Here is a 72,089-nt window from a genome sequence, read left to right on the forward strand (position 1 = left end):
AGCCTTTCAGGAAAGCTGAAGATTGTTGGTCTTAATTTTAGTTTTCTGTTGGCATATAGTGGTATCTCATTGTGGTTTAAGTTTGCCTTTCTCTGATGACTAGTGATGGTGAGCACCTTTTTACATATGTATTGGCCATTTGGATATTCTCTTTTGTGAATTACCTGTTCAAATCTTTTTTTCTGGTTTTTCTATTGGATTATCTATCTATATTTATCTTATTATTTGTAGGAGTTCTTTATAGTTTCTATAGTATAAAAGTCCTTTGCTATAGATAGGTATTGCAAATATCTCAGAAAAGCCCTTTTTGAAATGAAATATTTGATTTCAAATGAAAAAGTCCTTTTTGAAATGAAATATTCTCTCTGAAGAATATGTTCTTTATTTTTGAAAGTATTGTCATTTTGATTTTTATCCAACCTATTGAATAGAAGCATTCAATTACAGGGATCATGTCATTTGACAATGTGGCTGTGGATTTCACCCAGGAGCAGTGGAATTGACTGGTCCTCCTCAGAGGACCCTGTGATGCTAGAGAACTATAGAGAGATATAGAGATGTGATACTATGGAACTTTAGCCATCTGGTCTCTGTGGGTGAGGATGGCTTCCCTGAGTAATTCATGGTATATCTAGTAGAATAACTTTCCATCTCTGAAGTGCTTCAATATTTTGACCTCAGGTTCTAGGGATTAAAGATTCTTAATCCCTCCTAGACTGAACAATGTGTTTCTATTTTCATCTCCCATGTGAAATTTACCCTCGTGAATATGTACCTTTCTAACTTTTTGAGATCCCAAAGCCCACACAGACGTGCCCAAGTCTTGTATCATTTTCTGTTACAGGGTATCCTGTGACCAAACCAGATGTGATTGCCTCTTTGGAGGAGGGAGGACTTTGGATCACAGACAGAGAAGTCCCAAGTTTGAGTTGTGCAGATAAGAAAGAAATGAGCAGGCCAGGCACAGTGGCTCACGCCTATAATCCTAGCACTTCGGAAAGCTGAGGCAGGCGAATCACTTGAGGTCAGGAGTTTGAGACCAGCTAGGCCAACATGGTGAAACCCCCTCTCTACTAAAAATACAAAAATTAGCTGGGTGTGGTGGCCACACCTGTAGTCCCAGCTTCCTGGGAGGGTGAGGCACAAGAATCGCTTGAACCCAGGAGGCGGAGGTTGCAGTGAGCTGAGATCGCACCTCTGCACTCCAGCCTAGGTGACAGAATGAAACCTTGTCAGAAAGAAAAAAAGAGAGAGAGAGAGCGAGGAAGAAAGAAAGAAAGAGAGAGAGAGAGAGAGAAAAGAAAGAAAGAAGGGAAGTGATGAGAAGGATACTGCAGTGGGTCAGTGAGGGCTGGACATCTTTGAAAGCTCAGAAATATCTTCTTAAAGGATATTGCTAACTGCAAATTGTTAGTTTTGTGAGCTATTGTCTCACAGTAATGTTGGAGTGAGATGGTGAAGAGCTAGCCTCACCACAATCTGGCCTCGTCCTTCTGCTTATTCTCTTGTTCACCTCAATTGCTTCCAGCTTTCCTAAAAGGCTCTTTGCGTTCTGTTTGAGTCCTTCTCCCCACAAATCCTGGATGTGGTATCCTTCTAATCTCCCTTTCCCCTGCTCATGGCTCCCTAAACCTATTTTTACCTTCTCTCCCTTATTTTAGTTTTATTTATTTATGTATTTTTGAAGCACAATTTCACTCTGTCGCCCAGGCTGGAGTGTAGTGGCATAATCTCAGATCCCTGCAACCTCCACCTCTTGGGTTAAAGTGATTCTCATGCCTCAGCCTCCTGTGTACCTGGAATTACAGGTGCATGCCACCACGCATGACTATTTGTGTGTGTGTGTGCGCGTGCGCGCGTGTGTGTGTGTTTGTGTTATTAGTAGAGACGGGTTTTTGTCATGTTGGCCAGGCTGGTCTCGAACTCCTGACTTCAAGTGATTCACCCGCCTTGGCCTCCCAAAGTGCTTAGAGGCATGAGCCACCGTGCCTAGCCTCTCCCCAGTTTTAAAGTATTTTTCTTAAACAATAAAATTCGCTTATATTTATCATCACTTTCCCATTCCAATTTCTATTACAGCAACTTGGGGTTTTTTTTGTTTGTTTGTTTGTTTTTTCTCAAGCTCAGAGTGTAGGAAAGAAATGTACTTGGAATTTCTTTCTGACTGGTATATAGGCTTGAAAGAAAAGTCAGTCCCACCAGAGACCTGCCTCTGACAAAGTTGTATTCACAGGCTAGAGTGTGGATTATTATTATTCTTTCTAGAAGCCTGGCAAGCTGATGACCAGCTAGAGAGGCACATCTTGAGGCCTTGAAGATATGAGGGCTGTCAGTTGGAAGCCAAACCTCACCATAAATCTAGCCGCAGGTATTAAGGGAAACCCAATTTAATTAATTAAATAAGCATAGTCCTTGGAAATGATACTCAGGAAAAATGTCTCCAGATTTAATACCAAACTCTCACAGAAAAATTAATAAAATCTACTATTATTAAGAATCGCTGTTTTGTCATAATGGAGAATAAGTGCAATACAAGAACAAAAGGGTTTATCAAATGATAGGTAGCTACAGATTTAAAGATAGCCACTAAAGAACAGCAATTAAAAATATACTTTAGGCCGTGTAATCCCAGCACTTTGAGAGGCTGAGGCGGGTGGATCACCTGAGGTCAGAAGTTCAAGACCAGCCTGCCCAACATGGTGAAACGCCGTCTCTACTAAAAATACAAAAATTACCTGGGTGTGGTAGTGGGTGCCTGTAATCCCAGCTACTCAGGAAGCTGAGGCAGGAGAATCGCTTAAACCCGGGAGGTGGAGATTGCAATGAGCCACTGCACTCCAGCCTGGGTAACAGAGCAAGATTCCATTTCAAAAAAAAAAAAAGAAAGAAAAAGAAAAAAAAGAAAGAAAAAAAAAAGAAAGAAAGAAAAGAAGAAAAAAAACAAGAAATCAGTATCCAAAGCGTTGGCACCCTTTATGGACCCATAGGGAGATGTGAGATTTGATTACCTAGGCTCGTTGGGGTACAAGGCAGGGGAAATCCAGTTGGCATTAAGGAAGGGGGCTCTGGCATTCCTTGGCATGCAGTGACAGCTAGCTGTTTTCATGATCATCTGTGATTATCTTGGTTGAAGTGAACACTTCAAGGCCTCAGGTACTTGAGTATCCACCCCAACCAGAGTACAAAGAACATGAGGGATTGCTTCCTTATGGGAGTGGCTGCTTCCAAAGGTGCTGGCCGTTGCAAAGAATGGCAAATTGAAATTCCTAAATTCTCTACTCAAGACACAAAGTGAAACTCAGGCATTCTGTAAGAAGAAATTATTACCATGCATGTCCATTGAATGTTTTGCCTACATTCCCGCTCTGTCATTTGAAACTTCAGGCTTTGATCATGAAAGAGGGCCTGGGGGGCTGGAAGAATGGTGTTGTGTGGGAGGATGCAGGAAAATGTACCTTTAACTCCTAATTCCCACTGAGCTTCCTGTGTAAGCACAATCCTTTTGGATTCATTCTCCCCTGAAGAGACTGTATCTGCCTTAAATAAAGACCCTGTAGTGACCTGAACTGAGAGTGATTTTTTTTTTTTTTTTTTTGAGACAGAGTCTCGCTCTGTTACCCTGGTTGGAGTGCAGTGGCATGATCTCGGCTCACTGCAACCTCCGCCTCCTGGGTTCAAGCAATTCTTCTGCCTCAGCCTCCTGAGTAGCTGGGACTACGGGTCCGTGTCACCACACCCGGCTAAATTTTTTTTGTATTTTTAGTAGAGATGGGGTTTCACCATATTTGCCAGGCTGGTCTCGAACTCCTGACCTCATGATCCACCTGGCTTGGCCTCCCAAAGTACTGGGATTACAGGCGTGAGCCACCGCACCCTGCTGAGACTGATTCTTTTTAAGGGAAGCCAATTTTCATCTCTCCCATCCCACTCCTCTATCTCCAAACCTATAACTGTCTTATGTACCAAGCACTTTATGCGTTTTACAAATATTAATTCATTTAATCCTCCCAATAACCCCATCAAGTAGTTACTATTATCATCCTTATTTAACAGATGAGGAAACTGAGGCACAGAGAAATTAAGTATCTCTTCCAAGGCAACACAGCTAGTAGGTGGTAGAGATGGTTTTTGAACCCAGGAGAACACATGCTCTTGATTCACAACACTATCCTCCCTTCCTTCCCCACCCTGAGTGATCTGGTATTTCTTAATTAGAGCTTTGAATATATGGAGGAAGTGACAGAATACTGTGACGGAAGGGTACTTCTGGGCATTGAATAAATGAAGAGAGTCAGACATCACAGCATTTTTTGCATTGTTTATCAATACCATCCTTTATTAAATGCACAAGAGAAAGAAATGAAAGGAAAATAAAATCTGTCTCTTCGAATCTGAGTCATGGATGAATTTTCGGATCAATTTTCACGTTCATATCACACCCCTTGAGCCATTCAGATAAATCATGGCCAGAACAGTGCCGCCTCCAAGAAGTCCTGGGAAATGAAGGAAAAGAGAGAGCATGAAGTGGACAGGTTGATGGGGTGGCAGTGACACTATCCCTGGCTGCCCACAGTCCGGGTCATCCCCATGAACTTACCAGGCAGACAGCCCATTCTGTGAGGACACAATCTGCTTGGCACACATGATGTCATCCAGAATATGGCGATTGAGCAGGTCTGAGGGGAAAGAGAGGGACATGCTGATCTAGTGCATTGGGGATAGGGTAACAGTGAATGGAGGGCCCAGGGGTTTTGGGTTCTTTGGGGCCTGAAGAACCTCAACCACTATGTTGGCTGATTCTGGATGACCTTGATTCTCTTGTCAGTTGGTTATAAATGATCTTAATCACCATGTTAGCTGGTTCTGTACAACCTTAACTCATGTTGACTGATCCTGGATTATCTGGATGGTCATGTTGGCTAGTTATGAATAATCCCAACCCCCATACTATCTGGTCCTGGACAACCTCAATTTCCATTTGGGCTGGCCCCAAATAACCTCAGTCTCCATTTTTTCCTGTCTTGGACAACCTCAACCACCATTTTGGCCAACACTGAACAACTTTAACTGCTATTCTATTTTGTCCTCAACAACACCAGTCTTATCTGGAAAGTTCTGTCATTTCTGCATGGAGGTTATCTGTTTCTGTTTCTAGAATCAGACATTTGCTTCTTTCCTCGGGGCCTGGGTAACTTCAACCCCAAATCAGGACAGTCTCTATCTCTATTCCACATAGAGGTAAGTTTCCTGTTTCCTCAGTCTAAGAAAACTGCAGTGTCCTTTCTGGGTGAGGACTGGGAGCTCTGAGCTCTGAGCTCTTCTGTCCTAAACAACCAAAAGTTGCTCAGGCAACTTTTCTCCTTTTCCCATCACTTTTCTCTTGTTGCAGGAGATTATGGCTTAAACAACCTTGCCCTCCAAGTGTGGGAGAGTAGGGCCCAGCAGGGCTTCAGTGTGTCCCCAGTGCTGACTTACCATGACAATCCATGTGGCAGAGGTTCTTGGTGGGTGTAATGCCATTGTCACACCACCAGGCAGAATTCAGTTGGAAAATGCCATATTCACTGCTGCCATCAGGATTGTGGTCCACGAAGGCGGTGTCAAAGCCACTCTCATAATGAGCCATGCACAGCCCTGGGGCAGGGAGAAGGGAGGCAAGGAGTAGGTATAGAGCCTGGGAATAGGGAAGGATAGGATTGGGGGAGGACAGGGATGGCTGTCATCTCAGTTGTGAGGGTGGTGATCTTGGTTTAGTGGTGGTGATGTTGGTGATTCTGGTGAGACGTCAGTGATGGTGGTAGCGATGGTATTCATGATGGTAACAGCAGTGGTATTGATTATAGTGATAGTGTTGATGGCAGAGATGGAGGTGATGGTTGTGAAGGCCATAATGGTGGTGGTGTTAGAGTTAGTTAAACTACTCAGCATAGTCAGTCAGAGAGTGACTCAAGGGCTCATGCCCTGGCCTGGAGAGGTGATAAAGGACAAGGGGGGTCTGGGTCTGAATGTGGTGGGTGGCTCAGGGGCAACTGGGATTCTCACAGTCTCCAATGCCGTAGCCCTTGTAGCCGTTCAGCCCTGCTCTCTCCAGTCTTGCCGCCAGCTCGCAGCGTTCATAGATCTTGGCATCCACAGTGACAACCATCAGTGTGGCCAAGGTCACTACCACAGTGCCCCAGGCCTGCATTATGGCACCTGTAAGCCCTCCCAGGTGACTTGCTCCAGACTCACCCTGTGGTGTTCGGAATTAGGGGCATTCTGGAACTCTGGGCTCTATGAGCAAAGGTCTAAGTGGTAGATTCTGGAACACAGAGCACAGAAGCCTAAACACCTCCCAACACTGTTGCATTGGGGATTAAAGGCCCTACCTCCCAACACTGTTGCATTGGAGATTAAGTTTCTGACATCTGAATTTTAGAAGGGACATACTCAAACCATAGCACTCATCCTTGGTTCACCTCTCTGCACTTAAAGTGCTGTTCCATCCTAATTTACTGGAATGTGCCCCACGTTTCATATTACAAATGGCATATTACATATACATTCTTATGCCTGCTTTTTCAACTTCATTCTCATTCTGCCTTTTGTTCCTCCATTCACTTACACTGCCTTTCAGCCACTTATATTCACCCATACTGGGCCTCATATTATCACAATTCCCCACAGTCTACTTAGCATTACCCAAATTCTCTCATGTCATATTCCTTCTTCACCCCACTCACTCTCGCTCAGACTCATTTCCTTTCCTATATTTATCTCTATTTCCCACCCCTGCATCAAATGACTCTGGCTTACTCGCACGTGGCCCAGCCTTCAGCTTCTTTCATTGACCCGGGGCCTCATTATTTCCCCCATTCATTCCCTTTCTGCCCCTCCTTCACCTCTATTCTCTCAGATGCTGTCCCAGGAACACCCCCATTTCCTGGAGCTCTGTCCCTATTACTCCCAAACACTAGGTGAAGTTACCCACATATACTTAGCCTACACTTGGTCACTGTTCTTTCTCAGTTTTCTCTTCATTGCCTCCATTTACTCTTACTCTGCCTCTCACTGCCTCATTCATTTAAATCTATTCCCATTGTAACCCCTATCACCCTCTTCTTGCTCATATTCTGCCTCCCAGTACCCACATTCTGTCACACTGTGCCTCAAATTCGTTACTTTTGCTCACATCGGGCTCCCCATGTTTCCTCGCTTTACTCACCCAAGTAAAGGTGAGTTCCACTCTCTGCCTCGCAATACCCACCTTCACCCATCCTCTGCTCTTCACTTTCATTCCCTCTCACTCTGCCCAACATCACCTCCATTCATGCGCACTCTTCAGCTCATTCATATTTGCCGATTCCCACTGGGATCCCTGTACACCCACATTCCTGGGCTACTACCCTGTATTACGCCCATCTAATCCCAGTCATCTCTAGTCACCCTTCTCCCTCATAGCACCCGCACTCAAACTCGGCCTGCTTCACATTCTACCATGTCTCCATCTCCACTCTTTTATTCTGTCCTTCCCGCACCCCATTCTTCCCTTTCCATCCCACATTACCCACATTCACTCCTATTGTCTCCCTAAATTCCCCTCTCTTCATTCATCTTGTGCCTCATAAAACCACTATTCATTCACACTCTAATCCTTAGTACTCATATAAACTCCACTCACATTCACCCCCTTCAGTTGCCCCATTCAGAGTCTGTTCCCACTTTCACCTTTTTTTCCACTGAGACTGTGCCTTATTTCCCAGCATTTACTTAATCTCATCATAATCTCATATTCATTCATAATTGATGCATGCATAGTCATTCCCTCACTTTGGCCCACATCCACTCCACTCTGGTGTTCATTCACCTCCATTCCATTGCCCTTTGCCTCTCCTTGCTCTCATTTACTCCCAATTTGCCCTTCAGTCATCATTATTCACCCACCAGTCCCATGTGTCTCCTGTTCGCTGACACTCACATTGGCCAACACAGAAAAGTCTGATGGATTGCACAGGATTTGATTTGGCTGCACGCACCAATCCCACCACAAACACCAGTGGCTTCAAGAGGAGGGAAGTAGACTCCTCTTTTGGAGGCAGGTAATCCAGGCCTAGTGTGGTGGCTCCAAGGTCACCAGAGACCTGGCTCCTTTTGTGCTGTTGTTCTGTCAACCTCACCTGCTGCCTCTGGTCCAAAATGACTGCTCACAATTGGCAAGGCTTTTGTGGTCTTGATAAAATGTATCTTAAGAGCAATTGTAATGATAACTCGCCAGCCACGTGGGGGCTTCTCTCATTGTCTTTCAATGGGAATGTCATATCATGCAGACTCTGTGGTGGGACCAGCCACCTGTCAGCTTCTCACTCTCCTTCACCTAGCTATGTGCTGCTTAGGTTACTGTATGAGGAGGTCATACCTGTAGGGACTGATGGTAGAGGTTACCCAGGACAGACAGTGGGGGTCCCCGCTCTGCAGCAGCAAAGTTAGCCTCACAAAGCTTGTGCATGCACACCGTGGGCCCTGGGATAGTTTCTGAGGGGCTGTATCACTGGCTCCTCTGCCCCCCAACTCCCACCAACCCTAAAGGATTTCCTCCTTTGTGTAGGTGTGTGTGTACAAGGTGGTTGGAGATGACGTTTAGGTGCTAGAAGGGGCGACACTGTGATGAGCCCTAAAGGACCAGCCCTTTCTATTTTCTACCTCCTAATGCATTGAGAGAGTGGATAACTTGTATACCCAGGAGGTGCTGCTGTGTCAGGGAGCAAGAGATGTGAGTTCCTTTTTTACTTTCTTTCTTTGTCTTGTCTGCTGGGAAGCTCCATTCCTTTTTGTTGTTGTTTTTTTGTTTTTGAGATGGAGTCTCACTGTGTTGCCCAGGCTGGAGTGCAGTGGTGTGATAATGGCTCACTGCAACCTCTTCCTCCCAAGTTCAAGTGATTCTCCTGCCTCAGCCTCCCGAGTAGATGGGATCACAGGCGCGCTACCAAGCCCGGCTAATTTTTGGTATTTTTAGTAGAGACGGGGTTTCACCATGTTGGCCAGGCTGGTCTTGAACTCCTGACCTCAGGTGATCCGCCTACCTCGGCCTCCCAAAGTGCTGAGATTACAGGCACGTGCCACCTCACCCAGCCCAATATATGTGTATTTTTAACGTTACTATATAATGTTAGATTGCTTCAGACTGGTCTTTACAAATCGGATCCTTTTTATGGTTTCCTATATGTCCAGAATGAAAGATGAGCTCCCTGGCCAAGGAGGCCCTACAGCACCTGGCCCCAGCCTACACCTCCTACACTCCCAACACACTGACACTGTCTACTCATCCAGAAAAAGCAACCTGTTAGCCACCACTTAATACACCCCTTCACCCCTGGTGTGTGTGTCCCATATCGCCGTTTATTTTTCAGCTTGTCTGCATACCGACCTACCGTCCTTCAAATGCTACAACGTAAACTCCCAGTCCTGGCCACTGGATGAAGCCAGTGGCTTTTCCCTACCTCCTACTCTTTGTGCACGCAGAGCAATTTAGCCACAGACCCCGCCGTCCCGTTCTTTTACACCTGCAACCCTGTTGCTGCCCTCAAAGTTCAAAGTGCGAAACTGCCGCCTGCTAGAATCTTTTCCTTAGTTGGGCACTTCCCCTCCCCGCCTTGCCGTAAGAAAATTGGTGTCTGAAGTCTTAGGAGTACCGGCCTCTGCAGAACTAAGTAAACACCCGCTCTGCGACGCAGCCCCAGAAGCAAAAAGACACGGTGACCGCGGCCCTCTCGCCTGGAGGAGTGACGTCACCGGCAAGACTACCTTCCCTCTGCGCCTGCGCTGCGGCCCCATGTTGACTATTGGCGGACGGGGTCTCAAAGGCGCCACTGAGCGTGCGCAGAACCGACCGCTGCAGCCCTTTAGGCTGCGGTGCCAAAGAGTCGGTCCCGAAGCGGAAGTGCTTGTTGGGGCCGGGCTTTGTAACGGTCTCCTGAGCAGCGAGCAGAAAATCTGTTATCCAGAGAGAGTGAGGTTGAGGGGGCAAGTGCTAGGGGTCGTGGGCCGAGTGATGGGGAGTTCTGCGGGATGAGTAAAGAGGGAGCTGGGGGTTGAGTGATGGGGGACCGAGAGGTCAGTGGACGAGGTTCTAGGGGCTCGCTGGTGAACAAAGTTATGGGGGCTAAGCAGGATTGAATGGGGCTTATTAAACTTTGACTTTTACACATTTTCCAGCACAGTGACCTGCCCCTAAGGGTTCATGCCCATCCCTCAGGCCCCTCTTTAGACGCGCCCCGCTCCTCCCTCTGCTCTATCCCCTTGCCCAAGCCCCGAGGTGGGGACCTGGTGTGAATGCTCCGGCCGAAGTGAACCTGCACCCCCGCACCCGAAGGCCTCTTTCCGGCTCCTGGGCAAGGCGGCCCCGGTGAGGTGAGCAGAAGGAAGGAGAGGCACCTGCGAGGTCTCACCTGACCCCGGGCCTCGCCCAGAGTTGGGGACCTAGGAGGAGGGGTAGGTGCGGGGTCTGAGGGAGATGGGGGTAAAATGTAATTGGGACAATAGTTTTAGAGTGTGGTTTTTTTGGCATTTAATAAATAACATTTGAAGTATAGATTAATTCAGAAATAGAGGAAAAGAAAATCAAAAGGAACTAATTCTTCCCCCACGCATTTAAATGTCCATTTTTAGACATTTTTGGTGTGTATAGGGGTATGCCTTTTAAACATTTAACATATAGCTTTAAAATGGATTCCCACAGTTTTAAAACCTACTTTGTTTTCATATAAAAGTTTAATGTAATTCAGCTTAAGATTTTTTTGTACACCTTTAAAAAACGTTTAGTTGAGATATATGTACCACAAAGTGCATAGATACTGTACAATTCCATATAACGCTTTTAACAGCTTTGTAGCATTTTATCTTTTATATTTTGTTATTATTAATCCCTTATGTGTCATAGAGGATCGTTTAAGTTTGGCATTATTAAAATCAATGCTGAGACGTGGGTACGTACAGAGAAATTATGATACATTATGATAAATTATTTCCTTAAGGAAAATACCTAGAAATACACTTTATAGGTCAGTACACAATTTAAGATATGTGTATATAAAACCTTTTGTGTTCAATGTTCGCATGAAGAGTGAATAATACATAGATTGTTAAAATCACATGGTTGCCCAGACTCTTCCAGAGAGCAGTCTGATGGCCAGCTGATGTGAGGGGATTGCTAGGCAGCTAGTTCTGGGCACTGAAAGTCTGATGGGGTCTCCTCATCTGCTCTACTCTTCTCCACTTGTTCCAGCTCAGCCGTTACACATATCTGCTTTTTCCCAAGAAGAGCAGGAAATGGCCAAACCCCAGGTAAGTATGTTGTCTGTTTCTTCATTCCTCTATTTTACTGTGGATGTAGCGAAATATGTGGAAATCCCTGCCATAAAATAGGAAAGTATTTGTAAATAAGGATTAGGATTAGACAAAATAAGAGACAACAGATCAAGGCCAAGTTAGAATGTAGAGGTGTGCAGGACTCAGGGTGTAACAGATATTGATGTTGGGCTGTCAGTTTCTCTTTGAGCCTTCTGGTGGCCAAAGAAAACATAAGCAGTACCTTGGCTCACCTTACTCATCAGGAGAGAGCACACAGCCTTCATGGGAAGTCAAGGTTGCCTGGAATTGTGTTTAAAGGTATTTCTTTGCTGGGTCTTCATGTGGATAGTGCAGTTGCCCTCAACCACAGCCTGGTGACAAATGCTTTCCTGCAGATATGTCCTACAGCTTTCCTCAGTGAGCTGGAGATATCACATCAAAATGTAACTTGGGAATGAAATCTCTTAGGGAACCTGCTTGTCTTTCCAATGATTTTCCTGAAGCAGTTTTCTTAGTTGGACTTTGAATTATCTTCTGTCCAAGAGACAAAAATTTTTCAGATACCTGCAACCCACCATATTTTTTCTTTCACTTTAAACATTTTTATTTTTTAAATTAACATACAGTGAAATTGATTTTTCTGTTAGATTGGTGTAACTAATCTATAGGACAGATAATAGTTTCATCACCCCAAAAAACTCCTTCATGCTACTCTGTTAATAGTCATATCTTCCCCAACCTGTAACCTCAGGCAGTGGCAGTTCTGTTCTGTGTCACTATAGTTTTGTCTTTTCAAGAATGTCATATAAGTGGGGTGTCATGTATTATGTAACCTTTTCTTTCTGAGATGATTGATTTACATGCAATTGAAAGAATAATACAGAGAAATCCTGTGTACTCTTTTCCTAGATTCCCCCAATGATAACATCCTGCAAAAACCATAGTACAATATCAAAGTCAGGATGTTGACACTGATATGGTCAAGCCCCATCATCGCAAGAATTCCTCAAGTTGTCCCTTACGGCCATAGCCACTACCCTTCCTCCACCATACCCATTCCTAAACTCTTGGCAGCTACAAATCTGTTTTCCGTTTTGGGAATTTTGTCATTTCAAGAATGTAATAGAAATGGATCGTATGGTATGTGACCTTTTGGGATTTTTTTATGTTTGTTTGTTTGTTTCCACTCAGCACAATTCCCTGGAGATTCATCAAAGTTGTGTGTGTCAGTAGTTGTTTCTTTGTTATTGCTGAATAGTAGTCCACGGTGTAAATGTTCCCCAGTGTATTTATCCATTCTCCTGTTGAAAGACATTTGGGTTATTTCCAGTTTTTGGCAATTATGAGTAGAGCTACTTTAAACAATCATGCACAGGGCTTTGTGTGAACATAGGTTTTCATTTCTGCGGAGTAAATATTGGATTACTGGGTCATATGGTAAGTGTATGTTTAACTTTTTAGGAATCTGCCAAATTATTTTCTAGAGCGGTTGAACCATTTTTCATTTCTCCCAGCAATGTATGAGTTCCAATTGTTTCATATTTTTGTCAGTACTTGGTATTGTCAGTATTTTTTATGTAGTCGTTTATCTCATAATGATTTTAATTTGCATTTCCTTAATGATTAAAGATGTTAAGCATCTTTATATATGCTTATTTACTTTTGGTCTATCCTCTTGATGAATGTCTGTTCAAAAGTTTGTGCCCATTTTTCAACTGGATTTTCTTGCTGTTGAGTTTTGAGAGTTCTTTATATATCCTTTATACAGGTCCTTTGTCAGATACACGGTTCGCAAATGCTTTCTCCAAGTGTATTGCTTGTCCTTTTCTTCTCGTACATTGTTGTTTGCAGAGCAAAACTTTTTAATTTGGAAAATTTCCAATTTATGAATCATTTATTTATGGATCATGCCCTTGGTGTCATGTCTAAGAACTTTGCCTAACTCTAGGTCATGAAGATTTTCTCCTATTCTATAATTTTATAGTTTTAGATTTTACATTTAGGTAGATGATTCCTTTTGCATTAATTTTTTTTTTCTTTTTTTGAGATGGAGTCTCACCGTATTGCCCAGGCTAGAGTGCAGCGGCGCCATCTTGGCTCACTGCAACCTCCACCTCCTGGGTTCAAGTGATAAGAATCACTTGCCTCAGCCTCCCGAGTAGCTGGGACTACAGGCATGCACCACCACACCTGGCTAATTTTTATATTCTTAGTAGAGTCGGGGTTTCACCATGTTGACCAGGCTGGTCTCGAACTCCTGACCTCAGGTGATCCACCCGCCTTGGCCTCCCAAAGTGGTGGGATTACAGGCATGAGCCACTGCGCCTGGCCCTTTTGCATTAATTTTTGTGTAAGGTGTGAGGATTAGGTCAGGGTTCATTTTGCATATGGATTTCCAATTGTTCTAACCCCAATTGTTAATAATTTTTTTTTTTGCTTTTATTATTTTATTATTTAATTTTTATTTTATTTTATTTTTTTGAGACGGAGTCTCGCTCTGTCACCCAGGCTGGAGTGCAGTGGTGTGATCTCAGCTCGCTGCAAGCTCCGCCTCCTGGGTTCACACCATTCTCCTGCCTCAGCCTCCCGAGTAGCTGGGACTACAGGCGCCCACCACCACGCCCGGCTCATTTTTTGTATTTTTAGTAGAGACGGGGTTTCACCGTGTTAGCCCAGATGGTCTCGATCTCCTGACCTCGTGATCCACCCGCCTTGGCCTCCCAAAGTGCTGGGATTACAGGCATGAGCCACTGCTCCCGGCCTTAAATTTTTTTTTGAGATGGAGTCTCGCTCTGTCGCCCAGGCTGGAGTGCAGTGGTGTGATCTCGGCTCACTGCAACCTCCGGCTCCCAGGTTCAAGCAATTCCCCTGCCTTCCTCCTGAGTAGCTGGGACTACAGGCATGCACCACCATGCCTGGCTAATTTTTGTATTTTTAGTAGAGATGGGGTTTCACCATGTTGGGCAGGCTGGTCTCGAACCGCTGACCTCAGGTGATTGCCTGCCTCGGCCTCCCAAAGTGCTGGGATTACAGGCGTGAGCCACTGTGCCCAGCCTTATTATTTTAAATTGACACATAATAATTATACGTATTTATGGGGTATACGGGGATGTTTTGGTAAATGTCTACAATGTGTAATGATTAAATCAAGATAATTAGCATATCCATCTCAAACATTTATTTCTTAGTATTGAGAACATTGAAAAGCCTCTCTTCTGGCTATTTGAAAATATACACTAAATTGTTGTTAATTATGGTCACCCTACAGTGCTGTAGAATGCTAGAACTTATTCCTCCTATCCAGCTCTACTTATGTATCTGTTAACCAACCTTTGGCTACCCACCCCCCAACCCTTCCCTGCCTCTAGTAACCACTGTTCTTCTATGAGAACAACTCTACTTCTGTGAGAACTTCTTAAGCTTCTACATATGAGTGAGCACATGCAGTATTTATCTTTCTGTGCCTGGCTTATTTTACTTAGGATAATGTTCCCCAGGTTCATCCATTGTTACAAATGGCAGAATTTCCTTCTTTTTTCTTTTTTTCTTTTTTTGAGATGGAGTCTTGCTTTGTCGCCCAGGCTGCTTGGCTCACTGCAACTTCCACCTCCCAGGTTCAAGTGATTCTCCTGCCCCAGCCTCCTGAGTAGCTGGGATTACAGGCACTTGCCACCATACCCAGTTAATTTTTCTATTTTTAGTAGAGATGGGGTTTCACCATGTTGGCCAGACTGGTCTTGAACTCCTGACCTCAGGTGATCTGCCTGCCTTGGCCTCCCTACGTGCTGGGACTACAGGCATGAGCCACTGCTCCCGGCCTGAATTTCCTTCTTTTTAAAGGCTGAATGATACTCCATTGTGTATATATGCCACATTTTCTTTATCCGTTCATCCACTGATGGAAACTGAGGTTGATTCCATAACTTGGCTGTTGCGAATCATGCTGCAATAAACATGGGATTGTAGATATCTCCTTGACATACTAATTTCAGGTCCTTTGGATATATACCCAGGAGTGACATTACTGGATCATATGGTGATTTTTTTTTTTTTTTTTTTTTTTTTGAGATGGAGTCTTGCTCTGTCACTTAGGCAGGAGTGTAGTGGTGCGATCTCGGCTCACTGCAACCTCTGCCTCCGGGGTTCAAGAGATTCTCCTGCCTCAGCCTCCTGAGTAGTTGGGACTACAGGCGCCCACCACCACTCCCAGCTAATTTTTCTGTATTTTTAGTGGAGACAGGGTTTCGCCATGTTGGGCAGGCTGGTCCCAAACTCCTGATCTCAGGTGATCCACCTGCCTCGGCTTCCCAAAGTGCTGGGATCACAGGTGTGAGCCACCACATCCGGCCTCCTCTAAGCACTTCTTTAGCTGCATCCCACAAATTTTCATATGTTGTATTTTCATTTTTGTTCAGTTTGAAGTATTTTCTAATTTTCTTTGAGACTTCCTTTTTGACCAATATATTATTTAGAAGAATGATGTTTAATTTTCAAGTACCTAGAGATTTTCCTGTTATCTATTACTATAAAAAATTCATTATGGTCTGAGAACATATTATACTTTGTATGATTTCAGGTCTTTTACACTTGTTAAATTTGGTTTTCTGACTCATGGTCTTTCTTGGTGAATGTTCCATGTGCACTTGAAAAGAATGTATATACAAAATTAGCCAGGCGTGGTGGCACATGCCTGTAGTCCCAGCTACTTGGGAGCCTGAGGCAGGAGAATCCCTTGAACGCGGGAGGCAGAGGTTGCAGTGAGCCAAGATCACGCCACTGCACTCCAGCCTGGGCGACAGAGCGAGACTCCGTCTCAAAAAAAAAAAAAAAAGAAAAAGAAAAGAATGTATATTCTGTTGTTTTACAGGAGTGTTTTGTATATCTCAATTGCATACAGTTGGTTGATGGTGTTTAGTTCTATATTCTTGCTGATTTTCTGTCTACTGGTTCTATCAGTTACTGAGAAAAAAGTATTGAGTATACAGTTATTGTTGCAGATTTGCCTGTTTCTCCTGTCAGTTGTATCAGTATCCCTTCATATATTTTGAAGCTCTGTTGTTAGATGCATACACTTTTAGGAGTGTTATGTCTTTTTGGTGAATTAATTAATTTTTTTTTTTTTTTTTTGAGATGGAGTCTTGCTCTGTCACCCAGGCTGGAGTGCAGTGGTGCGATCTTGACTCATGGCAACTTCCCCCTCCTGGTTTCAAGTGATTCTCCTGCCTCAGCCTCCTAAGTAGCTGGGATTACATGCGCCCGCCACCACGCCCAGTTAATTTTTGTATTTTAGTAGAGACGGGGTTTTGCCATGTTGACCAGGCTGGTCTTGAACGCCTGACCTCAGGTGATCCACTCGCCTCAGCCTCCCAAAGTGCTGGGATTACAGGTGTGAGCCACTGTGCTTGGCTGGTGAGTTTTTAATCCTTATGTCATTCATTATCCTGGATGAGTTTTGGCTCTGAAGTCTATTTTGGCTGTTATTAAATATGGTCACTCCAGTTTTCCTTTGGTAGTATTTCAGTGGTATACTTTTTTCCATTCTTTCTTTTATCCTACCTGTATTATTATATTTGAAGTATGTTGTGTGTGTGTGTGTGTTTTAGCAGGGTCTCCCTCTCACCTAGGCTGGAATGCAGTGGCATGATCTCAGCTCACTGCAGCCTTGACCTCCCGGGCTTAAGTGATCCTCCCACCTCAACCTCCCAAGTAGCTGGGACCACAGGCACACACCACCACAATTGGCTAATTTTTTGTAGAGATGAGGTTTTGCCATGTCTCCCAGGCTGGTCTCGAACTCCTGAGCTCAGGTGATCCGCCTACCTCGACCTCCTAAAGTGCTGGGATTACAGGCGTGAGCCACCGCGCCCCACCAGGATATTCTTTTAGACAGCATGTAGCTAGGTATATTAGTCTGCTTGGGCTGCCATAACAAAGTACCACAGATTGGGTGGGTTAAACAACAGAAGTCAATTTTCTCACAGTTCCAGAAGCTGGGAAGTCCCAGATTAAGGTACTGACTGATTTGGTTTTAGCCTCAGGCACTCTTTCTGGCTTGCAGCTGGCCACCTTGTTGCTGTGTCCTCATATGGCCTTTCCTCTGCTCACACACACACAGCAAGCTCTGATGTCCATTTCTCTTATATGTATACCAGTTCTGCTGGGTTTGGGCCCCACCCTTATGACCTCATTTAACCTTAATTGCCTTTATAAAGGCCCAGTCTCTAAATACAGTCACATTGCAGGTTGGGGCTTCAATGTATGAATTTGCGGGTGGGAGTACAATTCAGTCCATAACAGTTGGGTAATTTTTTTTAATCCATTTTAAAAATTTCTTCCTTTTAATTGGTACATTCAGTCCATTGACATTTAATGTAATTATTGATACTCTTGGATTTAGGTATTTACCACTTTATTACTTGTTTTCTGGTTTTTCTCCCTTTTTTGTTCCTCTGTTTCTCATTTTCTGCCTTCTTTTGGGTTATTTGAACATTTTCTTAGATTGCATTTTTATTTGTCTGTTGTGTTTTTTACTATATCTGTTTACAGAGTTACATATTTTTTTTTGGTGGTTGCCCTGCAAATTACTGTGTATATTTAAGTTTACACAACATGCTTAGAATCAATATTTTACCTCTAAGTGGAGCGTGTGAACCTTACCATCTTATAAGCCCCTTTTCCCTCTCCCCTTTATGTTTTTGTTGTCTTATGTATTAATATTACTTTCATATATACTGAAAGTTCTACCATAAAATGTTATTTCTCTTCCAACTGTCAAATGTATTTTAAAGAACTCAAGGATAATCTATTCTATTTACCCAGATTTTTACCACTTTGATGTTCTTCCTTCATTGTTCATAACCTAAGTTTCCTTCTGATATCATTTGCCTGTTATGAAGAACTGCCTTTGGCAGTTGTTTCAGAGCAAGTCTGCTGGCAACATAGTCTTGGTTTTCCTTCCTTGAGAATGTCTTCATTTCACCTTCATTTCTGAAGGAGATGTTTACTGCCTGTAGATTTTTCAGTGGACTGTTGTTTTCTTTTGGAACTTTCACAATGCTGTTCCACTTCTTCTGCATGCCCTGGTTTCTCATGAGAAATCCACAGTCATTTAAATAGTTGTTCCCCTGTAAATGATATGTTGTTTTTCACTTGTCCTTAGTTTTCAGCAGTTTGGTGATGATGTGTCTGAGTGTGAATTTCTTCGGGGTTATCCTGTTTTGAACTTGCTGAGCCTCTTGAACATACAGATTTTTGTCTTTTGCCAAATTTGGGAAAGTGTTCAGGAATTATTTCTTCCAGATATTTTTCTGTACTATCCTCTTTCTCCTCTCCTTTTGGAACTCTGATGGTGTGAATTTTGGACCTTTTGGTATTGTCCCACAGGTCTCAGAATCTGTTCATGTTTCTGCAGTGTTTTTTCTATTTTTGGGATTAGTTAATCTTTATTGGTTTACCTTGAAGCTTACTTGCTCTTTTCTCTGTTATCTCTGTTGTGTTGAGTCCATCAATTGAGAGTTTATTTCAGTTATTATCTTTTTCAGTTTCAAAATTTTCATTTGGTTCTTTTTTTTATTTTATTTTTGAGACAGAGTCTCGCTCTGTTGCCCAGGCTGGAGTGCAGTGGTACGATCTCGGCTCACTGCAACCTCTGCCTCCTGGGTCCAAGCGATTCTTCTGCCTCAGCCTCCCAAGTAGCTGAGACTACAGGTGCCTGCCACCGTGCCTGGCTAATTTTTGTATTTTTAGTAGAGACGGGGTTTCACCATATTGCCCAGGCTGGTCTTGAACTCCTGACCTCATGATCCTCCCACTTCAGCCTCCCAAAGTGCTGGGATTGCAGGTGTGAACCACCGCACCCGACTGGTTCTTCTTTATATCTTCTGTTTCTTTGGTGAAACTTTCTGTTTTTTTTGTTGGTTCCTGGAGTGTTTGCCCTTACTTCTTGGGGTGTTTTTATAATAGCTATTTTAAATACTTTCTCAAATAATTCCAACATCTGTGTAATCTCAGTGATGGTGTCTATTGATTGTTTTCTGTCATGCAAGTTGAGATTTGATTGGTTCTTTGTGTACCATGTAATTTTGTATCGTGTCCTGGACATTTTGAAGATGCTGTTATAAGTTGAGGTTATGTTTAAATCCTGAGGAGAAAGTTGATGTTTTTGTTTGTGATAGTCAGTCAGCCTGGTTGAGTTCAGGCTGCACGTTCTAATCAGCCTTCTGTGGTTTGTGGTTTCAGTGTCAGTTCAGTTTTCAAACCTATGCAGTGCCATTCAGACCTGTCCTGTCTGTGTGTGACCCTGTGGCCATTCTGGGACAGAGGCGGGCAGTGGTTTGTCCCTTAGTTCAGTTCTCAAAGTGTTCGCTTTTCTGTTTAGGATTAGATCCATCCATGCACAGCTTGAGGGTGAGCCCGGGAGTGGATAAATGATTGTATGGGGTGAACTCCTCCTCTCCATGATTTCCTGTGTACTTTTTGGTTCCCTATGGCCCTCCTTGTCCATCCTCCTGACAGAAAACTGAGACTCTACTTACTGTGCTATGCTACACACTTCCCCAACTGTGCCTGGTTCTTTTTACCACTCTTCAAGCCAGATCCAGAGGGCTGCTTCTTGAGTTCTCTCTCTCTCTGCATCTCAGTGCTCTCTTCTTGGTTTGATAATGCCTTGATCCTGGGCCGGGAGATACCAGAGAATAAGTGGCAAACTCACAGTCCATTTAGTGGTACTTTAAATTCTGATGTTTTCCCATAATCTACTTGCTCCTTTTTTTTTTTTTTTTAATTTTCAGAGTCATGAAACTGCTAGTTCATGTGTTCTGTCCAAGTTTTTGTTCTGTTTTGTTTTGTTTTGAGACGGAGTCTTGCTCTGTCGCCCAGGCTGGAGTGCAGTGGCACAGTCTCAGCTCACTGCAACCTCAGCCTCCCAGGTTCAAGTGATTCTCCTACCTCAGCCTCCCAGTTAGCTGGGATTACAGATGCCCACCACCACACCTGGCTAATTTTTGTATTTTCAGTAGAGACAGGGTTTCACCATGTTGGGCAGGCTGGTCTCCAACTCCTGACCTCAGGTGATCTGCCCACCTCGGCCATCCAAAGTGCTGAGAATACAGGCGTGAGCCACCACGCCTGGCCTTTGTCCAAGTTCTGTACTTGTATTCATTGGGAAAGACAGGGTAGAATGTGCTTCCTCCATCTTGCTTGTGCCATAGTGCACTGCCCACAGGACCAAGATCTTGGGTATGTACTTGTGTGCTCCAGTTGCCTCACACTAGCCAGAAGGCACTGCCCCAAACCTGTCTGCCATCTCAGCTGCGTTTTACCACCATCACTGTGGGCCTTTGACAAACCATAGTTGTCATACTGCTGAACTGCCAGGCAGATTCTGCAAGCAATGGGAAGGTTGGCTGTGCACTCACATATCTTTTTATTGTTGTTTCATTGTGGGATTTTTTTCTCCTCTGCTGGTCTTTTTTTTTTTTTTTTTTTTGAGATGGAATCTTGCTCTGTTGTCAGGCTGGAGTGCAGTGGCATGATCTTGGCTCACTGCAACCTCCACCTCCCGGGTTCAGGCAGTTCTCCTTCCTCAGCCTCCCGAGTAGCTGGGACTACAGGCGCGTGCCACCACACCCAGCTAATATTTTTTTACTTTTAGTAGAGAAGGGGTTTCACCATGTTGGCCAGGATGGTCTTGATCTCTTGACCTCATGATCCGCCCACCTCAGCCTCCCAAAGTGCCAGGATTACAGGCGTGAGCCACTGCGCCTGGCCTCTTCTGCTGGTCTTACAAAAGAAATGGAACTCTCTCATTGCAGATGGAACGGTTGCACAAAAACTACTCAGGAATCTAAAAAAGATGTGAATATAAAAAGGCACAATTGGCCAGGCACGGTGGCTCACGCCTGTAATCCCAGCACTTTGGGAGGCCGAGGCAGGTGGATCACCTGAGGTCAGGAGTTCAAGACCAGCCTGGCCAACATGGCGAAACCTTGTCTCTACTAAGAATACAAAAATTAGCTAGGTGTGATGGCGGGTGCCTGTAATCCCAGCTACTCAGAAGGCTGAGGCAGGAGAATTGCTTGAACCCGGGAGGCGGAGGTTGCAGTGCGCAGAAATCGCACCACTGCATTCCAGCCTGGGCAACAGAGCAAGACTCCATCTTACACACATAAAAAAGTATGATTGGTTAAATCACTCTCTGGAGAGGAGGAGACTCATCTTCACAGTTTGCTAAAAGTCCCTAGGGAAGTTTGTCTCTCATTCTTTCCACCCCTTCCTCTGATTCCCTTTCTCCTCCCTATGTATTTATATAGAATTGGTCTTTTTTCTGCTCTGTTGTTCCTGGTTCTTTCTTGATGCTTTGAGATGCATTCTTTTATCACTTCCCTTGTGTTAGAAGAACTTCCTTTAGGCATTTTCTTAAGAGTAGGTCTGCCAGAGACAAATTCTTTTAGTTTTCCTTCACCTGAGAATGTCTTAATTTCCCCTTCATTCCTGAAGGATAACTTTGCCAGATATAGAATTGGTGGTAGACAGTCCCTTTTTGTTAGCACTTGAAAAATATGCCACTTTTTTCTAGCCTCCATGGTTTCTGATGAGAAATCTGCTGTCATTCAAATGTTTTTTTTGTTGTTATTTTTTGTTTTGATTTTTTACCTATAAGTAATGCATTGTTTTTCTCTGGTTGCTTTCAAAATTTTTTCTGTTTCTGTAGTTTTCAGAAGCTTAATTTTGTCATGTCTTGGCATGAATTATGGATTTGGTCAGCTTCTTGAATCTGCAGGTTTATGTCTTTTGCCAAATTTGGGAAGTTTTCAGGTATTATTTCTTCAAATACTCTTGTAACCGCCTTCTGTTTCTCCTCATCTCCTTCTGGAATGGCAATGATATGAAGTTTGATCTTCTGTTATAGTCCCATGTGTCCCTGAGATTCTTTTCATTTTTTTTTTTTTCAGTTTTTTTTCACTTGTTTTTCAGATTGAGTAAATTCTATTGATCTTTTCTCAGGTTCACTGATTCTGTCCTTTGTCATCACCACTAAACTATTGATCTCATTCAGTGAGTTTTTATTTGCTTGTATTTTTTGGTTCTATAATCTCCATTTTGTTCTCTGTTTCATAACTTCTGTTTCTTTGCTGAGATTTTGTGTCAGAAGAACTTGTAATCATGGGAGCATTTTTGTGTTGGCTGCTACAAATCTTTGTAAATTGTTACTGGGCTGAATTGTGTCCTCCTCAAATTCCTACATAAGTACCAGAATTAGTGCAGAACGTCCAAGTTAAGGGCTTATTCCCGCAAGACTACCTCCACTTCAGATGCCAGCCATGAGTGGGGTGCCCAGGCTACCTGCGTTTCTGCCTGGTTGACTACAAATTCAGAGATTCTCATGTACCCTTCAGGTTCAGTTATTTGTTAGAACAACTCACAGAACTCAGGAAAGCACTTATGATTATTAGTTTATTATGATGGATACAACTCAGGAACAATCAAATGGAAGAGTTCTATAGAGCAAGGGATGGAAGAGTACAGAGTTTCCTTCCATGCCCTCTCTGGGTGTGCCGCCCTCCCAACACAGTGTGTTCGCTAAACCAGAAGCTCCCTAACCCTGCCATTGAGGGGTTTCTATGGCAGTTCCATAACATGGGCATGATTGATTAAATCATTGGGCATTGGTGATTAACTCAGTCTGTAGCCCCTGTCCCCTCCCTAGAGATCTGGGGGTTGGCCTGAAAGTTCTAACCTTCTAATAATATGCTTGGCTTTAAATTCTAACCCCATCCTGGTGGGGCTCCAGGGAATGTGGTTGTGCGTGTTGACACATGTGCCTTTCAGAGAATTCTTCTTTATCCTGGTGAGCGGCTTAGTGCCTGTGTCTGACCCATTACCAGGTGTTCCTCTCCCAGGAAACCTGTTTATTCTGGCAGAGACCCTTGTGGCTCTTGTCTGACCTGGGTACAGCTTGTTCCTACCAAGATAGCCACTCTCTAGGAGAGCCCTGACTGGGAGAGAAGTTAGGTTTGGGTGTGTGGGGCAAGTGAGATGCAGAGGAGGCAACTCAACAGAACACAGGAAGTCACAGAGGCAGCACATTCCTTACAGGTCCAGATGGAAGAGGGCAGCACACCTCGCAGGGACAATGGGATGCAGAGAGCTGTCCACGACATACATGCTCAGCCAGTGAGTGGGGACAGAGAGAGGCATGGGGGGACGGAGCTGTGGGGTGAAGTCTTTTCATGGAGAGTTTTAACTGATGGGTTTAGAGCAAGCAGGCGCAAGTTCCATGGAGTCACGCTGTGACTGGGAGGTGGTCACTGCGGCATATCTGCTCAGTCCACGAGGGGTGTGGGGATCAGAGGGGCGAGTCAAGTAGGTTGTGTCTAGCTGTCCCCTAGGGAGATGGTCACCAGTAGATGGTTGTATAAGGCTGATATCTGAGTCAACCACATTGAGGAACAGGGAGGAGGTGGAGAACTGGAGACTGTGTCAAGGGTGACTGAGTCCTGCTTCTTGTACAAGAAAGTCCAACTTATATTCAAAGTGGATGCTAAAGCAACATAAAATTCCAGGAATTCACTACACAGGGGACAAACAGTGCTTCCTTGGTTGGGTGCCTGTTGTGTCCAGATTTTCCCCTGCTGCATCTGCATGGTATCTGTTCTCTGGGTGAGAGAGCCAATTCTTTGGCCAGCAGGGATGAAGAGCATTTCCTGGCTGGGTGCTTGTTGTGTGGGGATCCCCCTGCCATCCTCCCTGACCGCCAGGTGACCTGAAGTGGAGAGGGAGTGTCTAGATAGGGGAAGGAAGTCTCAGGCTCAGTGGAGAAGAAGAGCACTTCCGGTGGCTGCTTATTGTCAGCAAGGCTCCAGATTAATCTCCTTTGCTGGTGTCACAGGCTTGTCTGGTGTTGTTGGAAGGACTCCTGCTGATTTGGGAGAAGACAGAGACTACCTAGGCTGCGTTCTGTTGCTAGGTTGGGGGTTTAGAGACACAGGCCTGGGTTGCCTTCCGTTGTTGGGGTGAGGGGATCATAAGATGTCCTGCCACTGTTTAAGTCCTTGGGTCTCTAACATGTGTGCTTTCCTCTTTCCTCCTTTCAGAGTCCTCTTATGGTTGTCTCTTGCATTACTTTCAGAGTTTATAGTTGTACTTCATGGGGAAGAGCAGGGAAAGAGGAGTCTCTGCCATCATGTCAGGACTAGAAGTCTACCATTTCTATCTAATATCCATTTCTTTGAAACAAGGAAGGCTTGTAAGTATACAGTTTGCCATCTTGTGGTTTTCACTCAGTGTGGTAATTTAACAAATACTCATCAAATGAATAACCAAAGTGTGGTCACCTTTTCCTTCTTAACAGTTGTACAAGATTATTGTATTAGTCATTTCAGGCTGCAATTACGAAATACCAGAGATTGGGTGGTTTAAACAACAGAAATCTGTGTTCTTACAGCTGTGGAGGCTGGAAGTCCAGGATCAAGGCACCAGTAGGGTTGGCTTCTGGTGAGGCTGCTCTTCCTGACTTGCTGAGGGCTGTCTTCTCGCTGTGGCCTCACATGGCCTTTCTTCTTTGGGTGCAGGGAGAGAGAGAGGGAGCTCTGGTGTCTTTTTCTCTTCTTATAAGGACACCAGTCCTCTTGGATGAGGAACCTACCCTTATGGCCTTATTTAACCTTAATTACCTCCTTAAAGGCTCTCCCTCTACATATAGTCACATTGGGGGTTAGGATTTCAACATACAGATTTTGGGGGGACATAATTCAACCCATAACAATTACAATTCAAGCATAAACCATCATTTTTCTTTTGTTCCCTTATTGATAGAATTTTGGGTTGCTTCCATTTTTGTTTTAACAAAGAGAGTTAGGAAGGGAATGAATGTGTATGTCTGTATTCTTGTGGAGACATTTCTGTAGGATAGATTCCTGTAACTGGAATTTCTGAAATAAAGAAATTGTTTTAATTTTTAAGAGGACTTGCCAAATTATCTTCTAAAAAGGCCTAACAAGGTCATGCTGTCACTAAGAGTGCAACAGAATGCTTGTTTCTGAATATTTTCCCCACAAGCATGTATTATCAGTGTTTTTATACCTTGCCAATCATATAATTGATGGATGATTGCTCACTTTCATTTATTAATGAGCTTGACCAAATTTCCACATGTGCTAGCCATTTCCTGTAGAGAAGTTGCGAGAATAGTTCAATGAATAATTGTATAGCTTTTATCTAGATTCATCAGTTTTTGACCTTTTCCCACATTTATTTTTACTTTATTTCTGTATACATATGCGTATGTGTGTGTCTGCATACACACATATGTATGCATTTATTTTGGGGGTGACAGTTTGATAGTTAATGGCAGACGCAATAGCATAATGACAGCTTACTCCTGCTAGCCACTTCAGATAGTCTTTATGTTAGTCATCACTGTGCAGACCCTAGTGGGGCTGTATGTTGAGCCCTGTACAACCTAGTACCTGTCCATTAATTTTTTAGTGAGAAGCCCATCAGTCTCTTATTTTGAGACCCTGTTATTGAGTAACCAGACCCAGATTTTTGGAGGAAGGCTGTTGCCCAGATTATTTAGGGAAGAGTACCTGATTTGTATTTTTATGGATATTGTAGATATCAACAAAAATATATTTGTAGATGTTGGTGATTAATTTTTATTATTTTGTCAGTAGCTGTTTTTTTTTAATGCCTGAGAATTTGTCAGCTATGATTCGGATTTTGTTGTGGACTAATTGACCTGACCTCCTGATGAACGCTACTCTGGCTCAATAATCAGCAGGAGTGGCATAAACAAACCTAGAAATTTGAATTAATGATCATCATTCTCCAATGAAGGTGCCTGGCCTAGGAATACAGATATTTGTAAGAGTGGGGCTGGCCAGAGGGGCCTGAGTCCTGGACTGTAAGTCTCTTTAGAGACTATAATGTCTTGGCTATATATTCCAAGTCTGATGTGGGGGCAGATTTCTCCTACAAAGCCTGACAGCTGAAGTCTTTGTAATTGTCATTGGTCAGGCCTTTTTCACACATAGAGTTTTAGCCAGGAGCTGGACTCCTCAATTTCCTAAGAGCAAGGACATTCTCCTATATCATTAAATTACACTGAACACACTCAGAAAGTTAACATTGATATAATACTATTATGCAGTATATATTCTTTATATTTTAATCTGGAAGACTTCCTCAGCATTTCTTCGTTTTTTATGTCTGTGACATTTTTAAAGCACATAGGCCATCCATATTGCAGAATGTCCCTCACTTTGGATTTGTCTGATGTTTCCTCATGGTTTGATTGAGTTCGTGCATTTCTGGCAGGAAAACAGTATAAGTGATGTGTCCTTGTTGTATCACATCAGGGGCAAATGATGTCAATTTGTCTTCTTCTTTTTTTTTTTTTGAGACGGAGTCTCACTCTGTTGCCTAGGCTGCAGTGCAGTGGCGCCATCTCGACTCACTGTGACCTCCGCCTCCCGGGTTCAAGAGATTCTTGCGCCTTAGCCTCTCAAGTAACTGGGATTACAGGTGTGCGCCACTGCGCCTGGTTAATTTTTGTAATTTTAGTAGAGGTGGGGTTTCACTATGTTGGCCAGGCTGGTCTTGAACTCCTGGCCTCAAGTGATCTGCCCATCTCGGTCTCCCAAAGTGCTGGGATTACAGGTGTGAGGCCACCACACCCAGCCCAATTTGTCTCATTTTTGATGATACTAACTTTGATCACTTGTTTCTGTCACTAGCCACGTTTCTCGGCTGTAACATTACTATTTTTCCTTTGTAATTAATAACTAATGTGTGGATGATACTTTGAGGCTACATAATTGTCCCATTTTTCATCAAACTTTTCACCTATTAGTATTAATATCCATTGATGAATCTTGCCTGAATCAGTTATTGTGATGGGTACCAAATGACAATTTTCTAACTCTTATTATTTCTTCTGTATTTATTGTCATTTTACTATGAGGCAAACCTTCTTTATCTCCTTTATTTATAATCAGGAATAGAAAATTTTTATTTTTATGGGTTTTTATTTTATTCAATGAATGTTACTGTCATTATTTCTATGCTCAGTTGTCCCTGAGTTGGCCTGTGAGAGTCCCTTTAAGCTGGCTTTTGTGTCCTTTTGACACATCCCTATAATTTTTTGAACATTTTCTTTAGAAAAAAAAATTATAAAGAAAAGAGGTTTATTTGCCTCACAGTCCTGCAAGCTGTACAAGAAGCATGATACCAGCATCTGCATCTGGTGAGGCCTCAGGAAGCTTCTACTCATGGCAGAAGGCAAAGAGGGAACAGGTATGTCACATGGCAAGAGTGGGAGCACGAGTCGGGGAGGGAGGCACCAGACTCTTTAACAACCGGATCTTGTCTGAACAAATAGAGTGAAAAGTCACTCATCACCAAAGGAATGGCACCAAGCCATTCATGAGGGATCCATCCCCATTACCCAAGCACCTCCCACCGTGCCCTCCCTTTAACACTGGGGATCACATTTTTTTTTTTTTTTTTTTTTTTTTTTTTGAGACAGTCTCTCACTCTGTTGCCCAGGCTGGAGTGCAGTGGCGTGATCTCAGCTCTCACTGCAACCTCCACTTCCTGAGTTCAAGCAATTCTCATGCCTCAGCCTCCCGAGTAGCTGGGATTACAGGTATACACCACCACTGCCAGCTAATTTTTGTATTTTTAGTAGAGATGAGGTTTCACCATGTTGGCCAGGCTGGTCTCAAACTCCTGACCTCAAATCATCCACCCACCTTGGCCTCCCAAAGTGCTGAGATTACAGGCATGAGTCACCACATCCAACCGGGATCAGATTTTAACATAAGATTTGGAGGGAGAGATAGCCAAACTATATCAGTCCTAAAAGTGGAATTTTAAGGCTTTGGTAGGTTTGGTCCATTTCTGAGCTCTGAGCGTTTTCTTATTTTCTGGCACAAGATGTTCCAGCCTTCATCTTTAACTTTACTTGCCCTAGCCCTGGAATCAGCCATTTCTCCAAGGAGCTCTGGTTCCTGTTAATGGATAATTATATTTAGAAACCAAAATCTGGGTGCTAGCTGTGCTCATTACTGCTGGGGCATCGTTACTTCTAGGCCCTTTCAGTGAACAGAGATGTGTGTATGGACATATATATCTACATCTATATGTCTACATCTGTATGTGTACACACATACACCACACACACATACATACATATTTTGAGTTCATATAGCATCCTGGGAATCTTAGTCATCCCTCATTGCATATTTGCATCTCCCTTCTTTAACAGTGAGAGCACTGGTTCCTAGCATCAATAATTCACTCATTTGTTCAGTCTACAGTATACATAAAGTAGAGTCAGAATTGCTGCACCCACATCACTGTGGAAAACCAACCTGCTGAATATAATACACAATTTGTTTGTATGCCTTTTATCTTTAGACTAAGGATAATGTCAGGATCTCAACCTCTGCTTTCTTATTGTTTCCATTTATTTGTCTGGTTGACCATTGGCTATCCCTTTACTTTTAGCCTTCTTGAATCACTTTGTTTTAGTTGTATTTCTTGTATACAACATACAGCTGGATCTTGCTTGTGAGTCAATCTGGAGATCTTTTTTTAATAAGCCTTCTTAAGGCCTAATCACATTGATTGATTTGGCTGGTATGTTTGGTCTAAACTGACATATTGTTTTATTTTATAATCATTATGTATATTATGTTGCAATGACTTCTGTATTAGTCAAGGTTCTCTCGAGGGACAGAACTAATAGGATAGATGAATATATGAGGGGGGTTTTATTAAGGAGTATTGACTCACACGATCACAAGATGAAGTCCCACAGTAGGTTTTCTGCAAGCTGAGGAGCAAGGAGCCAGTCTGAGTCCCAAAACCTCAAAAATAGGGAAGCCGACAGTGCAGCCTTCAGTCTGTGGCCAAAGACCCTGGCAAACTACTGGTGTAAGTCTAAGAGTCCAAAAGCTAAAGAACTTGAGGGCAGGAAGCATCTAGCATAGGAGAAAGATGAAGGCCGGAAGACTCAGCAAGCCAGCTCCTCCCACCTTCTTTTGCCCTTTATTCTAGCTGCCCTGGTGCCCACCCAGACTGAGGGTGGGTCTGCCTTTCCCATTCCATTGACTCAAATGTTAATCTCCTCTGGCAATACCCTCACAGACACACCCAGGAACAATACTTTGCATCCTTCAATCCGATCAAGTTGACATTCAATATTAACCATTATAAGTCTACCCCTTGGCAACTTAAAACTGTACACATCTCCTGAAATCACACATAAATCTTCAAGTAAAGACAATAATAAGGTAATAATTACTTCTAACACGATACAGCTATCCCTGTCACAGCTGGAAGCACACTAATTCTTAGCCTAAATGCTGTTACATAAAGTTAACAACAATTAAGTGCTGATATGAAGTCAATAAATCTTATGTCACATGATAAAGAAAAAAGGAAATAAAATGAAGATATTTTCTTAATACAGGTGTAAACATGCACAGACATATTTTTAACAAAATAAGGAGGAAATCCTCATGACAATTACAGTCCTCCTTTCTGCAGCTGCTCATATGGTCATAGCTGATATTGATAACTGCCTTCTTCTATCCATTCTGTATTCCCCTTGCCTTCAGCAAACACCTCAGTGGGTTGTGGTGTTTTACCCAGTAGAATGACCCAAACCTTCTTTCCTGAAGAGTCTGGGCCATTTGTAGTCCTGCCTGGAATGGGTTGGTGTAGTTTCCCATTGACCTTAATCACAGGGCATGGTAATACTAAGAGATGCCCTGAAGGATCTCCTGTATTCCACACATACTCTTCTTTACCTCCATTGTGGAGTATTAGACTGATTTCATCTTGATGGTGTGGGTCAGTCACCCCAGCCAACACCCTTTGTAGCCTGTTGACTTACAGGTAGGAGGAGCCCAAAGTGGCCAGGTGGCAATCTTAACTTCCAGTTTAATGGAATCATTGTTGTGTCTCCTGGTGGCAGCATTCCTCCCTCTGGAACTAAGATCTCTAGGCCGGCAGAACATAATGTTGAGGAACAGGAAGCAAAACTTTTGCTAGTGGGTCACTAGGGGTGATGGTGAATGGTGCCACTTCCACTTCCACACCTTGATTCAACTTAAGGGTTCTCAGTATACACTCAGGTTTAATAATTTGGTAGAATGACTCATAGAACTCAGGAAAGTAAATACTTATGATTACAGTTTTATTATAGCAAAAGGATACAAGTAGAACAAAGGGAGAGATGCATAGGGTGAGGTCTCAGAGGGTCCCAGCCATGAAGCTTCTGTTGTTCACCTTCATGTCACCCTCCCAACACATTGAGATGTGACAGTATGCACAGTATTGCTGACCAGGGAAGTAGTATTGTTGACAAGGAAAATATAGATGTATTTTCAGTCTTTGTAGTTTTTATTTCCCATAAATGTAATATATAAATGTAATCATGCAGTATGCAGCCTTTTGAGTCTGGCTTCTTTCACTTAGCATAATACATTTGAGGTTCATCCATGTTGTTGCACAAATCATTAGTTCTCTCATTTTTATTGCCAAGTGGTATTATATTGTATGGAGGATTCCAGGTTGTTTATCCATTCACTGGTTGGAAAGCCTTTGATATGTTTCTAGGTTTTGATAATTAAAAATGTAGCTGCTATATAAATGTTCATGTACAGGGTTTTGGGTTTACCTAAGTTTGCATTTCACTGAGGTAAATAAACATGGGAGTGGGATTACAGGGTTGTATGGTAGTATATGCTTAACTTCATAAACAACTGGAAAATCATTTTCCAAAGTAGCTATGTGCCATTTTGCATTCCTGCCTATGATAGGAGAGGTGCAGTTGCTCTACATCCTCACCAACACTTAGTATTGTCAGTTTTTTCCCCATTCTAATAGGTGTGTAATAGTATCTCATTGTGGTTTTAATTTACAGTTCCCTCATGCCTAATGATGTTGAGCATCTTTTTATGTGCTTATTTGCCATCTGTTTATCTTCCATGGTGAAGTATCTCTTTTGCCCAGTTGTTTTAATTTTGAAAGTTTTTTTTAATATATATTCTCAATACAAGTTATTTGCCAGATATTTGATTTACAGATATTTTCTTCCATTCTGTGTCTTTTTAATCTCTTAACAAGTGTCTTTTGAATTTTGGTGTCACATCTAAGAAATACTTGTCCAACCCAAGGTTAAAAAGAATTTCTTCTTTTTTGAGTGCACGGTGAACCTGCTTCACAGCATGCAGTTCATTCATTTTCATTACTACACAGCATTCCATTGAATGATTGTGCCACAATTTACCCATTCTACTGTTGATGGACATTTGGATTTTATCTGTGATCTAGTATTAGAAATAGTGCTGCTATGAACATCCCTATATTTATTTTCTAGAGCACATGTGCCTGATTTTCCTAGGAGTAGAATTGCTGGGTCATGGTGTATGCAAACCATTAACCTTTGTAAATAATGCCAAACTGTTACCAAAGCGATTATACCAGTTTATATTCCTGCTAATAGTGTGTAAGAGTTCTCATTTCAACACAATATTATGTGATTTTAGTCTGTTTAATTATAACCTTTCTTGTGGGTGTATAGTGCTGTCTCAATGTGGCTTAATTTTTCACTTACCTGATTGCTAATGGGGTTGAGTATATTATCTTATGTTCATAGATCATTTGGTTTTGCTTTTTAGTGAAGTACCTGTTCACTTCTCTTATCCATTCTTTTGTGTGTGATTTGAAGTACCTATTCACTTCTCTTATCCATTCTTTTGTGTGTGATTTTCTTATTGATTTGAAGGGGCTATTTTATATATTCTAGATACGATACCTTTCTCCCTCATGAAGATTGCCAGTAATTTCCCTATCTGTGGCTTGCCTTTTCATTGTAGTACTTTTGATCTTGTAACACTTGTCTTTTCCTTTATGAGGGGTGCTTTTCATGTTTTGTTATAGAATTATTTCCCTACTCCAAAGCTTATGAAAACATTTTCCCATATTATTTTATGGACACTTTCCTCTCACATTAGATTTACAATTTACCTGTAGCTGATTTTTATGTATGGCTAGAGGGGTTAAATTTCGTTTTCTCCATATAGATATCTAATAACCCATTCACATCTATTAAAAAGGTCATCTTCTCCCTACTGCTTTACTGTGCCAACTTTGTCATAAATCAGGTGTCTATACATGTTTGGATTCCCGTTTTAGTTCCACTGGACTGTTTGTCTATCCTTGTGCTGATATGGCATTGTCTCAAATATTCTCTTACTTACTTTTTTTTTTTTTTTAACCATGATTTGTGATTCTCCCACAAAGTAGATCACTAACTTGATATGAAATAGACATCCAGTATTGAGTCGTCATGATGAACCAGGAACCCAGTCAGAAGTTCCCCTGCATTTTATCCTCATCACCTAGTGGTCAGCATTTTAAAATAAAAGGAATGTACCATTACAGGGGCTAGTGACATTTGAAGATGTGGCTGTGGATTTCACCCAGGAGGAGTGGCAGTACCTGAACCCGCCACAGAGGACCCTGTACAGAGACGTGATGCTGGAGACCTACAGCAACTTGGTCTTTGTGGGTAAGAATGGCTTCCTTAGGTAATTTTGCTATTTATGATTATTGCATCCAATGGAAAGCATTTCCTTTCTCAGTTTTCCCCTTTTCTCTCCTGAAAAAGTGTTTGTAAGTTCAAAATGCAGGTTAAATGGTTTGACTTTACCATTATGTCAAGCAATAGATTCCTTGTGCTGCCCCTAATATGTAACTTCTTCTGTCTCAGAGGCTCTGAAAGCCAAGGAGGTATCACTGTCATTTCTCATCAACAGGGCAGCAGGTTACCAAACCAAACCTCATCCTCAAGTTGGAGGTAGAAGAATGCCCGGCAGAAGGAAAAATCCCATTTTGGAACTTTCCAGGTAAGTGGAATTTTGACCCAGGCTCTGGGGACATGAAGTTCCACCCTGTTAGTCAGAGGTGAGGCCCTCTGACAGGGCTTTCAGGAATATCTTAGGAAAAGGTTCTGGCCCTTGGCACTGTTGGAGGACAGGAACATGAACACCTCAGACACAAAACTGACACTCCTGCTGTCCCCCATACACCAGGCCACTCTCCGTAAGTTGGTGCTTACCTGCAAGTTTCTGCACAGTTCCTTTTGTCCCATATGGAAGTGTCTTTTAAATGCCACAACCTCCTGGCCCTGCCACTTCCACGACTGTCACCTGTCACTGACTTATCTGAAGCCAGGCCCACGTTAGTCACAGGCCTGGACTCTAATGTGCTAATTTCAGATTGAACAACCTGAGTCCAGTCTTCTCGTTCAGTTTAGATATTTGTCAGATTTGCTCTCCTAAAACATCTTGGTTATCTATTTTTTAAAAGTGGCTTTATTGAGATAAAATTCACATGCCATAAAATTCACCCTTTTAAAGTATACAATTCAGTAGTTTTTAGTGTATTCACAGAGTTGTGCAACTATCACCACTACCTAATTCTAGAACATGTTCATCACACTGAAAAGAAGCCCCTACTCCCTAGCAGTCACTCTCTCTTCCCTCTTCCCCTCACTCCCTGGCAACCACTGATCTATTTTGTCTCTATGGTTTTGCCTATTCTGGACATTTTATTTAAATGGAGTCAGACAAAATGTGGCCTTTTATGTCTGGTTTCTTTCACTTGGTGTGTTTTCAAGGTTCATCCACATTGTACCATGTATCAGTACTTCATTCCTTTTTATGGAGGAATAAAATTCCATTGTTAGGATAGAACACATTTTGTTTGTCCATTCATCAGTTGATGGACATTTTGCTTGTTTCTACTTTTTGGTTATTATGGATGATGGTGCTGTGTACGTTGATGTACACATTTTTGTGGTGATACATGTTTTTCTTTCTTTTGGGTAGATACATAGGATTGGAATTATACCATATGGTGGTATAAAAGGAACTGTATGTTTAACTTTTTTTTTTTTTTTTAGAGACGGAGTCTTGCTCTGTCACCCAGGCTGCAGTGCAGTGGTGCAATCTTGGCTCACTGCAGCCTCCGCCTCCCAGGTTCAAGCAATTCTCCTGCATCAGCCTCCCGAGTAGCTGGGACTACAGGTGTGTGTCACCACGCCAAGCTAAATTTTTGTATTTTTAGTAGAGATGGGGTTTCACTGTGTTAGCCAGGATGGTCTCGATCTCCTGATGTTGTGATCCGCCTGCCTTGGCCTCCCAAAGTGCTGGGATTACAGGCGTGAGCCACCGCACCTGGCCCCACTGGAATAATTCTATAAAGAGAAATTGCTTCTCATCTATTATTTGGCTACCATGAGTTACATATCATACAGAAAAGACAGGCTCAGTGATTGAGCTTTTCCATTTATTTACTAGTTTTCAAAATAATGAATTGATTTTGTAGCATCATCCAAAGGTGACCAATAAGTTATATCTTTTTTGTGAATCATTTATGGACTTATGGGTGTATACATTTCTATGTTTTAATCCATTGTCTTATTTTCCGTATTATACATTACACTGTCCCATCTTTGGCCGGTGGAATCTCCTTTAAGTTGGCTCCTGAGTCTTTGGTAGCTTCCTTGCTTTCTGGTGTTACAACATGTCCCAGGCTCCATTTGTATATTTCCTGCCTCTGACCTAGAATTGGTGATTTCTCCAAGGGACCCTGGCTCTTTTTAGTGGAAAATAATGTTTTAAGCCCATGATTTAGAGGTTAGAGAATTGTTTCGAGGCCTTTTCATTGACAGAGCTAGGAACTATTATGTATAAATGTTTTACAGAAAACATATCTCATGTGTTCAAATTAATATTTCCAAATCAAATTTTGGGCTTAAATGTTTTTAATTTATTAATCTTACATCTGACAGTAGTATTGTTAGTATTCTTCTTGAGACTGTTGCTTGTGTATAGCGAGTTGAATGAATTGAGGTAATCATTTCGGTGCCATTGAGAATCAAGACTTTTCAGCATGGTCATTAGCAAATGCAGCAGAAAGAATATTTACTATTATTAAGGAATCTTTTATGTTCAGTTTTGCTTTATGATTATATAAAATAGTTACAAAAGATTTACTTGGTTCCAAAATCAATACAGAAAACAAGGTATATTCAGAAAAGTCCAGCTTCTTTCCCTTTCCATTCCATTCCCTTCCTTCCTTCCTCATAGGTAATCTTTATTAAAATGTAAAGGTTTATTCTTCCATCATTTTTTACAACATGAACCTGTAGGAATATATATTTATTCATTTCCTACTATGCACGTGTTTTAAACATTTTTAAAAGTTTTACTTTTAGTTGACACATAATTGTACATATTTATGGAGTATGGTGTGATGTTTTGATACATATATACAGTGTGTCATGATGAAATTTGGGTAGTTAGTATATTCATCACATCAAACATTTGTTTCTTTGTGGTGAGAACATTCAAAATCTTTTCTTTTAGCTATTTTGAAAGATACACTATATTATTGTTAACTATAGACACCCTGCTGTGCAATGTAACACTGAAACTTATTCCTCCTATCTAACTATATCTTTGCACCCATTTACCAACCTTTCCCTATCCTCTCTTCCCCTCTTCACCTCCCAGTGTCTGGTCACTATTCTGCTCTCTACTTCTATGAGATCAACTCCTTTAGCTCCCATATATGAGTGAGATCATGCAGTGTTTGTCTTTCTGTGCCTTGCTTATTTCACTTAACATAATGTCCTCCAGGCTTATCCATGTAGCTGCAAATAACAATATTTAATTCCTTCTTATGGCTGAACAGTATTCCACTGTGTAAACAGATGACATTTTCTTTATCCGTTGATATTCCTTGATGGACACTTAGGTTTGATTCCATGTCTTCTAACACCTTTCTTGCTTCCTTCAAACCTCCACTCCAAGTTGTTTTTCCCTCTTTTAGCAAATGATCTCATCTCATTCCTTGCTGTAAAAGAAGCAAAGTGATGAAACTAATACCATATCATAACACACAAACACACACACATACACCACACACCACACTTTAAAAACCCTTCAGCTTCCCTGTCCTATGGCTCAAAATAACCTCCAGCATCACCCAGTTTTTCCCTTTGTTTCCTGCCTCAAGTAACAGTGTATGCACAGTTTTATTCACCATTTTTCACTTAATATTCTATAACATGTTAAATATATAAAGATACTCTTTCTTTTTACAGTAATGTAGTGATTCTTAAAAATCATAATAGTAGTAGTTGTAATAGTAACAGTGGTGGTAAACAATTTAAAGTACTTCCTGTGTACCCTGCAAGCCCTGTTGTAAGTAATTTAATTCTCTCAACATCCATTTGGGTGGGCACTGTTACAATTCCTTTATGGGTGGGGAAGTAAGATACAAATAGTTTAGATCACTTGCCTGAGGTCACAGACCAAGTGAAAGGTTGAACCAGGATTTTCTCCTGGGCTAGAGAGCCCAGGACCCTAACCACATGGGCCATACTGCTTCTTACCACCTAAGAAGGTTCAGATTCAGCAGATCTTTGGTGGAGCTTGGGTCCCATGGAGAGCATTTTGTAAAAAGTTCTTCATATGATTTTGTGTTCATCTCTGGCTAAGAACTAATGCTTAGCTAGCCAAAGAAAGGAAGTCACAGGAAGAAAAATCACAGCTGCACAATCCATGTTAAAATTCAGGATCACTGTAGCAAAACGGTAACATTATTGAATCTAAGTGGTAATATGAATAGTTATTGTACTCTTTCAACTTTTTCTATGCTTGCAAATTTTCATATAAAAATTTGGGGAAAAGTAAGAAGAAAAGTAAACTGTAAAAAAAGATTAAAAACTCACCATATGTACAAAAAGTACTTGCCATAGATTTAAAGACATACCACTAAGAAAGAAAAATTGCCACCAATTAACCTATGACGTTGATTGTAAGGTGCATCTGAATTCAAAGATGTTAAAATGTGAAATAATGTTCTGCTTGCAATTGATGAAATGAAATTAAGGGCAAGGCTTTGCAATTTTAACTGTTTAAATGAGTGATACAGATGACTGACTACTTTAGAAGTTAATAAAAATTTAAGTTATATAGGAAGATCAGAGTAAGCTTTTTAGAAAAGACTGACCTGCCTCTTGAAAGTTATCTAGATTCTGAATATAGCAAAATACAGAACACAGGGCTATGTGGGTGATGGAACATAAAGAAGGGTTTGGAGTACAGAATAGGCAGAGGTTTTAGTGGAAATAGTATAGACAGGAGCAGAGAAGGTGGTGTTGAAGAACTGTGAATGGAAGCTTTGATGGATACACAGGTGAACCCAGATTGGGCAAATATTTTTAGCTTTTTGTTTTTGTCAAGCTAATCATTCTATATTTTTCTTTCATTCATTGAGAATGTGGATTTGGTGTTACTGTTGTAAGACATGAGTCTGAGAATCATGCTGTTGCATTTCCACCTAGACAGAAATTCTGTAAGTCAGGTACAGTTAAGACTTCATATAATACTGGCCAGGTGTGGTGGCTCATGCCTGTAATCCCAGCACTTCGGGAGGCTGAGGCGGGAGGATTGCTTGAGACCAGGAGTTTGAGACCAGCCTGGGCAACATAGTGAGACCTTGTCTCTACAAAAAATACAAAAATTAGCCAGATGTGGTGGCTCGTGCTTGCAGTCCCAGCTACTCAGGAGGCTGAGGTGGGAGGACTGCTTGAGCTCAGGTGGTCAAGGCTGCAGCGAGCTGTGATTTTGCCCCTAAACTCCAGCCTGGCAACAGACCTGAGATCCTGTCTTTAAAAAAAAAAAGTTTATATGATAACTGAAGATTAAGGGTATAAGTTTCCCAGAGTTAATGGAAGTCAGATGTGATGTATAAATACATACAGGTAAGAAAGACTGAGGTGTCAGGGTAAGATTGTTCTTGGTAACAAAAAGACCAGCAGGTGGGAGTTTGGTAAAAACTCTCTCTCCAGGAACTCTGATAAAATGAGATGATAGTGTCAGCTTTCATATGGCAGAATAATTCTAAAGAAGGTCCGTTCCATAATGTCAAAGCATAAAGGTGGTTTATTGTACTTCTTTCTAGAAGTCTGTCAAGTTGATGAACAGATTGAGAGGCAACATCAGGATGACCAAGATAAACGTCTGCTGATGCAAGTTGGATTTTCTGACAAGAAAACAATTACCACCAAGATCGGTCGTGACTGTCATGAGTTTGGAAACATACTTCATTTGAGTACAAACCTTGTTGCTTCAATACAAAGACCCGATAAACACGAATCATTTGGAAATAATATGGTAGATAATTTAGACTTATTTAGTAGACGTTCTGCAGAAAATAAATATGATAATGGATGTGCAAAATTATTCTTCCATACTGAGTATGAGAAAACAAATCCTGGAGTGAAGCCCTATGGCTATAAAGAGTGTGGGAAAGGTCTTAGGCGAAAGAAAGGCCTTAGTCTACATCAGAGAATTAAAAATGGAGAGAAACCCTTTGAATGTACTGCATGTAGGAAAACCTTCAGCAAGAAGTCACACCTCATTGTACATTGGAGAACTCATACAGGAGAGAAACCTTTTGGATGTACCGAATGTGGAAAAGCCTTTAGCCAAAAATCTCAGCTCATTATACACTTGCGAACTCATACAGGAGAGAGACCCTTTGAGTGTCCTGAATGTGGAAAAGCCTTCAGAGAAAAGTCAACTGTCATCATACACTACAGGACTCACACAGGAGAGAAACCTTATGAATGTAATGAATGTGGAAAAGCCTTCACTCAGAAGTCCAATCTCATTGTCCATCAGAAAACCCACACTGGAGAGAAAACCTATGAATGCACTAAATGTGGAGAATCTTTCATACAGAAGCTTGATCTAATTATACATCATAGTACCCATACAGGAAAGAAACCCCATGAATGTAATGAGTGTAAGAAAACTTTCAGTGATAAGTCAACTCTCATTATACACCAGAGAACTCATACGGGAGAGAAACCTCATAAATGTACTGAATGTGGGAAGTCTTTCAATGAGAAGTCAACCCTCATTGTGCATCAAAGAACTCATACAGGAGAGAAACCCTATGAATGTGATGTGTGTGGAAAAACCTTCACGCAAAAGTCAAACCTTGGTGTACATCAGAGAACTCATTCAGGAGAGAAACCCTTTGAATGTAATGAATGTGAAAAAGCCTTCTCTCAGAAGTCCTACCTCATGCTACATCAGAGAGGTCATACAGGAGAGAAACCTTATGAGTGCAATGAATGTGAAAAAGCATTTTCACAGAAATCATATCTCATTATCCATCAAAGAACTCATACAGAAGAAAAACCCTATAAATGTAATGAATGTGGCAAAGCCTTCAGAGAAAAGTCAAAGCTCATCATACATCAGAGAATCCATACAGGAGAGAAACCCTATGAATGTCCTGTGTGTTGGAAAGCTTTTAGCCAGAAGTCACAGCTCATAATACATCAGAGAACGCACACAGGAGAGAAACCCTATGCATGCGCTGAATGTGGCAAAGCCTTCCGAGAAAAGTCAACATTCACTGTGCATCAAAGAACTCATACTGGAGAGAAACCCTATAAATGTACGGAATGTGGGAAAGCCTTTACCCAAAAATCAAACCTTATTGTACATCAACGAACCCATACAGGAAAGAAAGCCCATGGAAGAGGCCACACTCGGAAGTCAAAGTTCATGGCACATTAGAGAGCTAATCAACAGTATATATTATGGACATTGAAGGAAAGTTGTGTCAATTTAATTCACATTTGAAAAGTATATTCCGACTTCTGGTTTAAATATGGGAGTAAACTCAGCCTTTCTTTTCATCTCGGTCATAACCCAAAAGCTACGGGAGAAAAAGCAGAAGTGTAATCTCTGTATCTGACAAAATTAGAAGACAGCTGCAACCCTGATAAGAGGGCTGCCACAGGCAGAGGAAATGAAGCACTGGTGCAGGAGATTTCAGAGTGAGCGTGCTCAAGGCTGCAGATGCGAGACAGCACTGGTAAGGACTCTTAGCTGAGGTTCGGGATATACACCGAGGCGTGGAACCATAAATATAACAGTGGTAATAGTGCGTGGGCAGGTAGGAGGTAGGATGTTTCCTAGACCTTTTGGGGTCCGAGGAGAAACAGGCTGGGGCCTTGAGAAGGAGTCACTCAGACAAGCCATATTTGTAGAAAGTAGTCTTCTACTGATGGGAGAAACAGTTATGGGGGTGCTGGGGGAAGAGAAGGGACTTTTCCTTGTGAAGAGCCCCACAGCTGCCCGTTTACTGACTTGGGAGAAGTAAAGTCAGAAAGAACTAACGTGGGGGGAAAAAATCTCAGTTGTCAAAAAAAACTGATCTGCTTGGAATGTGGCCCTGGTTTCTTTTCCCACATGAACCTCCAGCAAATAGCAAGTCCAGGAAAAACTCTTCTCATTCAAAGAGGAATGATTCAAAAGTAATCAAAACCACAAATGCATTTGGTTTTGGGGCCAGCAATTCCACTTCTAGGAATGTACATACTCACATATGTACAAAATGATGAACATACAGAAGTATTCATTAATGCACTGTTTGTGAAAACAAAAGATTGGAAGCTGTCTAAATGATACCGTATCAGGGTTCTGGTTCCCTAAATTGTGGTATATTCATACAGCCTACTCCTGGGTAGACAACAATGAATGAATAAGGAGAACTAGGATACCATTTATGTAGTGATGTGGGATAACCTTCAGTTTATGTTATTAGGTAGGAAAAACAAGGTTAAGGACAGTGAGTATAATATGCTGCCATTTGTATATAAAAGAGAAAAATGGTAAGTACATAATTGTGAATTCATAAGTTATCTCTGGAAAGAGACACGAGAACCTGGTAACCCTGATTACGCTGGAAGGGGAGGGAGCAGTGGTGGCTGTGGGGATGGAATTGAGAGGGAGACAACTGTATCCTTTCATAGCTTTTGAAAATGTGGATGTACTATGTACTATGTGGATGTACTACCTTTTCAAAAATAAAACATTTTAAAAGCTATTTTGTTCTACTGTTATAGTAAAGTCACAGTCTAGGTACAGGATTTTATAATATTTAATATAGATATGCTCAATGTAGAGTTTATTTTTTAGTGAATCAATTGAATAACCAAGCAGATAGAACAACAGTTATTCAATCAATTCCAGAGGCACATAGGCATTATTTTCCTGAGATTGCCAAATCAAGTGATTCTCAGGTCAGCTGGGACCACTAAAATGATTGAGACTGGAACGTATTTAGTATGTACAGTGACATCTGTGAAAAGATCCTGTACTAAAGCCCACCGAGGACTTTCCATATCTTAACGAAATGATTTTTATTACATCATTTATACAAACGGTTTTTACAAGTGCTGCAAAACACTAATCCATAGAGAGGTTGAATAACTTGCTTCTCTAAGGTCGCACTAGTGCTGGTGATACATATTTTCTAAGGTGAGAGACAGATTGAGAGTGATGGTCTGAATGGACATAGCCAAAGACCATATAACAGGACGTTTGCTTCAGAACAAGCGGTCCTGCTTGTGAATTACTGTATTTGTGGCCCTCATGGTTCTGTGGCTTTTCACTGGGGCCATCTCTTTGCTGGAACTGGACAACTTAAGCTATGAAAAACTAGGGATGGGCAATGTTTGGATTTATCAAAACGGGTGGGTGAGTTAGACCTGAGACCCTGCCTGTGCCCTTCCAGGCCTTCTTTTTTCCCTGAGTAATACTGCAAGGAAACAAGCCGTGGGCTCACTTTATGAACTATGTAAAGTAAACATGTCACATTCAGTGCCTTTCCAGGGAGAGGAAATGTGGGGCAGACTGGCTTGCTCCTGGTACAGTCTCCTTGAAAGATGCCCAAGGGCACTGGAAATAAAGCTATTTTGCCTTTCTACTTATAGAGAATCTTCCTAGGGTTTCAGGTCCATTGAAGGTCATCCTGTAGTGGGGTGGGAGTGAGGGTCAGATCTCACCATTTCAGGTAGATCTTGGACTCCTGCTTCCTGGAACACAAATGGCAAGCTGATGGGCCACATGTGGGTGAATGGAGGTGAGTGAAGCAAAGACGGGGATGGATGGAGATGAACATCAGCATGTGAATAAAAGGATTGGGATTGGAGGAAGAGAGAGGAGGGTAACGAAGGGCAAAGTGGGAAGTGAATGGAGTAAAGAGGGGCAGAAGGGTGGTGAACAGGGAAGAGTAGGGTGAAATGGGGGAAATATCCAGTGGTGTGAGTTACTGGAGAAGAAACAGTTGAGTGTAAGTAAACATGAGTAGTGTTGGGGAGAGAAGGAGGGAGTAGAGTGGCAGTGAGTGAGTGGAGAGTGAAGGAAATTGGGAGTGATATGAGGCACAGTGTAAATGACAGTGGTTAATGGTGTTGGGTGAAGAGCAGTGCAGGAAAGTGGCAAAGCATGGCATGACACTAATGAGTGAAGAGGGGAAGAACCCCGGGCAGTCAAGGTGGGAAGACTGTGCTGGAATGGGAGGCACTCTGGGGTGAGTGATGGGGATCTATGGTGTCAGAGGTTATAGGGTCTTGGGGTCTTAGTGATGCATGACCTTGCGTTGTTGGCGATGGGGAGTTGGGTGGAGGTGGGAGGTGATCCCTGGGGTTTCTGCACAACGAGGAGCTGCGCTGAAGACCCTGCAGTGACCACAGGTGTATGGGATGGGATCAGCCTGTGTTCTGGACACAGTGCTCAATGAATGTCACTTCTGTGTTCCATCCCTGATGTCGTTTGGATCTGTGTCCCCATCCAAATCTCATGTCGAATTGTAATCCCATGTTGGAGGAGGGGTCTGATGGAAGGTGATTGGATGTTGGGGGTGGAGTTCTCATGTATGGTTTAGCACCATCCCGCCTTAGTACCATATAGTTAGTGACTTCTGATGAGATCTGATTGTGTAAACGTGTATAGCACCTTCTTCCTTTCTTCCTCCTGCTCCTGCCATGTAAGATGCCTGCTCCCTCTTTGCCTTCTGCCATGAGTAAAAGCTCCCTCGGGCCTCCCTGGAAGCAGATGCTTCCATGCTTCCTGTACAGCCTGCAGGACAGTAAGCCAACTTAACCTTTTTTCTTTATAAATTACCCAGTCTCAGGTATTTTAGCAGTGTGAGAACAGACTAATACAATTTCCTTGCCATTGTTACTTATATATACTCAGAGGGGGAGAGGACCCACTGCAAGAGGTGTCCCTGATACCTCCCCCATACCAGCTCTGTTGTGCCCCCTCGGCCAGCCCTAAGCCCCACCCCCACGTTATTTATGCCGGTTACTTAATTTGTCTTACTGCTTTAGATAAAATGTCTAAAATAAAATTAATTATGGTCCTTCTTCACCTTATTCTTAGGGCTCCCGAAACTATCCTGGTTTCCTAAGATCAGCCCCGTGACCCTTGATTGGCCCTATAACCACCCAGATCAATACTGGGCCCCCAATATTTTAGCCAATTATTTCATATTATTGTCCTGTTTCTTTAGGTAAACTCCAAACTGTGAATTATGATCCCTTCCCACTTTATCCTTTGGGCTCTGTTAATGTGAGAAATTCCCTTGATACAGTGATAGTGTTCAATATGTGACCAGGCAAGCTACCCTAGAAGTCTCAGAATAGAAAGGCTCACAGACCAAATTAAAATGCTTGAGTCAGGCCGGGCATGGTGGCTCAAGCCTGTAATCCTGGCACTTTGGGAGGCCAAGGCAGGTGGATTGCTTGAAGTCAGGAGTTCAAGACCAGCCTGGCCAACATGGTGAAACCCCGTCTCTACTAAAAATACGAAAGTTAGCTAGGCGTGGTGGCACATGCCTGTAGTCCCAGCTACTTGGGAGGCTGAGGCAGGAGAATTGCTTGAACCCAGGAGGTGGAGGTTGCAGTGAGCCGAGATTGCCCCCAGCCTGGGTGACACAGTGAGACTGCCTTAAAAAAAAATAAAATAAAATTGTTGAGTCACATGGCTTATTAAATCAATTTTTTTGAAAAATGCAAATATGTATACATATATAAATATCCATATATACACATACCCACATATATGTATACATATATGTGGACATGTATACATATATATGTGTATATATACGTATAGGACAGATATGTGTATATATATACACATGAAGCAAAGAGATGGAGTAAGTTAACAGACTTAGGGTACAAACAGGGTGAAGGATTACATTTCCTGAGTCCTGTGTTATGGAATGTTCATAGACCCTGCCTCTGTCTCTGTCTGTCTCTGTTCCATCAGCCTTATTGGTTACAAGGACCAGAGTTGAGGTTTGAAAAAGGGCCCCAATCAGACTGAAGGTGCTCAAGGTCAATGACATACCTTGCTTACCTCAGCTTATAGCTTACCAATTAGCCTGAACAGTGATGGGTTTTATCTGTGTTCAATGGAACAGTACTGAGTGTCACCAGTTGGTGGTTAATTTAAGTATAATATAACCAAGGTGGTAGGATACCTTATGAGTTGGTGTTCCTGTCCCTTTCTATCTATAAGTAATATACTCATTTGTTCTATCATATTCTATGTATTCCATTTATCTTTAGTACATCTTACAAGTTGCTTGCTTGGTAACTATAACACATCTTACGAATTTTGCCTGTCTAAAAGCTACTTGTTTACTTATCTATACTTTACACATCCTATGCATTTTCTTCATGTCTCATAAGTGTCTAGCTTACTATATATGCTTGGCACTTCTTGTGAATTTCCTCCTTCACATTTGTCTTCATGACCTCTAGAGGACAAACAATAGCAAAAATCAAAGCTAGTTCTCTGAAAAGATTAATATATGCAAGAAACTCTAGACTGATCAACAAATAAAATACAAAATTTCAAATGTCCATGATAAATATCCATCACTACAGATTCTACGAACATTAAAAGGACAAGGAATTATGGAAAATATGCCAATAAATTTAAAAAGTCAATGTAATTAATAATAGGTTATATGATCTTTCTTAGAGATCATATAACCTATTATTTTGATGATATTGTGTTGAATGTATATGAATATATGAATTCATATATTCATAATAAATTATATGATCTATTACTAATTTCTCTAAAGAGAAAGGGATTTGAGAAAATTCAACACAGTATAAATTCTTAGCAAACTAGAAATAGAAGAGAACTTCCTTAGCCTGATGAAGGGTGTGTTTAAAAGAAGCATGGCAAAACTTAATGGTAACATGGAAAATATTTCCTCCTGAGATTGGGAATGAGACAAGGACACCTGGTATGCTCAGTTCTAATCAACATTGTACTGGAGGTCGGAGGCAGTGCATTAACGCAAGAAAAAGAAAAGGAGTAATGACTGGAAGTGAATAAATAAGGCTTTCAATTTCTGCAGATGATGTGTACATAGAAAAATCCAAAGTATCTATAGATAAATTGTTAGAATTAATAAGTGAATTTAGCAAAGTTGCTAAATATAAGCTCAAACTATAGAAATTGTTTTTCTTTGCATCAGCAACAAACAACTAGAAAACAAAGACACCCGATATGGTTTGGATTTATGTCCCCACCCAAATCTCATGTCAAATTGTGATCCCCAGTGTTGGAGGAGGGACCTGGTGGGAGCTGATTGGATCATGGGAGTGGATTTCCCCCTTGCTGTTCTTGTGATAGTGAGTGAAGTCTCGTGAGATCTGGTTGTTTAAAAGTGTGTAGCGCCTCTGCCTGTTCTCTATTCCTCCTGCTCCAGCCATATAAGATGTGCCTCTTTCCTCTTCACCCTCTGCCATGATTGTAAGTTTCCTGAGGCTTCCCCAGCCATGCTTCTTGTACAGCCTGTGGAACTGTGAGTCAATTAAACCTCTTTCCTTTTTTTTTTTTTTTTTTTTTTTTTTTTTTTTGAGACGGAGTCTCGGTCTGTCGCCCGGGCTGGAGTGCAGTGGCACGATCTCGGCTCACCGCAAGCTCTGCCTCCCGGGTTCACGCCATTCTCCTGCCTCAGCCTCCCAAGTAGCTGGGACTACAGACACCCGCCACCTCGCCCGGCTAGTTTTTTGTATTTTTTAGTAGAGACGGGGTTTCACCGTGTTAGCCAGGATGGTCTCGATCTCTTGACCTCGTGATCCACCCGTCTCGGCCTCCCAAAGTGCTGGGATTACAGGCATGAGCCACCGCGCCCGGCCTAAACCTCTTTTCTTTATAAATTACCCAGTCTTAGTTAGTTCTTTATAGCAGTGGGAGAGTAGACTAATACAATAACATAACTTCAGTTTGGGAGAACAGAAACAACTGATAGGGCCACCTAATGGAGATCCTTGAAAGGAGGAGTTAAGGGGTGTGGTGGAATCTGGTTGTATAACACAAGTAGAAAACACCTGAGCCTTTCACAAGAATGAGAAAAGGAAGTAGAAGTACAAGTCACAAATTTGAAAAACGACAGATCTATAAATGTCTGAGTGCATAAGGAATGGAGCTGATGACAAGTGGCTGGAGGGAAAGTGAAAAGGGTTAGGGAAAGGAAGGATGACCTAGAAAGACTTGCTCCAGCTGAAGGAGGCAGGGATCAGATCCTGAGGACAAGGAAGAGAAGCAGGGTTCTTTCTCAAAGCTAGGCAAAGAATGGGGGAAGACGTGGAGGTGTCCTTTCATCTGAGGAGCTTGTATCCATGTCCTGTAACCACCAGAGACCCACTTCCTAACGACCAGAGACCCACTTCCTTTAAGAAAGACACGGTATGTCAATGGTATGCCAAAGGGATCAACCTAGACACAGTAATCATAAATACCAAATTACCCTGGAAAGTCTTCCCTCCCCAGACACCAGCTGACTAATTCTCTAGTATCAGGTCTCCACACAGAGTCTTCTGAGCAGGGTCCAGGTGCCACTGCTGCCAGGTGAAGTCCTCAGTCTCATCCTCCAATGTCACTGGTCCCTGCATCAACACGTGACGGCCCACTGCAGACTGAGGTTTTAAAAGCTACCTCATTCCTCATCCTCCAATGCCACTAATCCTGCAACAACACATGATGGCTGTATCCCTGGGTGATAAGAAAAAGATATATGGGATCTTTATTCTTCTCTGTTTACACAAAGGATGCTTGCACTCAATCTGGGTTTTGTTACACGTTGGAGGAGAAACAAAAATCTTATTAGAGAAACTTCTTTTGGTGATGACAGACAAGCTCTTGGCATACCAATGTTCCTATTGAGAGCAACTGGATAAAAGACAAAAACTATTTGGAGTCATCAGAAAGCTGCTGAGGCACCTGAGATTTGAGGGGCCAAGAAGCCAGAGAATTTTTTAAAGACCAAGGTTGTCAGAGCAAATGAAGACTAAGCCCGACTACAGCATGTGCTACCCTTAAGAGTCATAGCTTTCTTCAGTGCTACCCACAAGTCGGGGCTCCAGTCCCTGTGCAAGGGCCTGCCTCTAAGTTTTCTAAGTCTCTCTCCAATGCCTAATACTAGCTTGGGCCCTTGCATCTGGATAGGTCACTGGACCTGGTTCTAGTACTGCAAGAAGATTGCTTTTGCTGCATGTCCCATATTTCTTTCATAGGACTTTGTGAGATGAAGCCACTAGAATGGTGGTCATGCCAAGTTGAGGTGAGGCTCACATTGAGCACAGGATATGTTCTGGGCTTATAAAGGATCTGCCACCAATCCTTGGGCTTGAGATACATGTGTGGGCTCATGTATTGGCTCATCTGTTAATGTTATGACTGTAGTGCTGCCTTGGTCTCCAGCATCTGAGGACAGCAGGGTGCCTTTATTATGAGTACACAAAAAGGTAGAGAGCAAAGATGGAGAAAGATATGTTACGCAAAGACTAACCTAAGAAAGTAGGTATGTTTATACCAATATCAGACATGGAGAAATGAACTCTATGGAGAGAATGAGGTGAAAGAAGGAAGGTGTATACAGGGAGCTTCAACTGCATTTATCTATAATGGTGTGTGTATATCTGTATATGTATGTATGTACATATATATGTGTGTGTATATATCTGAAGCAAATGTGGCAAAAAATATATAAAGATCTATCAACACTGGGCAGAGAGAACCTGTCTTAGTCAGCTTATGCTGCCATAACAGAATACTGTAGATTGGGTGGCTTAAACAACAGACATTGCTCATAGTTCTGGGGACTGGGAATTCCAAGATCAAGGCACCAGCTGATCTGAAATCTGTTGAGGGCCACCTTCCTGGTTTGCAGATGGCATCATCTCGTGTGTTCTCACATGGCTAAGAGAAACAGCTCTAATCTCTTTCTCTTATAAGCACACTGTATTAGTCTGTTTTTGCATTGTTATAAAGGAATACCTGCAACTCAGGTAGTTTATAAAGAAAAGACGTTTGGCTCATGGTTCTGTAGTCTGTACATGAAGCATGGTGCTCACACCTGTTTCTGGTGAGGGCCTCATGGTGGAAGGTAAAGGGAAGCCAGCATGCCACAAGGGAGACAGGAGGAGGTATCAGGCCCTTTTCAACAATCAGATCTTGCATGAACTCATAGAGCAAGAACTCACTCATTATTGCAAGAATGGCACCAAGCCATCCATGAGGGATCCACTTCCATGATCCAAACACCTCCCACCAAACCTCATATCCAGCACTGGGGATTACACTTAAATATGAGATTTGGAGAGGACGAACATCCTAACCGTATCATTCTGCCCACCTGGCCTCCCAGATCTCATGTCTTTCTCACATTGCAAAATGTGCAATGAGTTCTCACATTGCAACTCTTCTTCCCAATAGTCCCCCAAAGTCTTAACTCATTCCAGCATTAACTCAGAAGTCCAAAGTTTCATTTGAGATGTGAGGTAAGTCCTTCCACCTATGAGCCTGTAAAAATAAAAAACAAGTTATTTACTTCTAAGATACAGTGGTGGTACAGGCATAGGGTAAACATTTCCATTTCAAAAGGGAGAAAGCAGCCAAAAAATGGGGGCAACCGGCTCCACACAAGTCCAAAACCCAGCAAGACAGACATTAAACCTTAAAGCTCCAAAATAACCTTCTTTGACTCCATGTCCTGCATCCAGGGCACATTTGTACAATGGGTGGGCTCCCAAGGCCTTGAGCAACTCTGCATCTGTGGCTTGGCTGCTCTTACAGGTTGGAGTTAAGTGCCTTCAGGCTCAGGGTGCAAGCCACTGATAGCTCTACCACTCTTGGGTCTGGGGGGCAGTGGCCTCATTCATACAGCTCCACTAGGTAGTGTCCCAGTGGGGGCTCTTTATGGGGGCTCCAACCCCATATTTCCCCTTGGCACTGCCCTAGTAGAGTCTCTGCAGGAGTTCTACCTTTGTGGAAGGCTTCTGCCTGGCCCTACAGGCTTTCCAATACATCCTCTGAAATCTGACTGGAAGCTGCCAAGCCTCCTTCATTCTTGGATTTTGTGCACCTACAGGCTTAACACTACAGAGAAGCCACCAAGGCTATGGCTTTTGCCTTCTAGAATGGTGGCAAGAGCAGTGTCTGGGGCCCTTTGAGCCAAGGCTAGAGCTGGAGCAGCGGGGATGTGAGGAGCAGCCTCCTGGGGTGGTGCAGGGCAGTAGTGCCCCGGCCCTGGCCCATGAAACAATTCTTTCCTCCTAGCCCTCTGGGCTTGTGATGATAGGGACTGTCCCGAAGGTTTCTGAAATGCTTTTGAGGCCTTTCCCCCACTGTCTTGGCTGTTGGCACTTGGCTCCTTTTCAGTCATGCTAATCTCTCCAGCAAGCGGGTGCTCCAAAGCTCACTTGTATTCCTCTCCTGAAAATGCACTTTCCTTCTCTACCACATGGCCAGGCTGCAAATTTTCCAAGTTTATTTTTGTTGTTGTTTGTTTGTTTGTTTTTGAGACGGAGTCTCACTTTGTCACCCAGGCTGGAGTGTAATGCCGTGATCTCGGCTCACTGCAACCTCTGCCTCCCAGGTTCAAGTGATTCTCCTGCCTCAGCCTCCCAAGTAGCTGGGATTACAGGCACCCACCACCGCACTCGGCTAATTTTTGTATTTTTAGTAGAGACGGGGTTTCGCCATGTTGGCCAGGCTGGTCTCAAACTCCTGACCTCAGGTGATCTGCCCGCCTCCGCCTCCCAAAGTGCTGGGATTACAGGCATGAGCCACCATGCCTGGTCACATTTTCCAAGTTTTTATGCTCTGCTTCCTTTTTAGATATAAGTTCCAACTTTAAAGTCATTTCTTTGCTCCCATATCTATCCATGTGCCTCTTTTTGAATGCTTTGCTGCTTAGAAATTTCTTCTGCTGGAGGAGGCGGAGGTTGCACTGAGTCAAGATCGTGCCACTGCACTCCAGCCTGGGCAACAGAGTGAGACTCCGTCTCAAACACACAAAAAAACTTTAACTAAAGATCACATATGACTGAGAAAATATTTGTCATCTCCTTCGATCATATTACTTGTTCATATCCACAAATCATAATATGTCTTCTTTACTCTCTTGACAATAAAAAAATCACATTCAGAAAAAAAAAAAAAAATTTCTTCTGCTGGATACTCTAGGTCATCAGTCTTAAGTTCAACCTTCCATAAATCCCTAGGGCATGGACACAATGCAGCTAAATTCTTTGCTACAGCATAACAGGGGTGACCTTTGCTCCAGCTCCCAATAAATTCCTAATTTCCATCTGAGACTTCATCAGCCTGGCCTTCACTGTCCATGTTTCTATCAGCATTTTTTTCATTGTCAAGACTCAACACAATCTATCAGCATTTTGGTCACAATCATTTAACCAGTCTCTAACGTTAAAGTTCCAAATTTTCCCTCATCTTCCTGTCTTCTTCTGAGCCCTCCAAACTCTTCCAACTTCTGCCCATTACCCAGTTCCAAAGCTGCTTCCACATTGTCAAGTATCTTTATAGCAATGCCCCACTTCTCAGTACCAATTTTCTGTTAGTCGATTTTTGCATTGCTATAAAGGAATACCTGAGACTCAAGTAATTTATAAAGAAAAGAGGTTTATTTGGTTTGTGGTTCTGCAGGCTGTACATGAAGAATAGTGCCAGCATCTGCTCCTGGTGAGGGTCTGGGGAAGCTTACAATCATAATGGAAGGTAAAGGGGAGCCAGCATGTCACATGGTGAGAGAGGGAGCAAGAGAGAGGGAGGGGAGAGGTGCCAGGCTCTTTTATTTTTTTATTTCAATAGCTTTTGGGGTACAAGTGTTTTTTTTTTTGTTACATGAATGAATTTTATAGTGGTGAATTCTGAGATTTTAGTGCACCCATCACCCAAGTAGCGAATATTTTACCTAACGTATAGTTTGTTTTTTTTTTTAATCCTTGGCCCCCCTTCCCTCTCCCCCTTCTGAGTCTCTAAAGTCTATTATATCACTCTGTATGCCAGGCTCTTTTAAACAGTCAGATCTCACATGAACTTACAGAGTGAGACCTCAGTCATTACCACAAGGATGGTACCAAGCCATTCATGAGGGATGCGCCCCCATGACGCAAACACCTCCCACCAGGCCCTACCTCCAACATCAAGGATCACATTTCAACATGAGATTTGAAGGGGATAGACACCTAAACCATATCAGACACTAACCTCATCACGGGGATTCCACTCTTGTGACCTCATCTAATCCTAATTACTTCTCAAAGGCCCCACTTCCTAATACCATCCCATTAAGGTTAACGTTAAGGGTTTTGACATATGAATTGGACAGGGGAAGGGGACACAAACATGTGATCTGCACATTACCCAACTACTTTTCTCTATACTTTTTGGGTTGTTTGAAATATTTCATAATTTTTAAAAATAACTTTAAAAATAAAAAGGCCAGGCACACCTATAATCTCAGCACTTTAGGAGGCTGAGGCAGGTAGATCACTTGAGCTCAGATGTTCGCGAGCAGCCTGGGCAACATGGCGAAACCCCATCTCTACAAAAAAATGTAAAAGTCAGCCAGGAATGATGTTGCATGCCTGTGGTCCCAGCTACTCGGAAGGCTGAGGTGGGAGGATTGCTTGAGCCCAGGAAGTTGAGGCTCCAGTGAGCTGAGATTATGTCACTGCACTCCAGCCTGGGTGACAGGGCAAGATCCTGTCTCAAAAAAATATTAGGAAAATGCTAACAGTGAAAAATGGACATAAAATTTAATAGCAAAAACATTAAGTGGGACAAAGAAGGATATTTTAATAATAATAAAAGGTAACATTCATCAAAAGACATGGTGGTAATGCATGTTTATGTACCTAACAGCATAGATTTAAAGTCAGTGATGAACCCTCAATTACAGAGACAGAAATTATCTACACATGTCTTAGACAGAAACTAATGACTCACTTGAATAGCACAATTATTAAGCTTGATCTATGTATGATACATGGATATGGGTATACATACACATATTTAAATCCAATGAGGAATACACAGGAAACATTTACAAACATAGATGACTCAGTAGAAGATCACAAAGAGAATCCCAACAAATTGTAGGGACACTTTGTTTAAGCACAATGTGAAAAAAATTAGAAATGGAAAAAGTCTCTTTCTTTAATAAAATTATTATTTTATTAAAGAAAAATTCAAAAATAAAAGTATGAACATTAGAAATGAACAACGAGTACACATTAAATATAAAATAATATAAATATAAAAATGTAGAATGTGGCAAAAACTGAATTGAAAATGTGCACATTGCATACGTTATAAGTGGAATCTAGAAAAAAATGAACCAAACATTTAATATAAAAACAGCAAAATTAGTCCAAATAATGTAAAAAGTAGGAATTAAGGATAAAATGAGACATTAACACACAGAACAAAATATTAAGTTTCATTAACAAAATCACTAGGGTAGATTTTAAAAGTAATAGGTCAATGACATCTGATTAAGAAAAAAGATAAACATTAGGAAAGAGAAAGGGAACATTATTACACATACAAGGAGATTAAAAATAAAAAAGAAACAATCTAAGTCTTCCAATTAAAAAGGGGAATTGGCCACAAACATTTAGTCTTCTCTCTCCCTAGACACAAATATACTGCCCTTAAAATAATATGCATTTTTTTTAAATTTATAAACCCACCAGAATGAAGGGATTGGGAGAGGCATTTTCATTCATGTTTAAAAAACTTAGCAAACTAGAAATCAATAAGAACTCCCCTCATCTGATAAAGAGTATCTACATAAAACCTACAGCAAACATCATAGTTAATGGTGAATGAGTGACAGTTTCTCCATAGATTAAGAGCCAGGAAAGAATATCTGTTATTGGCCGGGCGCGGTGGCTCAAGCCTGTAATCCCAGCACTTTGGGAGGCCGAGACGGGCGGATCATGAGGTCAGGAGATCAAGACCATCCTGGCTAATACGGTGAAACCCCGTCTCTACTAAAAAATACAAAAAACTAGCCGGGCGAAGTGGCGGGTGCCTGTAGTCCCAGCTACTCGGGAGGCTGAGGCAGGAGAATGGCGTGAACCCGAGAGGAGGAGCTTGCAGTGAGCTGAGATCCGGCCACTGCACTCCAGCCTGGGCGACAGAGCAAGACTCCGTCTCTCAAAAAAAAAAAAAAAAAAGAAAGAATATCTGTTATTACCATCACCATTTCTGCTCAGCATTGTATTAAAGGGCCAATGCAATCATCAAGAAAAAGAAACTAAAAATGTAAAGGATAGGAAGGAGGAAATAAAAGTGCCATAATATGCAGATGACATTTTTGTGAATGTAAAAAAGCCTAAAAGTATCTTCAGATGACCTAGTACAATTTATAAGTGAACTTATCAGGATCATTGAATAAAATGTCAACATATAAAACTGTATACATACAACTATATTTCTACGTATCAGGAACAATAATAAGAAAATGAAACTTTAAGGCTACTTACTAGAACATCAAGAAATGTACAAAAAAAACTAGGAAAAAATTTAACAAAATATGTACAAAACCCACTGTAGAGAAAATTACAAAATATTATTGAAAGAATGTAAAGACCTAAATAAGACAGTCAAGTACTGGGACGAGGATAGACAAATAGATAAATGGATCAGAGTAAACAATCTAGAAACAGATCTACACATAGATTATTGGCTGAACTACAATAAAGGCCACAGTAAAATTCAATGGGGAACAGATACTCTTTTGGTGCCGGAGCAACTGAATAGCCTTGGAAAAAATAATCTTGATCTCTACCTCATACTGCGAGAATTAAAGATTGTTACATAAACAAGCCAAAGATGGTCCCTGTATATTGACTCTGTTGTTCACTTCCTCACAGCAGGCTGGTGCCAAATTCAAATTCTTACACATCAGTTGCTTTAAATATAGCCCAAGTAGTATTTTTAGCCATTCAGAACCTCCCTGCTTTGCATACCCTGCCAAACTGCACCTAGCCTCTGCCAGCCATAGATAAAACAAATTCTGGGGCTAGAAAAGACACCAAGCTTCTGCTGACCCTCAGAGTTCTCTGACACAGACGCCCCATCTTGCTGCTGAGCCATATCACCTGGACACATAACCCCTTCTCCAATTCCCTTCTCCACCGGGAGTTCCATTGCCGTCTTCCCTTTTTGAGCAGTGGCCCCATGCCACTGTCTCAGGAGGTCTCCTGCTGTAGGGAACTTCCCCTCTTGCGCAATGTGTCCTGGTGCCACCCAAATCACAGCTTGTTTTGTAATACTGACATCTCATGATTATGTCTTTTCTTAGATCAGCCCTGAAATCTTCAAACTTGCTACATGGGGTGATAAGGATGGGATTTTGACAGTGATCAAGGAATTGGTCAGTAGGATCATCACTTGGCAGATCGATACTGGATGGCTTCAAGTAGTTGGGGCTCAATTCTGGAATGCCTCCATATCAGTTTGGCATGACATTGCTCTGTGCTGTGTTATATTCTCTAAGGATGTTGTGATAATTTTAGAGATAATCTCTTAAGTCTCTCTAGGCGGGTCTTGGACTGACTGTGTCTATTCTCCTGCCTCTATTTATTTATTTAGTTAGTTTTATATTTATGAGACAGAGTCTAGCTTTGTTGCCCAGGCTGGAGTGCAGTAACATGATCACTGCACTCGAAGTGCAGTGCACTCAAAGCTCACTGCAGCCTCAAAATCCTAGCCTCATGTAATCCTCCTGCCTCAGCATCCTGAGTAGCTGGGACTACAGGCGTGCGCCATTATGCCTGGCTATTTATTTTTATTTTTAGTAGAGACAGAGTCTCACTATGTTGCCCTGGCTGGTCTCAAAGTCCTGGGCTCAAGCAATCCTCCTGCCTTGGCCTCCCAAAATGTTGGGATTACAGGCATGAGCCACTGCACGCGGCCTGTGTTACACTATTTTTTTGTGGTCTCTTCCTGTGCTTCATTAACCTGGTCATGCCAGTATTTGAGTGAATTCATCTCATTAGAACTGACTTTTGGGGTCAGAGGTGTGGTACTGCCTGGGGAAGAAGGTCAGCTTGCCCACCTGAGGCCCCACTAGGCAGGCGCTGAACACTGTAAGGCCTATAGACCGGCACACATAAAGGGGAGGAGTACACATCTCTGGACTGAAGGTGGCCTACCCTCACCCCAGGATGGGCTAGAGTGGGAGGAGTTCCCTGTGGCCAGGCCAGTGATTTGGGGTACTCTGAGACAAGAGGACGTGCTTATTGTTGAGGACCACTATGGCAGGTACATGAGCTAATCAGGCAGAGACGCCAGGCTGAGGCCACTCCCATATGCACAGCTGGGGGAGATGCCTTTACAAGCAGTTAGCATGCCACAGCTGTTGTGACGTTCCTTTATTCTCTTGTGGATGTCATCTTTGTAGCCCCTTTGCAGAGGAATATCGATAACCCAACCCTTGGGCTAAGTCAGATAAAGCATTGCTTAAAGTGACCAAAGGCAAGGAAGTTTAAGTCCCAGAGCCTCCAGGCCCTCCAAAAAAGGTGGCTGTCCTATTGAATCCAAACCAGGGTCTGCGTGTTGGGCTTGCTCACAACTGCTCACCAGGACACCTCACAGAGAGGAGGTGGGAGCCCAACCTCCACGGACCACCAGGAGGAGAGGACCCTGGAGAAGAGGATTTGCGCCCTCTAGAGGATAAGGCGGCACAATACCACCATGAGAGAGTGAGGAACTTGACCCTCTCCTTTGCCAGTGATCACCTGCAAAGTCAAAAGAACAGAAGAGACAACAGGGGAGGGTCAAGAAGGAGAGGCCATTTCTTATCTGGAGGAGGAGACACCCTCTGTCTCACCCGGAGGCCCTGCCTGTCCTTAAGAACCTAGCCCAGGAACCAAATGAAAAAGCGACTGCCTGGCTACCGAGAATGTATTCCAAAGAGGAAACAGGCCCCTCTGGCAGACAATCAGCCGTTTCCACAATAACTGTGGTTTGCCCGCCAGCAAATCAACACCAGTGGCCAACACAGGTGCTGGAATCTCCCTCATCCCAGGCAACATTTAAGCTTTAAAGGGCCCTCCCTGGGAGGTGGCCCGCTTGGGAGGAGGAACCCGGAAAGTAAGCTCCACCTGACAGGGGCTGAAGTGAAGGACTTGGCTGCCCCAGGACAGGATGGAAAAGTGGCTTCCCTACTAAAGGATTCTGCACAGTTAGCGCAAAAGCTGGGAGGGACGCCCAGGAGGAGGCTTTGCACCACAGTCCACATACACCTCGTCAGTACGGATTTTGCATTTTTGTGAATTGTGGTGGCTTGGAAAGCTGCCCACGCTACACGAGGCCTCACAACCCCCTGGGCAGACTGGCGATGGAAAACGTTAGCTGAGGCCAAAGATGTCCTCCATCAGCTCTGCACCTTCCAGTGGGATTATCTGGTGACAGATGGCGCGGCATGAGGACTCTGTAGTCCGAGGAGGCTGAATGGAGTGCTGAGTCCACACAGTAGTTTCTCAGGGGGCGCCTGACAAGTACAAGTCCTGCTTTCTGTCAGTGACGGCTAAGGCTAAACAATCCACCAGGCCATGGCTGCCCTGGATGGAATAGAAATTCATGGAGGACAAACTCACAGCCCAGTGTTGCCTGCAGTTATGAAGACAGCGCCCCACCTGGCCTAAATCACACGGAACATCACCGGCGAGTCTGCACCCTCGTAGTGCAAATAAACCACCACCAACCAGGCCCCCAGTTGAGTGGGAGCCCTGAGATGCACGGAAGAGGTCATCTATGAGTCAGGGTTCTGCAGAGCAACAGAACCAACAGGAGGCGATACGTCTATGTCTATGTGGAGATATGCAGGATTTATTATAAGGAATTGGCCCACGTGGATCCAGAGGCCCACAAGTCCCAAGACCTGTAGTTGGCAAGCTAGGGACCCAGGAGAGTAGGTGGTGCAGGTCCAGTGTGACAGCCAGCAGGCTTGAGGCCGAGGAAGAGCTGACGTTTTAGTTCATGCTCCAGGGTGGGAAAAAACTGATGTCCCAGCCCCAGCACTCAGGCAGGAGGAGTCCCCTCTGACTCACGGAGGGTCAGCAGTCTTGTTCACCTCAGGCTTTGAACTGGCTGGGTGGGGCCCCCCACATCGGGGAGGGAGGTCAGCTTCACTCAGTTTTCCGGGGAAAGGTTAATCTCACCCAGAAACACACTCACAGCCACACCCAGAACAGTTTGACCCAATGTCTGGGCACCCCTGTGGCCTAGGCAAGTTGACACGTACAGTTCACCATCACGGGTGGTATGGAGCCCTAAGGGACAAGAGGATCCCAAATCGGACGTGCTCTGATAAATCAGTGGAACAACACAATACGAGCCAGGGTGGGAGGACAGCCGTGGCAGGCCTCCACTTCCGAGGCAGCCTCACCTTCAGCACCTGCCTTGATCTCTGCCAGGGACAGGGACCCACCCCACACGGATCCCGTGGTCATGGAAGCAGGTCCCTCTGGCAGACAATCAGCCTTTACCACATCAACTGTGGTTTGCCCTCCAGCAAGTCAACGCCTACAGGAGGACTCCAGCAAATCAATGCCACAGGCTGGCTCTCAACAGGAGTGCTGGAATCTCCCTCACCTCAAGTAACATTCCAGCTTTAAAGGGCCCTCCCCAGGAGGTGGCCTGCTTGGGAGGAGGAACCAGGAAAGCATCATCACCCTCTTCCCTATTCAGATTGGCCCAGGGTTGCTAAAAGACGTTTCTGTCCTGGTTGTTGTCCCCAATCCGCCCCTTTTCCCATCTCTGGAACGGGCCCTCTCAGTCAGCGGGTGACCTCAGAGAACTGCCTAAGGGCCCTGCAGTATTGCTGCCACTGCCAGGTGGGAGTCGGTTAACCAAGCCCCTTCCCCTGCCAGTGTGGAGGTCCACACGCCCCATAGTAGCCCCCATAGTAGCGGAGGCAAGTCCTGCCGTGCTCACTTGGTTAGGGAAGTGGAACGAACTCTACCATCTCATCTTCTCACCTTCCAGCTCCCCAGTACGAGCTGTGCTGAAAGCCACTACTAAGGTGTGAGGCTAACTCCAGACTACGGAGCCTTAAACAAGGCTGTCCCCTTGCTTAGAGCGCTTCTACCAGACATCTTTGCCTTAGGACAACATTCAAAATAACCTGGCTAAATAGTTTGGAGTTGAAGAGTCTGCTGACATGTTCTATTCCGTGAAAATGTCCCAGGATTCTCACCACAATCATCTTCCCCTTTGGGGGCCAACAGGACACCTTATACTGGTCGCCTCTGTGGTTGTTCAGTACCCCGGTCCCCAGTTGCACACAGGCTTTGCACACGGGACCTGAGTGCTGCCTGCCCACCCAGCAGAGCTTGGCTTTGCCATCACATCCGCAACATCCTCCTCACTGAAAGGAACCAAGACGTGCGCCACAGGCAGTCGCAGTCCTGAGTGTGTACCTTACTGCAAGGGGATGGGCAACTGCCCCTCCAAAAGGTCCACGGCCCCTCCCGGTCTGTTGAATTCGGGAGCTACGTGTAGAACTCAGAAGGGCAAACTGTCCCCGATCCTGTAAAAGACAAGTTCCCAGAGCTGCAGCCTCCCACACTGGCAAGGACGCCCAACTGTGGCAGGCGTGTGTGGATTCTGGCACCACCACATCCCCCACGTCCAATAGTTGCTGGGCGCTATCTGTGGAGTCTCCCTTACCTCTTCCACTCTCCAGCAGGGACCTGAGCAACAGACACCACATAAACGCATGGAGGCTGTTATGTCAGCTCCCCGACCTTCCCTGAGGGCAGGACTCACAAAGTGAGAAGGTCCAGCCGCCTCCAAATTTACTTCCCAGAGTGTCTGTCCCAAATGCACAGGCAAGCACCTACCCATGGGCTTCTGCTGTAGGCGGCTCCCAGCCTCAGCCCAAAGGTATTTGCCACAAGAGAGACATCACCTGGCAGCACCCTGGGTGCTTCTGGAAACGGAAGCCCTTCCTGGGACACAGTCCATCACCCTGTATGCTGAGATTCCTAGTATGCCCTGCACAGTGGGAGAAGCTCCCCCTAAAACCGAATCTGCAACAGAGGACCCCAGATCAAAATAGAAACGGGCTCCACGGGCTCCATGGGCTCCACAGGCTCTGGCTGAACTCGGCCCTCCTGGAGTGCCACAAGCCCATGAGCAAATTGCCACATGCCCTGCTGGTGAGGCAAACTTGCCAAACCCTAGAAATGCTTCCACCCCTTGCTCGGGGAGGACCAGAGGCAGGAAAGCCACAGCACTCTCAAAACAAGAAAAGCAACACTCTTTCTTTACAGATGGAGGGAACACAGGAAATACGAGAGTCAGGCAATGACACCCACAGCCCCGCACACCAGGCCACCAGTCTACTTTCCATGTGGGGGAGGGGCCCCAGTGCCAGCGGGCTGAGCCGTGCGCAATACTCCTAGCAACAGACCGTGCTCTTGGCAAATATTTTCCCAAGATATTTCACTGGCACCAGGTCAGAGGCTAATGGGCTGACTACATAGTTGGGGCGTTAGCAGAATCAAGGCTGAAAATACAAGGCCCAGACATTTGGGATAAAGAGATGGGGGGGGAGGCGGGGTGGAAATTGCCAAATTCACCCTGCTCTGCCCATGGTTGTGTACCATACCCCTGCTCACATTAAACAAGACACGGAGGAGGCGCAACACCATGCCAAACATGAGCTAACCCAACCAGCCAAGCAGGCAGGGCTGCGAAGGAGGGCGAGTCCTCAGACCCTGGAGACAAGCCACCTGACCCCTTCTACCAATGGGCACATGAGGTCAAGGCACTTGGGCACCACGAGGTTGTGAAAATATGTTGTTAAGAGAGGAGTTGACCCAGCGGAGGGACATTTAAACAAAGTCACTAGGGACCGTACCAGGTGCCAGCAATCCAGACATTGGGACCACCAGTGGGAGGAAACATTTAGAGAGAAGAAGGGCTACATCAAAACTGGCAAATCAATTCCATTGGGCATCTCCCTGCAGCAGCTGGAACGTGAAATATACCTGAAGAGCGGTGGATACCTACACAGGCATCTATCGGCTTACCCATGCAAGGTAGCAGCCTCTATTTATGTTATTGCGGGATTAGCGCATCAGCTTTTCCAGCATTTGGATTTGCCACAAGGTGTATGATTAGATCAAGGCTCCTATTTCACCACAAACAAATGCAGCAGTGGATGTTACAAAATCACATTGCTTGGGTTTTCCACCTACCCCATTACCCTACAGAGGCAGATATCATAGAGAGACATGATGGGATTTTATTTATTAATTTTTTTAAATAATTGGAGATGAGGTCTTGCTATGTTGCCCAGGCCGGTCTTAACCTCGTGGGCTCAGAGAATCCTCCCACTTCGGCCTCCCAAAGTTCTGAGCTTTTAAAACAAGGGCTATTGAGAGAACCTGTAGGAAAACAGCCCCCCAAATGGTAAAAACAAAAACAAAAACCTGCCCATAGGCCTGATCATTATTTCACATGCCTATACCATAACTATACCATATTGAAATTCACAATAAATGAAGAGACTGCCAACAGGACACTGCCACCCTTGCTGGCGTACACGCCCACACCAGAGATAGTTACCGGCTTTCACAAGACTCAGGAGCCTTGATGTAGTTCCCACAGCAAAGGAACTTTCAGCTGGTACTTTCATCTTTACCTTCTGCCTCCTGGAGAGTGCAGAGCCGAGCCACTTCCCTTCAATCTCGATGAGGATCTGCGAGGACCACCCACCAGGACCATCCTCAGCCTGTGTCTCCTCACCCTGTGGAGCAGCAAACCACCTGCCACCATCTGCAGAGAGAGACGCCCTCATCTGTCACCCACGTCCTCCACCAAAGGTACCATGGGACACACCTGGACCTGTTCCCCACACGCAGGACGTGCACTCATCACCTCTGAACCACTAATACCACTTGAGCGATACCCAAAGGACAATCTGATCCCTATTCCTGGCCACAGATGACCTCTGACTTTAACCCTTACTCTGTTACTGTGCCCTTTTCTTACCTGAGAAGCTCATACCCTCGCCAGTATCAAGTACACATCCACTGATGGATCACCCTACTCTGATATCTACACCCTACTGCTGACCAAGGTATTTTTTTTTTTTTTTTTTTTTTTTGAGACGGAGTTTTGCTCTTGTCACCAAGGCTGGAGTGCAATGGCATAATCTTGGGTTACTGCAACCTCTGCCTCCTGGATTCAAGCAATTCTCCTGCCTCAGCCTCCCAAGTAGCTGGGATTACAGGCACCTGCCAGCACGCCCGGCTAATTTTTGTATTTTTAGTAGAGACGGGGTTTCACCATGTTGGCCAGGCTGGTCTCGAACTCCTGACCTCAGGTGATCCACCTGCCTCGGCCTCCCAAAGTGCTGGGATTACAGGTGTGAGCCACTGCACCCAGCCTGAATACTGGTCATCAGGGGTCTTCCAGTGATCAGTCTTTGACCAAAATAAAATAACCCCTATAAAGTGTCAAATAGTATCATAATGTGTTGAACCATTTAGCAAGAGTGGTCTGGTGCCAAGCATTGACATTTTTAGTAATAGGTACCCTCAGGTAGATCTAAACCTAAAGAACTTTGGATTGAGTCTGTATAATATGCCTTTTTGGTAAGTTGTACAAAAGTGAGGTAGCCTCTGAATATATACCATCTCTTCCTCAAAACTTTCTCAATTCCATTTTGGTGAAAGATCAGTTCTAAAACTCAAAATTCACAAAATATTCCCAAGTATTGTTTCAGTGGAGAGAGCAATCTCCATCTTTAGGAATGATACGATAAGGAGTTTAGCTTTTTGTTCTTCTGGCCTATTGTGTTTGACATCTAAAAAGTCTCTCAGAGATTGAGTCCAGTTACCTTAAAAGTTGGTTGATTTATTACAAGGAGTGGTTGATCTATTATAAGGAATTGGTTTAAATGGAAGTAAGGTGTCACTGAAAGTAAGCTGAGAAAAACCCGACAGGGGTTTCCATGTATTGGCTATCCTATTGTGAATAATGCTGCAATAAACACGGGGGTGCAGATATTTCTTTGAGGTATGGATTTCATTTCCTTTGGAATATATACCCAGAAGTGGGATTGCTGGATCACAAGATTGTTCTATTTTTGATTTTTGACAAACACCCATACTGTTTTTTATAATGGCCATACCAGTTTACATTCCCACCAATAGTATGCAAGGGTTCCCTTTTCTCCACATCCTCACCAACACTTGCTATCTCTTGTCCTCTTGATAATAGCTATTCTAACAGGTGTGAGATAACACCTTATTGTGGTTTTGATTTGCACTTTCCTAATGATTAGTGATGTTGAGCACCTTTTCGTATATCTGTTGGCTATTTGTATGTCTTCTTTGGAAAAAAATGTCTATTTGGGTCTTTTGCCTATTTTAAAATCAGGTTGATTTTTGCTATTGAGTTGTATGAGTTCCTTAAATATATTAGATATATAGTTTGTATATATTTTATGCAGAAAGGTTTCAGTTTGATGTAGTACCACTTGTTTATTTTTGCTTTGTTACATGTGCTTTTGGTGTCATAGCAAAAAAAAATCATTGCCAAAACCATGTCAAGGACCAAACCCTTATATTTTCTTCCAGGAGTTTTATGGTTTCAGGCATTACATTAAGTCTTTAATTCACTTTGAGTTATATTTTGTGTATGGTGTAGGATATGGATGTAATTTCATTCTTCTGCATGTAATCCCAGCTACTCCAGAGGCTAAGGTGGGAGGATTGCTAGAGCCCAGGAGTTTGAGACCAGCCTGGGCAACATGGCAAGATCTCCATCTCCAAAAAAGAAAGAAAGAAAGAAAAAGATGTGTGATGCTACAGCTTTGTCTTTCTTTCTCAAGATTACTTTGGCTATTCACCATCCTTTGTGGTTCCATACAAAGTTTAGGATTGTTTTTTCAATCTCTGTGGAAAATGTTATTGTAATTGATCTGTTCAGAGCTTCCAGTGATTTCTTTTTGATTCAGTTTTGCGTAGGCTATGGATGTTTCTAGCAATAGTTAATCCATTCCTATCCATAAGCTACCCGACTTTGTTGCCATATAATTATGTCATAATAGTCCTTTGTGATCCTTTTTGTTTCATCAGGCAATGTCTGACATTTCTGCATGTAGACCTATCCCTCCTTTGTCAAACTTATTCCTACGATTTTATTCTATTTGTACACTATCGTCAATCAGTTTATTTCTTAGTTTATTCTAGCTAAAGGTTGGTTTATTGTTATCTTTATCAAGAAATCACAGCTCATTAGTTTTGGTTAATTTTGTATCTTGTTACTGTACTTTTTTTTTTTATTTGTTCTACCAATTTTGGGTGGCTTTTTGAGACGGAGTCTCACTGTGTCATCCCAGGTCATGGTAGTGCAGTGGCAGCGATCATCGGACTTCACTGACAAGCTCCGCCCCCCGGGTTCACGCCATTCTCCCGCCTCATTGCCTCCCAAGTAGCTGGGACTACCAGGCGCCCGCTACCGCGCCCGGCTAGTTTCTTTGTCATTTTTAGTAGAGACGGGGTTCTCACCTGATGTTAGCCAGGGATAGTCTTCAGATCTCCTGACCTTGTGATCCACCCGCCTCGGCCTCCCAAACGTGCTGGGATTACAGGCTTGAGCCACCGCGCCCGGCAATTTTTTCTGTTTTCTAATTCTCTATTTCTCCTCTAATCTTTATAATTTCCTTCCTTCTGCTAACTTATGGGCCTAGATATTGAACTTTGTCAAATGCTTTTCCTAGTTTCTATTGAGATGTAAAATTAGTTTGTTTCACGTTGTTAGATCTATTCTGTCTCATTGACTTAATGTAGACAGGTTGTTGAATCACCCTGCTAGTACTGCTTTTGCTGTATCCCATATGTTTTTGGTATGTTTGTTTTCATTTTTGTTTGTCTCGAGATACTTTAAAAATTTCTTTTGATTTTCTGTTTGACCAAATGGTTGTTCAAAAGCGTGTAGTTTAGTTTCTACATATTTGTGAATTTATCGTGTTTTTTGCCTCATAGATTGAATTTTCTGGTTTTCTTGCTATTATTGATTTCTAGTCTCATTCCATTGTGGTCAGAAAAGATACTTGAAATTATTTTGCTCGTAAATTTGTTAAGACTTGTTTTGTGACCTAACATGTGATCTATCCTTGAGAATGTTCTGTGTGCATTTGAGAAGAATGTGTATTCTTCTGCTGTTGGGCAGAAAGTTTTATGTATGTCACTTAGGTATGTTTGGTCTGTAGTGTCATTCAAGTCAGTTGTTTTTTATTGATATTCTGTCTGAATGTTTTATCTATTATTGTAATTGGGGTATTGAAGCCCTCTACTCTTACTGTATTGTTGCCAATATCTGTCTTCAGATCGGTCAATATTTGCTTTACATGTGTCTTAGTCCATTTTGTGCTGCTACAACAGAATACCTGAGACTGGGTAATTTATAAATAGCAGAAATTTATTTCTCACAGCTCTAAAGGCTGGGAATTCCAAGATCAAGGCACTGGCATTTAGTGTCTGGTGAGGGCCTTCTTGCTGCATCCTCACATTACAGAAATGGCAGAATAGCAGAAGAGAGGGTGAACTCACTCCTAAAAGCCCTTTTTATAGCAGAATTAATTCGCTCATCAGGGTGGAATCCTCATTACCTAAACACCTCCCAGTAGGCCCCACCTCCCAATGCTATTTGCATTGGGGATTAAGTTTCAACATTTTTCTTTTCTTTTTCTTTTTCTTTTTTTCTTTTTTTTTTTTTTAAGACAGGGTCTCACTCTGTCACCCAGGCTGGGGTGCAGTGGCATGATCATGGCTCAACCTCCCAGGCTCAAGTGAGCCTCCCATCTCAGCCTCCATAGTAGTTGGGACTATGGGTGTGTGCCACTATGCCCAGCTAATTTTTGTATTTGCTGTAGAGATAGGATTTCACTATGTTGCCCAGGCTGGTCTTGAACTCCTGACTTCAAGTGATCCACCTGCCTTGGCCTCCCAAAATGCTGGAATTACAGGCATGAGCCACCGTGTCCTGCCCAACATGGGTTTTTGAGGAGACAAAAGCATTCAAACCATAGCATTATATTTAGGTGGGTGTGTATATATTTATAATTGCTAAATCTTCCTGTTGAACTCACCCCTTTGTCATTATTTAATGACATTTCATGTATTATAGACAGTTTTAAACATAAAATCTACTTTTTCTGATATAAGTATCACCATTCCTGCTTTCATTTGGTTACCATTTGCATGAAATATCTTTTTCCATCCCTTCACTTCAGACTATGTGTCTTTTTAAATCTAAACGCAGTCTATTGTAGAGAGCATATTGCTGGATCCTATTTTGTATTTTTATCCATTCAGCCACTCTGTGCTTTTTGATTAGTTATTTTAATTCTTTTACATTTAAGGTACTTATTGATAAGTGAGAACTTACTATTGCCATTTTGTTAATTGTTTTCTGTCTATTTTGTAGTTGTTTTGCCCCCTTTTCCTCTCTTGCTGTCTTCCTTTGTTATTTGGTGATTTTTTTTTATAGTGACTTTCTTGTATTGTCTTCTCCCTTTATCTTTTCTGAATGTATTATAGGCTTTTTCTTTGTGGTTACCTTGAGGCTTGCATAAATATCTTGTAGTTACACCCTTCTATTTTAGGTTGATAACAGCTTAAGTACAGTCCCACCCCAAAACACTACACCTTTACTCCCCCTGCCCCAACGCTTTTTAGTCTTGTAGTCAGAGTTAGCTTCTTTTTATATTGTGTATCCATTAACATATTCTTATCTTTTAACTTTTATATCAGGGTTAAAATCAAATTATGCATCATCCCCTAGAGTGTTATATTAATCTGTATATGTCTATATATTTGCCTTCACCAGTGAGATTTATACTTTGATATGTATGATGTTGTTTAGCATGTTTTCATTTCAATTTGAAGAACTCCCTTGAACATTTCTTATAAGGCAGGTCTAGTGATGAACTCCCTCAGTTTTTATTTGTCTGGGAAAGATGTTATCTCTCCTTCCTTTTTAAAGAATATTTTTCCAGGTTTAGTATTCTTGGACAACAATTTTTTTCTTTCAGTACTTTGAATATGTCATCCCACTCTTTCCTAGCTTGAAAGGTTTCTGGTGAGAAAGCTACTGATAGTCTTATGGGAATTCTCTGATATATGATAGTTTACACATACTCTCTTTTCTCTTGTTGCATTCAGAATTCTCCTTGTCCTTGACTTTAGATAATTTGATTATAATGTATCTCAGTGAAGATCTTTTAATGTTCAGCCTATTGGGGGTTCTTTGGGCATCATAGACCTACATGTTCATTTCACTCCTCTGTGGGAAGTTTTTTGTTATTACAATTATGTGCCATGTAAAAATGTTTTAGTCAATGAGAGACTGCATATATGACAATGGTCCCATAGGATTATAACAGAGATGCAATTCCTATTGCCTAGTGACATCTCGATGATCCTGACCCTGTGTAGGCCCAGGCTAATGTGTGTTTGTGTCTTAGTTTTTAACAAAAAGTTGAAAAAAAGTAAAATAAAATATTTAAATATAATAGAAAAAAGCTTATATAGTAAGGATATAAAGAAAGAAAATATTTTGTATAGCTGTACAATGTGATTGTATTTTAAGCTAAGTGTTATTTTAAAAAAGAGTAAAACAGTTCTAAAAAATTTAAAACACGAAAAGTTGAGGGGGGCGGAGCAAGATGGCCGAATAGGAGCGGCTCCAGTCTTCAACTCCCAGCGCCAGCGACACAGAAGACCGGTGATTTTGGCATTTTCAACTGAGGTACTGGGTTCATCTCACTGGGGAGTGCCGGGAAGATCGCACTGGTCAGCTGCTGCAGCCCGACCAGCCGCAGAGTTGAAGGGCTGCAGGCATTGCCTTCACCTGGGAAGCCAAGGGGAAGGGAATCCCCTTTCCTAGCCAGGTTCCTGAGACACACAACACCTGGAGAATCGGTGCAATTCCCTACCCCAATACCAAGCTGTCATGGGCACACCCAGGGAGATCATATCCCACACCTGGCTGGGAGGTCCCATTGACCCACCGAGCCTCCCTCATTGCCATCACAGGCAGCCCCGCATCACCGGGCAAGGCATGCCAGCTTGGGGAGGCCCGCCATTGCTCAGGCTTAAGTGGTAAACAAAGCTGCTGGGACTGAACTGGGGTGGAGCCTTACAGCAGGCCTGGCTGAAACCTGCCTGTCTCTGCAGACTCCACCCTGGGGGCAGGGGCAAGTATGCAAACAATAACAAAGCAGCAGATAATTCTGCAGGACCCAAACGACTCTGGTCTGACACAGCTTTGGAAGAGAAAGGGCGGGATCTCCCAACACGGAGTTGAGATCTGAGAAGGGACAGACTTCTGCTCAAGCCGGGTCCTGACCCCTGAGTAGCCTAACTGGGAGACACATCTCCCCACTAGGGCAGTCTGACACCCCACACTACAGGGTGGGGAGCACACTCCTGAGAGGAAGTTTCCAGCAAGAATCAGACAGGTACACTTTGCTGTTCAGAAATATTCTATCTCTGCAGTCTCTGCTACCCAGGCAACAGGGTCTGGAGTGGACCTCAAGCACCTCCAACAGATTCCACAGCTGAGGGTCATCCTGACTAGAAGGAAAACTACTGCCAGGAAGGACACTTAGCTACCCCAAAACCCCATCAGTACACCATCACGTGCCACTGAGGCAGATAAAGTTCACAAAGATGGGGAAAAGAGGGCAGAAAAGCTGAAACTAAAAAATAAGAGCCATCTCCCCGGCAAAGGAGCGTGAAATTCATCACAGCAAACGGATCAAAGCTGGACGGAGAATGACTTTGACGATGTGAGAGAAGAAGGTCAGTCCATCAAATTTCTGAGCTAAAGGAGGTAATACTACCCAGCTAAAGAAACTAAAAATCTTGAAAAAGCCGGAAGAATTGACGGGTATTAGACTCAATTAATGCAGAGAAGGTCATAAAACTAAATGAAAGATGAAAAGCATGGCGAATGCAGAAATACGTGACAAATGCACAAAGCTCAGCAAACCCACCGACCAACTGGAAGAAAAGAGAATACATTGATAGATCAAATGAATGAAATGATGCAGAAGAGTTCCTAAAAGAAAAAGAAGAAAAGAAAATGAACAAAGCCTGCAAGAAGTATATTTGGTAAAGACCAACCTACGCCTGATTGGGGTGCCCTGAAAGTGAGGGGGAAAATGTAACCAAGTTGGAAAACACTCTTCAGACACATCCAGGAGAACTTCCCCAACCTAGTAGGGCAGGCCAACATTCAAACTAGGAAATACAGAGAACGCCACAAAGATACTCCCAGAAGAGCAACTCCAAGACACATAATTGCCAGATTCACCAAAGCGTTGAAATGAAGGAAAAATCTTAAGGGCAGCTTGAGAGAAAGGTCGGTTACCTGGCCAGGGCAAGCCCATCAGACTCAGCAGCGACCCTCTCGCAGAAACTCTACAAGCCAGGAAGAGAGTGGGGGCCAATATTCAACATTCTAAAGAAAAGCAACTTTTAAACCCAGAATTTACATCCAGCCAAACTAAGTTTTATAAGTGAAGGAGAAATAAAATCCTTTGCTAGATAAGCAAATGCTTTAGAGATCTTTTGTCACCACTAGGCCTGCCTTACAAGAGACCCTGAAGGAAGTAATCACTAAACATGGAAAGGAATGAACCTGCACCAGCCATCTCAAAATATGCCAATGTAGCACTATCGAGGCTATAGGAAGAAACCAAATCAACAGCAAAACAACGCCATCATAATGGCAGAACGTCTACATTACAATCTTAACCTTAAATGTAAAATGGACTAAAATGCTCCAATTAAGAGACACAGACTGGCAACTGATAAAAGAGTCAAGGATCCATCAGTCTGCTGTATCTAGGAGACCCATCTCACTGCAGAGACATACATAGGGCTCAAATAAAGCGATGGAGGAAGATTATTTCAAGCAAATGGAGAACAAAGCTGGAGGTTGCAATACTAGTCTCTGATAAAACAGACTTTAAAACCATCAAAATCAAAAGAGACAAAGAAGGCCATTACATAATGGTAAAGGATCAATTCAACAGGAAGAGCTAACTATCCTAAATATATGCACCTACTACAGGAGCACCTAGATTCATAAAGCAAGTCCTTAGAGACTTACAAAGAGACTCTAGGACTCCCATACAATAATAATGGGAGACTTCAACACCCACCAAGGTCAAGGCCTGTATAAGGACCAACGAGACAGAAAGTTAACAAGGATATCCAGAATTGAACTCATCTCTGCAGCAAGCATTCCACAGGACATCTATAGAACTCTCCAATCCTAAATCAACAGAGCATTCTCTTTGAAGTAGCACCAATAATCGTACTTTATTCCAAAATTGACCACGAATTGGAAGTAAAGCACCCTCAGCAAATGTACAAGAACAGAAATTATTACAAACTGTCTCTGACTACAGTGCAATCAAACTCAGAACCTGGTATCAAGAAAACTCAATCAAACCACAACTACATGGAAACTGAACAACCTGCTCCTGAACACCACTGCGCTACAATAACGAACTAAGGCAGAAAATAAAGATGTTCTTGAAACCAATGAGAACAAAGATACAACATACCTAGAATCTCTGTAATACACTGTTGGTGTGGAGGGAAATTTATAGCACTAAATGCCCACAAGAGAAAGTAGGAAAGAATCTAAAATTGACACTCTAACATCGCAATTAAAGGAAATTAGAGAAGCAAGAGCAAACATATCTCAAAGCTAGCAGAAGGCTAGAAATAACTAAGATCAGAGCAGAACTGGAAGGTGATAGAGCTACAAAAACCCTCCAAAATCAATGAATCAGAGTTGGTTTTGAAAAAGATCAGCAAAATTGACAGACCACTAGCAAGACTAATAAAGAAGAAAAGAGAACCAAATCGAATGAATTAAAATACAGTGGATATCACCCCAATCTCTACAGAAATACAAACTACCATCAGAGAATACTATAAAACACCTCTACGCAAATAAACTGGAAAATCTAGGAAGAAATGGATAATTTCCTGGACACTTACACTCTTCCAAGACTAAACCAGGGAAGAAGTTGAATCCCTGAATAGACTAATAGTATATTCTGAAATTGAGGCAACAATTAATGCTCACCAACCAAAAAGTCCGTGGACCAGATGGATTCACAGCTTTGAATTCTACCAGAGGCAGTGATGAGCTGGGTACCATTCCTTCTGAAACTCCAATCAATAGAAAAAGAGGAATCCTCCCTAACCTAGCCTTTATGAGGCCAACATCATCCCATACCAAAGCCTGGGCAGAGATACATTGAAAAAGAGAATTTGGGACCACATCCTGATGAACATCGCATGCAAAAATCCTCACACAAAAATACCGGCAAACAGACTAGAACACACTGGGATGGCATATAACGAGAAACAGATTAATCCATACACTTGATACCAACACTTACTAAACGGGTTGATGAACGATTAGAATATTGATTGAACACACCAGTCAATGTACTTCTGAGGTTCACAGAATTCACCCTATTCAACATAGTGTTGGAGGTTCTGGCTAGGCAATTGTAAGAGAAAGAAATCAGGGTATCTTGAAGAAAAGAAGAAGTCAAATTGTCCCTGCTTGCAGATGACATGATTGTAGCATTAGAAAAACTCCCATTGTCTCAGCCCTTCCAAAATCTCCTTAAGCTGATAAGCACCCCAGCAAAGTCTCAGGATACAAAATTAATGCAATCACAAAGCATTCTTGTATACACCAGTAACAGACAAATGAGAGCCAAATCATGAATGAACTTCCATCCACAATTCGTTTCCAGAATCACCTAGGGAATCCAACTTACAAGGGATGTAAAGGACCTTCAAGGAGAACTACAAACCACTGCTCATCACTGAAATAAAGAGAGGAAACAAAATGAAGAATATACCATGCCTATGGATATAGAAGAATCATTGACGAAATGGGCCATACTGCCTAAGGTAATGGCAGATTCAACAGCGACCCCATCAAGCTACCAATGAGTTTCTTCAAGAATTCATTGGAAAAACTGCTTTAAAGTTCATATTATGGAACCAAAAAGAGCCCGTGATCTCCGACAACCTAAGACAAAAGAACAAAAGCTGGAGGCATCACTACCTGACTCAAATCCATATATCAGCGCCATGCTAACTAAACAGTATGTAATTGGCAACAAAACAGAGATAGGACCAAATGGAACAGAACAGAGTCCTCAGAAATACCACACATCTACATCTTGATCTCTGACAAAACTCGAGAGAAAACAAGAAATGTGGTGCTGATCTCCTATTTAATAAATGGTGGTGCTGGGAAAAATTGGCTAGAAATAAGAAGCTTTGGAAACGGACCTTCTCACTCCCTCAAGCACAGAAAATTAATTCAACAGATACTAGGAGGATCAAATGTTAGACCTAATACCATAAAAACTTAGAGGAAACC

At 42.8% G+C, this 72,089-nt stretch overlaps 2 protein-coding genes across 6 annotated transcripts; one reads left to right on the forward strand and one right to left on the reverse strand.

Moving 5' to 3' along the window:
• Window positions 1–4,306: 4,306 nt before the first annotated feature.
• Window positions 4,307–9,751, reverse strand: SPACA5 (sperm acrosome associated 5). The gene is made up of 5 exons (XM_009197508.4): window positions 9,669–9,751; window positions 6,043–6,301; window positions 5,476–5,634; window positions 4,598–4,676; window positions 4,307–4,493 (listed from the first exon to the last, which is right to left on the reverse strand). The coding sequence occupies exons 2-5, from the start codon at window positions 6,185–6,187 to the stop codon at window positions 4,397–4,399; spliced, it is 480 nt and encodes a 159-aa protein (XP_009195772.1). The 5' UTR covers window positions 6,188–6,301; window positions 9,669–9,751; the 3' UTR covers window positions 4,307–4,396.
• Window positions 9,752–9,840: 89 nt separating this feature from the next.
• Window positions 9,841–41,325, forward strand: ZNF182 (zinc finger protein 182). 5 transcript variants are annotated; one of them, XM_009197505.2, is made up of 6 exons: window positions 9,841–9,990; window positions 10,192–10,386; window positions 11,261–11,319; window positions 32,785–32,911; window positions 33,159–33,248; window positions 38,380–41,325. In XM_009197505.2, exons 3-6 carry the CDS (start codon window positions 11,305–11,307, stop codon window positions 40,008–40,010), a joined length of 1,863 nt encoding a protein of 620 aa, XP_009195769.1. In that variant the 5' UTR covers window positions 9,841–9,990; window positions 10,192–10,386; window positions 11,261–11,304; the 3' UTR covers window positions 40,011–41,325. The 5 variants fall into 5 exon arrangements, with proteins under 5 accessions (XP_009195769.1, XP_009195770.1, XP_009195768.1 ...); XM_003917648.3 differs by having other exon boundaries at window positions 9,860–9,985; XM_009197506.3 differs by having other exon boundaries at window positions 9,841–10,467.
• Window positions 41,326–72,089: the final 30,764 nt, after the last annotated feature.

The sequence above is a fragment of the Papio anubis genome, chromosome X, assembly GCF_008728515.1.
Source record: "Papio anubis isolate 15944 chromosome X, Panubis1.0, whole genome shotgun sequence".
NCBI classification, from domain to species: domain Eukaryota; kingdom Metazoa; phylum Chordata; class Mammalia; order Primates; family Cercopithecidae; genus Papio; species Papio anubis.

Coding starts and splice junctions, on each gene's coding strand:
- SPACA5 (XM_009197508.4), bottom strand. CDS start 6,187: ATGCAGGCCTGGGGCACTGTGGTAGTGACCTTGGCCACACTGATGGTT. Junction 4,677..5,475: donor CTGCCACATGGATTGTCATG/GTAAGTCAGCAC, acceptor CTTTCCCCTCAG/ACCTGCTCAATCGCCATATT. Junction 4,494..4,597: donor CAGAATGGGCTGTCTGCCTG/GTAAGTTCATGG, acceptor TTCATTTCCCAG/GACTTCTTGGAGGCGGCACT.
- ZNF182 (XM_017954241.3), top strand. CDS start 27,550: ATGATACCAGCATCTGCATCTGGTGAGGCCTCAGGAAGCTTCTACTCA. Junction 27,622..32,784: donor AGAAGGCAAAGAGGGAACAG/GTATGTCACATG, acceptor GTACCATTACAG/GGGCTAGTGACATTTGAAGA. Junction 33,249..38,379: donor CCCATTTTGGAACTTTCCAG/GTAAGTGGAATT, acceptor ACTTCTTTCTAG/AAGTCTGTCAAGTTGATGAA.